The sequence below is a fragment of the Alternaria novae-zelandiae genome (assembly GCF_023758075.1).
Source record: "Alternaria novae-zelandiae strain BMP 2774 chromosome Unknown scaffold_20, whole genome shotgun sequence".
Taxonomy (NCBI): Eukaryota; Fungi; Ascomycota; class Dothideomycetes; order Pleosporales; family Pleosporaceae; genus Alternaria; species Alternaria novae-zelandiae.
The window spans coordinates 15,265-87,353 of record NW_026056980.1 but is presented as its reverse complement, the minus strand read 5'-3'; the positions used below and the strand labels follow the sequence as shown (position 1 = coordinate 87,353).

General features: G+C 31.9%; 5 protein-coding genes across 5 annotated transcripts; 3 read left to right on the top strand and 2 right to left on the bottom strand.

The window, feature by feature from the left end:
• Window positions 1–31,981: 31,981 nt before the first annotated feature.
• On the top strand, window positions 31,982–32,762 carry J4E88_008570 (uncharacterized protein; the record flags this gene model as incomplete). The annotated part of the gene is made up of 2 exons (XM_049402180.1): window positions 31,982–32,268; window positions 32,327–32,762. 2 exons carry the CDS (start codon window positions 31,982–31,984, stop codon window positions 32,760–32,762), a joined length of 723 nt encoding a protein of 240 aa, XP_049251851.1.
• Window positions 32,763–35,540: 2,778 nt separating this feature from the next.
• On the bottom strand, window positions 35,541–37,108 carry J4E88_008569 (uncharacterized protein; the record flags this gene model as incomplete). Its single annotated transcript, XM_049402179.1, has 4 exons — window positions 35,541–35,750; window positions 35,815–36,171; window positions 36,220–36,858; window positions 36,908–37,108. The coding sequence occupies 4 exons, from the start codon at window positions 37,106–37,108 to the stop codon at window positions 35,541–35,543; spliced, it is 1,407 nt and encodes a 468-aa protein (XP_049251850.1).
• A 1,479-nt stretch (window positions 37,109–38,587) lies between these two features.
• On the bottom strand, window positions 38,588–40,174 carry J4E88_008568 (uncharacterized protein; the record flags this gene model as incomplete). Its single annotated transcript, XM_049402178.1, has 2 exons — window positions 38,588–39,303; window positions 39,352–40,174. The coding sequence occupies 2 exons, from the start codon at window positions 40,172–40,174 to the stop codon at window positions 38,588–38,590; spliced, it is 1,539 nt and encodes a 512-aa protein (XP_049251849.1).
• Window positions 40,175–40,965: 791 nt separating this feature from the next.
• Window positions 40,966–43,438, top strand: J4E88_008567 (uncharacterized protein; the record flags this gene model as incomplete). The annotated part of the gene is made up of 2 exons (XM_049402177.1): window positions 40,966–41,193; window positions 41,243–43,438. The coding sequence occupies 2 exons, from the start codon at window positions 40,966–40,968 to the stop codon at window positions 43,436–43,438; spliced, it is 2,424 nt and encodes an 807-aa protein (XP_049251848.1).
• Window positions 43,439–44,233: 795 nt separating this feature from the next.
• Window positions 44,234–45,529, top strand: J4E88_008566 (uncharacterized protein; the record flags this gene model as incomplete). The annotated part of the gene is made up of 3 exons (XM_049402176.1): window positions 44,234–44,354; window positions 44,410–44,550; window positions 44,643–45,529. The coding sequence occupies 3 exons, from the start codon at window positions 44,234–44,236 to the stop codon at window positions 45,527–45,529; spliced, it is 1,149 nt and encodes a 382-aa protein (XP_049251847.1).
• Window positions 45,530–72,089: the final 26,560 nt, after the last annotated feature.

Genomic DNA, 72,089 nt, shown 5'->3' with positions numbered 1-72,089 from the left:
CTTTTCTATTACTAGTTTAAACTAGTATATTATAGTGTTAATAATAATAACTCTTATATTATAATAGCTAGTATAATTAGCGCTAGCGTAGAGCTAAGAAGAGGCTAGAGGGCTATCTTTACGTCTGCCTTTAACTACTTAGCTAGAGCGTTCTTTAAGCTTCTTAAGATAGTTTAGACCTAGAGTCTTATTATAACTCTAGTACCTCTTTACGCTACTAAGCGTTATAATAACTAAAGTAGTAGTAGTATAGAAGTCTAGCTAGCTCTATTAATACCTTCTTGTAGTTATAGTAGTAACGCTGTAGCCTTAGTTAACACTATTACACGTAATATAAGTAAGATAATAGCGCAAATATTAGTAGTTTAGTAGGCCTAGAGTAATACTATTACTAACCTCTCTAATATTATAGTAAGTGCTATTATAGTAAACTTCTAGCTTTACTTGCTAACTTAAACTTTACTAGACTACTAGCACTACTAGCTAGCAGCGCCTTCTAGAGGCTACCTCTCTATTCTTGTCTAGGTTCTATAGCTATTACTGTTTATACTTTCTACGTTACTACTTCTACTTACGTACTCTGCTGCGCTATAACTATTTCTAAGACTACTATAGTAGTAGTAGTTCTAGTAGGCACTATAGCTTACGCTAAAGTTACTATAAACGTTACTATAGCTATTCTAGTTCTTCTATACGCTACCTCTATAACAGCGTACGCAGTAGCTATTATAGTTACTCTAGGTCTAGGTCTTATTTACTGTCTTCTTTAGAGAGGCGCTGCTAACGTAACTAGCTAGGCCTATTATAGCAGCATTAGAAGACTTAGTTAGAGCTAGATTTTTAGTAGGTAGAGCTATAAGATTTTTACTTATAGAATATAGCGCAGTCTTAGATTATAACTCTAGAATTTAGTCTAGTGCTATTTTATTCTTATGCTAGTTTCTAGTGTAAACCTTAGTTTACCTCTTTATTCTCTATTATAGATAAAGTCTAGCGCTCTTATAGTGCTAGTAATAAAGAAAGCTTTTCTCTTTAAACTTGCGTTACGCTATTATAATATTATATATTTCTATACTTTACTTTAAACTATACTAGCGCTGCTATGTCTAGAAAATTCTCTAGAGAGTGCTATAATAGGTTAGCGTAGCTAACCTATTTTACTAGTACTTAATATTTACTATAACTCTGCGCGCTCTTAGCTTATAGAATTTTCTCTACTCTAAATTTCTACAGCGCTAGATTAGTCTCTTCTAATTCTAAGGTAGGCTCTAGCTAGAAATTAGCCTATACCTAGCTAGAGAGTAGATCTTTAGCAGCCTTTTCTACTAAATCTATATAGATAGTTTTATAAAAGTTACTAGAAAAGTCTAATATAACTATAAGTAGTATAGGTATAGTAACTACTATATACTTAACCTATAGCTAGTTAAGTTTACTACTTAGCCTATTTGTCTTAATATTACGTATTAAGAACTAAACCTTATTACTAGGTTAGAAACGTTCTATAGAATATTAGCTATAATTAGTTACTTTCTACTAGCGCTGCTACTAAAACGTAATAGCTATCTACACTAACTTAGCTCTACTACGTAGGTATTCTAGAAACTTTATAGCTAAGCTACTTAGAAAAGTATCTACCTTACTAGAAATTAGTGTCTTCTATAATAGGTCTACTATATAGCTATTTAGAAGTAGGTTTAGGCTTATACCTATAACTAAGAAGTCTCTATTATTTAGCGCTAATTAATATATAGAGAAATAAGTAGGCTAGTTAGTCTACTTAAAGTTTACTATTATGTAAAGTACTATCTAAACTTTCTAGTTTACGTGCTCTATTCTACTATTAGTCTAGAGGTAATACATAGTAGATAGAAGCTAGTTAATACTTATAAGCTAGCAGAGAGTCTTCTAAAAGCTACCTAACTAGTTAGAACTCTAGTCTATAATAATAGTAGTTAGAAAACTATAGAAATACTACTAGGTATTGCAAAAAACGCGCGCGTAATGCTCTGCAGCTATTAACGTTATAGCTTCTAACTATATATACTTTAATAGTTAGTCTATTATTACTAATAGGTACTATAGTAAGTTAGAAGACTTCTAAGAGAGCTTAGTTATAAAATCTATAGAGATCTGCGTCTAATATTACGTAGTAACTAGTATTAGCTATAGAAGACTCTAACGTTTCTTTCTTAAAACGTATACGCTATAGTAGTAGTAGTTATAGACATATTACGCTACGTTAGCTAATATACTATTCTAATAATAGTTGTAGCGTAGTAGCTAGAATATAGTATTCTTTCTAAGGTGCCTTACTAGACTCTCTTTATACGTACGCTAGATAACTATAGTAGTTAAAGGCTTCTATAATAGTAGCTATATAATACTACGCTAGAGAAGTATGCTATACGCACTTACTATATAGTTACTAATCTACTAGTTAGTATGCGCCTTAGCAAAGAACTTCTAAGACCTATCTAGCGCAGCCTATAGTCTAGGTACGTAACTATAGTTCTACGTAATAGCTTTATTCTATAACTATTATATATACGTATTTACAAAGAGAAAACGCTCTTTAGACTAATATATATTACTAGTATATTCTAATAATATAAGCGCTGTAATGTTAATAGAGTGTATAACTACTACCTTATTAGAGCTCTTCTAGAGCTAATTCTATAGGTATTAGCTTAGCGCGTTAGGCTGCGCGTAGAGGTACCTAGGCCTAAACTTAAAGCTATAGTAGAACTAAGATAGTAACTCTGCTTATCTACTTTAGCGCTTACTAAGTTTACGTAAGTCTATAAAGTACTCTAAGTTCTTATAGTCTATAAACACTATAAATAGATAAAAAATACTTTATAGCTTGCTACTCTAGGCCTTTAGACACTATACTACTATAAGAAGCTTCTTATTATAAATAGTGTAGTTCTACTACTCTACTATTAGAGTAGTAGAGTAGTACGCTATAAAGTAAAGAACGCTATTAATATACTATAATAGGCACTTACTAAAAGCTACTTCTAAGTAGTTATATTTAACTATAGTGTTCTAGAATAGGTTCTACTAGACTAATATTAGCTCTATAATAAAGCATACCTTAAGGCGCTTAAACGCTTTATACTTAGCAGAACTCTACTTAAATAAAATATTTTAACTAGTAAGGTAATACAAAAGTACTACTATCTTAGAGAATCTCTTAATAAAGTTCTAGTAAAAGTTTATAAACTCTAGAAAACTCTAAACGTCTATTATAGTGCGTAGAGGCTTCTAATTCTAGACTACTTTTAGTTTATTAGAGTCTAGATAGATTGCCTTTTCTATCTAAACTATATAGCTAAGGTAGCGTACCTTCTTTATTACAAATACGCTCTTTTCTATATCTAAATTTAGACTAGCAGCTTAAAGTAGTAAAAGCACTTAGCGTGTCTTTACTATATAATTAGTACGTAATCTACCTATAAATATTAGTATATTATCTAAATATATAGTTAAGTATTACTCTAGAGTCTTAGAGAGCGCACTATTAATATATTATTAAAAGGTAGTAAAAGCGCTAGTTAGCCTAAATAGGTAGATAAGCTACTTAAAGAGACTAAAATAGGTGTAGAACGCTATTAGGTACTTATTCTCTTTAGCTACGTAGAGCTTATAGAACGCAGCCTATATATTAACCTTTATAAACTACTACGCTTATAATATTATATATAGAGTTTTCTTAATTAGCAGAAGTAGATAGTAGTTAGACTAGGTAATCTTATTTAATAAGTAGTAATCTACGTAGAGGCGCTACCTGCCTAACGCCTTCTTAACTAGAAGTACTAGTGCGCTTATAGTAGAGAAGCTAGCACAAATCTAGCTCTTATCTATAAGCTCTATAAGCTACTACTATAGCTCTAATAGTTAATTACGTAATATAGAGTAAAGAGGGCTCTAAGAGAGCGCAGGCAAGCTTCTATTAGGCTACCTAGCTAACTTAATATAATAGTCTATAGCGCCTCTATAAGAGAGTAACTCTAAGGCCTTAGATTTATTAAAAAGGTTCTAAAAGTCTGCTAGCTTACTAGAGAGCTTTATTATAATAGGCTTTTTAAATAGCGTAGAGGTAAGTATAATAGAGTATAGCGCGTTAATAGTAAGAGTAAGTTTATAAAGGTTTATTACCTATAATACTTACGCTGCGTCTCTATTATCTTTTATATTCTATATAAACGTAGATACTATAGATACTACTATAGGCCTAAGCTCTAGAAGAAATAGGCGCGTAGTAGTTTTCTTTACAATTATGCCTTCTACTACTCTAACGCGAAGTTTACTCTAGAGTATATTAAGAATAATACTTTTGCAGCGTATTTATAGTTTTTCTAAAATAATATTATAGATAAGTTCTAGAATAATGTAGGCTACTAGCTATAACATCTAACTATCTAGATTATACGTTATAGCTATAAGTCTAGAAATATTAGTCTTTTCTAAGAACTCTATAGCCTAGTAAAGAGTCTAAGAAGAAATTATAATATAATTAGCCTATAGCTATAAGACTGCTACCTTACTAATAGCGCTATAGTACTTATACTCTAAGTCTACTAGAGCCTACACTGCTTTAACGCTATCTAGTAGTAGTAGAATAAGAAATAGACTCTTATCTATAGACTACTAGATCTTGCAGACGTTATTAGTAAGAAGGTTATCTATAGACTTCTTTACTAAGTTAGCGCTTACTTACCTCTAGTCTAGACTTAGACTAGAGGCTACTAGTTTTCTAAAATACTATGTCTCTCTCTTATTATAGTATATCTAAACTCTACTACCTATAGTATAGCTACGTTAGTGCAGCTTTAGTAAAGATATCTCTACTTACTATAGTAGGTGTAGGCTTCTAAAGCGCGCCTAGTGTTAAAAACGTTCTAGAAGATCTAGTTAGTGTAAGCGCTACCTGCGCTACGCTCTAAAGAGGTACTAGAAGTCTTTATAGCGCCTATATTTACTATCTAGATATTACTATTATAGTTATAAGCTAGAGGCGCTAAGAGCGTAAAGTTATAATATAAACTCTCTACCTTAGTAGTCTTAATGTCTACTATAATAGCTTTATACTTTTAGATAGCGCTATTAAAATCTAAACGCTAAACGCCTTAGTTAAGAGTAACTATCTATATACGCTTATTAAGCGCTTAGCGTAGCCTAGCAAGCTTCTAGTTACTACTCTAGCTAAGCCTACCTACCTGCGTAAGAAGCTAGCTAAAGTAAATAAAAAAGTTAGTAAAGCTTTACTTTTTACCTTATTGCAAGTAATCTAACTATACCTAGGCGTACTTCTAGAAGTGCTAGTTACTATAATAGAACTTAAGATACTCTAGAAAGGCAATAAAGTTCTAATAGTTCTATTTACTAAGCTTATAGAATAGAGTAACTTTGCGCTATACTATAATTAAAAGAGACTACTAAATATAAATAAACTAGGTCTTTGCGTCTCTAATAAACTTCTAGTCTATATCTAATCTATATTCTATTATAATATACTATAAATAAAAGTATATTCTATTACTAGTAAATAGCTCTTCTAGAGGTAAGGCCTTATAGTAGAAGGTAGAAGCTACTATAGTAGTAGAAGAACTTAGAGGTAGTAGCACTGCAGCTACTAAGAAGAATAGCGTAGATACTAATAAGATTATAGTTATAGTAATAGGCAGCAATGTTATAGAGCTAGACGTAGAGTGTATTAAGGTAATAAGGTTACGTAGATTCTTGTTCTAGAAGTGCAACGTCGCTATTATAATATAGTTCTAGGCCTATACCTTATAGATAGCTGCTATCTACTTAGAGAGCTAATAGAGTAACGCAAGAAGAGAGACCTCTAGAGACTCTTAGATATTCTATACACTAGGTTCTACTATTATAATACTTAGGTATAGCGTGTAAGAAAAAGAAATATAAATATTATAGACTAGTTTTAAAGTATAGCTACAACAAGCGTTAGTAAAGATATTATATTTCTTAGAAAGAGAGCTTATAGTAAGCCTTGCTTTATATACTAAGCTAAGGCTTAGGCAAAGCCTAAGCCTATTATAATTAGTAACTATAGTAAGAGTATCTCTAAGAAGAATTATAAGCTAAGACTTACTTAGCTAGAGAAGGCTATAGCTACTCTAAAGAGTTTTTTAGCTCTACTATCTTCTAAGCGTAAGCGCGTTTCTTCTAAGAGTACTATAAAGTCTACCTCTACTAAGAAGATAAAGAAACTAGTACTACTACCTACTTCTATATATACTCTTTGCACTTATAAGCCTACTACGCCTTCTACTAAGGCTATAGATATTAATAATAATAAGAGTAATAAATTTCTTACTCTATCTAAGTCTAAAGGCTTATTAGTCTAGAAGACCTCTAGTAAGAAGAAGAAGAAGAGTAAGAAGTAGGTATATTACTTAGTTATAGGCTAAAATAGTAGTAGCTATTCTCTATATATATTTATAGACATTTTTTAGAGCTTAGTTATAGTGTTTAATATATATATATCTAAAACTACTTAAAACTATACCTATAATATATATGCCTAATACTTATTCTAGTTAAAATCTAGCTTCTTTATTAGAATAACTACTAATAATTACTAAGGTCTAGATAATACCTATTTTATATCTTGTTTCTCTTCTATATTAACTAATAGATTATCTAGTTAAGCTCTTAGCCTTAGGCTTCTTTAAACTTTAGTTAACTCTAGAGTATCTAAGATGTCTTAGCTATACGTAGACTATTTAGGCGTCTTATTATTATTATTACTACTTACTTCTTAATCTATATTATTAGTTTTATTAGTAGAGAATACAGTTACAGCGTAGTCTAGCCTATTAATCTTAGTAAGATCTACTACTATACGCTAGTAAAAGGCCTTTAGGTAGTTTCTTAGCGTATAACTTTAGAAAGAAGTACTATTAAGCTCTTCTAACTAATACTAACCTTTCTTATTAACGCTGCTAATACGAAATAGCTTCTTCTACTTAGGTAGAAACTTAGTAAGCGTAGATTAGTTATTTTTATAGAAAGAGTCTCTTAATAGAATAAGATTATCTAGAGAAAGCTTACTTAGCTAAAGAACTCTTAACTAGTTAAAATAGTTTTTATTCTTATGCCTAAAACGCATAGTGTAGTTAATAGACTCTTTAAATTATTTATCTCTATAGTTAAACTAGTAGGCTTATATTATAAGAAGAGTAGGTATATTCTAAATATTATTCTATAGAAGCGTCTGCTAAGTTAGAATAGATAGCTTAATAGGTAAGATATGCTGCTAGCCTAAGACTAAGTACGCTAGTATCTTGTTTATAGATTACTTAATAGTAGTATAGTTAGCCTATAGAACGTTAGGTAAGTTATCTACCTAGTTACTAGAAAGCTTCTTTAGAGTAGCTATAATAGACGCGTACTCTTACTTAATAAGTTCTTGCTTCTAAGAGTAGTAGGCACTTAAAATAACTCTATTAATTCTCTATTACTTCTAAAGTTTCTTAATAAGGCTCTTATTCTTAGAGCCTCTATTAGCTAATATCTTAAGTAGAATACTCTATTAATAAAAGATATTATATAGTAGAAACTTCTAAACGCTCTTTAAGTTATTCTTAGCTAAAGCTTTAGCTTCTACCTATTACGAAAGGTAGTCTTAGATAATAATAAGAAACTTCTTACTATTACAGCTAGGCAGTATATAAACAACATTAATAGTAATCTATATAAATAGTATTATTAGTAGCTCTATAGGCTAAAGCTCTTCTTAAACTATTACTAATATATATAATTAGTACTTAGAGCAGAACTATATATAGCGTTTAACTTAATTATACTATTCTTTCTAATAGTAGCGCGCCTACACCTTGCGCTAGGTACCTTTCTTGCCTTAGTAGCTAGACCTATTATAGAGAGATTTAATAATCTTATACTACTTATTTATTAAGTTAACTACTCTTTATAGAGGCTAGCTTTCTAAAGAGATTATAAAGAGATATTATTCTCTAATAGTTATTTAGAGCGTCTTCTTCTTAAACTTATAAAACTTAGTAGTAGATATATACTTAGGCCTTCTGTAGAATAGAAGCTAGCCTATAATTACTTATAACTTATTACTATAGCTGTCTGCTAGCAGTTAATTATTAAAAGAAAGATCTATCTAGTATATTCTATACGCGTGCGCTAGAGCTTTGCTAAAGATAAGCTAAACTATATTTAGGTGTATATTAATAAAGTCTTCTATATCTTCTTTAGGTTTATTAGATAGCTTCTAGCTATCTAGCTTAGGTATTCTTAAAAGAGTATTAGCTACAATATTCTTCTTACTAGCTATATAGACAATATTAAACTTCTATATATTAAGAAGTGTAAGCTACTAAGTAATTAGAGCTCTAGAGAGATTTATTATACTTTGTTAAAGTTATGTAATAAGCGTCTTTGCGTCTATTTTAACTTAGAAGTTTACTCTATAGATATAGAACTAAAACTTCTTTAGAGTAAGTAGAAGAGCCTTATATTTATACTTACTTAAATTCTAATTTCTCTCTATAGTAGACTAAACTCTACTCTTAAAGCGTACTAAGTAATAATAGCTATTTAGGTTAAGCTATATAATAACTGCACTCTAACTCTTCTTACTACTATTAACTATAAGAATAATCTTTTAGATAGACTTAGTATAATTAATAGAAACTAGCGCTAGAGTAGTTATTAGAGTTGCCTTAAGATATTCTATTGTCTACTTCTACTCTAGGCTCTATTTAAATAGTGTATTCTTATAGAGAAGCTTAAATAAAGAGACTATAATAATAGCAAAACCTAGTACCTATACTCTATAGTAAATATAGATTCTAAGAAATATTTAGACTTTCTTAGCGTTGTAATAATCTAGCTAATACGTAATCTTATTAACCTTCTTCTTATTAGAGTAGTAGCTATACTTATTAATTTAATAGCTAATAATAATTATAGAAGAGTAGTAGAAGTTAGACTTATAGCCTAATATTATTGCGCCTGCGCGCTTAATGTCTATAAGCACTTTATTAATATTTAAAAGGTGTTTAGCGATAAACTACTTTATACCTAGTTCTACCTTATAGTTACTATAGTGCTTCTTTAGCCTCTTAATATATACGTTATTAAGGTATAGTATATACCTATTAGAGATATAGTCTCTATAAATCTTTATTATAATACGTATAAACTCTACTAGAGAGTTTATTATACCTATTAGAAGTATATACTATTATATAAGTTCTAATAGCGTTAAAAAGGCTGTTATATCTCTTAAGTTCTTATGTAGTTCTACTTAGTTATACTCTAAGAAGAAGTCTAATAGGCTTATAATAACGTATTCTATAAATTTCTCTAAAAACTTATTAGAATTAGGTAGTAGGTTAGCGTCGCGAATTATAACTCTATTAAGTTTTTAAGCGTTATTAATTAGGCAATACCTTTTGTCTTTCTTAGTAACTAAGAACTATAGGTTATAATACTAGCTCTTATATAACTCTAAGGTGCCTCTATTAATATAGTTCTAAATTATATTAATTATAACCTACTAAAGCTTTCTTAGAACAGAGAACTAGTTAGCTCTCTAGGCTTAATATAGTACTATATTAATAATAACTAGAGAGATAACGTCTTTGCTAACTCTTCTAGATTTTCTAAAGTTCTAGGCTAGTGCTGCTTCTTATTAGTAGAGAACCTCTAAGAGCATGTCTTTCTCTACTAGTAATAACTCTAATAAGATTTTTATTTCTAAAATGCGTTTAGGTATTATTTAAGTGCCTTAGAGAAATGTAGCGTATTATAGCTTAAAATACTTAGTAAATAGAGCTAATTAGCTATTAGTATTAGGTATTTACTTTACTACTACTTTCTTCTTCTAGTCTAACTACCTCTTAATAGGTTGCGTTAGTTAGCTAGAGTTGTTAATAGGTTTAATCTTAACGCTTTTACGCTTATAAGCTCTATTAATCTAAGCGTTATTTAGCTAACTTACTATATACTTAGTAGGTAGGCGCGCAGGTTTACGCAACACTATAACTATATTAACCTTTAGTATAAGGCCTTTATCTACTTTAGCTAGGTTCTTTACTTAGAAGAACGCCTTACTTTGTTTTATAGTGTCTTTATTACTAATACTCTCTATAATATTACTTAGAAGTTAGGCTAATAGCTCTTTAACGTCTTCTATCTTAAAAATATATAGGCCTTTATTATCTCTTATTAGTAGGCTTCTATTAGACCTAAGGCCTATTAACTTACTATTTAATCTTAATAAGTACACTATTAGATCTTTTCTAAGGGCTTTGCGCTTCTTCTATAGAACCTATTTACTAATAGGTTATATAGATATCTAACTACTATTTAGTCTACTATCTCTAACTTTCTTTATTATTATATGTTAAAGTTAGAAAGTAGTTGTAATTACTTAATTGCAGATACGTAATTGCTTAGCTCTTAGGTATATAGCTAGAGATTTTATTCTAACTTTCTTTTGTAGTAGATTAATTATAATATACTTAATTATCTCTAATTATTAATTATCTCTAGCTCTAATAGTTATAAGCCTAGCTACTTAATTATAGAACTAATTTCTACTGCGTATTAAAGCTTACTAGAAGATAGATTAGTTAATCTTATTTCTACTCTACTCTCTCTAAACGTTCTACAATTAGAACTCTTTCTACGTAATTACTTACTTGCTGTCTACCTCTCTATATCTCTGCATTAATTCTACGCTCTAACTCTATAGATATAAGCAATTACAATATAGCTATTATAGCTATAGGTATACTTCTTAAGAAGTAATCTAACTAGAATACCTAGTTTGCGCTTCTTAAGTAACACTATAATAAGAAGAGTATCTAGAAAGAGATTAATTCTAATCTTCTAGATATTAAACACATAGATACTTAGAAACCTAAGTTTTCTAACCTTCTAGTTCTAGAGCCTACAGCTCTAGCTTCTCTCTCTGCAGAGCTAACTAAGAATTAAAAGAATAAGTATAATAAAGCTACCTATAAGTATAATGCTTTCTTGCAAGATTATAATTATAAGACTAAGAATAGTACTACACTTATAGCCTGCTAGAACTATAAGTCTAAGTAGTAGTTAAGAAAGAGCAAGAAGATTAATAATGTTAAGACCTAGATTATGCGCACTATTACGCCTAATTATCTATTACTTATAACTATAAGTAATAATAAAAGAATAGTCTAGTCTTTTATAAAGACTCTTAAAACTATACTTACTTCTATAGATTAGACTACGTAATATATAGTTTACGCGAAGTATTACACTTATCTTAAGAAGACCTAGAAAGAAACTACTAAGAAGTAGTTTAATAACTAGTTAATACTCTACTAGAAGGTAAAGATTTTTAATCTCTTAGAGGTTAAAGAACTTCTTATAATTACTAACTTTCTTACTATAGTTAAGAAGTTTAACTCTAAGTAGGCTTACTAGTAGTAATATAATTAATTATTTGCTATAGCTCTTAGAAAGAATATATTAAGCCTTAATAATCTTAGTAAGGTGTTTAGCGTTATTTTCTAAGAGATATTAATTACTACTAGAAAGAGAAAAGCTAACATAATCTTTAACGCTATTACAGGTTAACTCTCTACTTCTACTAAGTTAGGCAAGAAGTAGTTAAGCTTACTACCTAAGCCTTACTTCTATAAACCTAACGTAAAGTATAAGTAGAAGCCTATCTTGTATTACTAATTATAGACTATAATTACTAAATCTAGGCTACTAGGCGTTCTACTAATAGAACTCTTAGCTTAAGATAAGTAAAAGATCTAGAAGCGCTATTGTAAAGAGAAGTAAAGTAGCCTGCGCAAGAAGGTTAAGTAATCTAGCTAGAAGATAAGCGCTCTAGCTTCTAAGTATCTAGGTAATATAGTCTTAATAATTATTTGCTCTAAGAAGCTAATTACTAAGTTTAGGCCTTCTATCTTTAGTACAGGCTTTAAGCCTTATACGCTCTTAGCTAGTATAATTCTTAATAGTAGAGCTATAGTCTACTTAGTTAATAACAAAGCTTTAATTAAGTCTAATTTCTTTATTAAAACTAATAGAGAAACAGTTAAGGTAGGTAGCTAGATTCTTCTAGTAATTAGTATTAGTAATTGCGTACTTTGTCTTATTCTTAGCACCTCTAAAGAATCTAAAAAGGCTAATCTTACGCTTATAGACGTTAAGATTATCTCTAGTTTCTATACTAATATTATTTTAGAGGAGCTTCTTAGAAATAGTAGTATATAGTATATAGGCTATAATCGCATAATTAGAATAGGCACGCTAGAGGTGTTTGTTATTCTTATAACTCTTAAGTGTAGATTTAATCTCTTATTTATTAAATATAACTCTTCTATCTATTCTTCTAATTCTATAGTTATAAATACTATTACCTACTTATAAGTTCTATAATTACGCACTAGCAACGCTAATCTTTAGCACTAAAGATCTAGCTACCTAGAAAAAAAAGCTCTTAAGGCTCTTATTAAAGCTGCCTAGAATGTAGAAATTATAGGTATATATTGTAGCGAATGCAATAATTACGCTATAGCCTATATATCTTAAAGAATCTTTTATTAGCCTTATAAACTATTACTACGTCTCTTCTTTAGAGTATTATAAAACCTATTTAACTTCTCTATAAGCTGTGCGCTTAACAAATAGGCTCTAATTATTAAGAAAGATTATTTAGGTAAGCTGTATAATTACAACCTAAAGAATAAGACGCTAGACTTTATAATAGAAGTTATTATAAGCTTTATAGCTATAGTTAAGCGCTACTATTAGTAGAAGATTATAGAAATCTATTAGAATAATAATACTACAACACTACCTTAGAGAGGGCACTTAAGATATAAGAAATAGGCTAAAGAGAAGAGAATTGTAATTATAACGCCTTTACTATATACCTATAAGCCTAATAGCTTAGCGGAGAGAGCTAGCTAAGAGCTTATTACTAAGTTAATTAAGATGCGCATAAGCGCTAATCTTCTAACTAGGCTCTAGCTAGTAATTATAAATATAGTAGCTTAACTCTATAGAATAAGTCTATTATAGCTTTATAGCTATTAATCTCTAGATTAGGTATTATATAAATAGTTTAGAAAGTATTTCTAATATTATTAGCTACCTAAGATTAGGCACTAGACTGCTAATCTTTACCTAGATTAGAGTAGAATCTATGCTTACAGCTATTAAGCGTATCTACTTAATAGTAATTACGCAGCTAGAAAGCACTATTAAGACTTTAAAGTTAAGCCTTACAGCTATATAGAATATCTTATTAGCTATTAAGCTTCTAATATATATTATATATAGGTACTAGTAATTAATTAGGTAATTATAACTTGCAACGTTACCTTTAATAAGTAGAAGTTCTATTAAAGTAAGTGTAAAGAGAAGCTAACTAGAGATTAAGTAATTAAGTAGGTTAAAATACTTAATAATAGCAAGCTTATTAATTCTATAGAGAAGTTTAATATTCTTTCTATTAATTAAATAGCAAGCATAGTAGAGCTATTAACTACTAAGCAAGATTTTAGAAGTAACGTAAGCTATAATTAAAGTAATGTAGTTAGCCTGCCTATTAAATATAATTAAGGCCTTATTAATTTAATAGAGATAGAGTATAAAGCTAGTGTTCTATTAGAAATTTCTAATAATTAACAGCTTTCTACTAGACTTACTACTCTAGAACCTACGCCTAAGTGTAAGATTTTAGAGATAGGCAATTAAAGTAATTATAGAGTTTCTAACAGTTAAAGAGTAGTGCACACGCCTAAGAGAGCTAACCTATTAGAGCCTAAGAGTAGAGAGCCTTCTATACATAGATTAGAAAATCTAACTCTATTTATTAAGCCTATTGTAATAGACTTTAGTTCTATAGAAATAGATAAGAGACTAGCTTAACTAGAGCAAGCGCTAAAGAAACTAAGAGGTAGGCTACCTAAATTAGTAGCCTTCTCTTAATAATTAACGTAGCTATAGAATTAGCTAATAGCTAAATTCTCTAAAACGCGCTGTAGTAGAAAAGTTATAGGCAAAGAGCCTAAGCGCTCTCTTTCTACGAATATCTATTAACTATTAAGACGCCTAAAAGGCAAGAGTAAACAGCCTACTTAGCCTAGCAATTAACTAGAAAGTAATAGCGCAGATAGCGTAAATGTAGTAATTACAGGCTTAGTTAATAAGTAAGCCTAGGTTAACTTTTATAAGACCTACCTCTCTAGTCTTTAAGAAGACTAGAATAATTAAGCTAGCTACAAGACTATAAACTCTATTATTATAGCTACTACGCTTAGCGAGCACAAGCTAAAGGCTACTTACTAATACTATAATAATCTTTAAGAGCTGCCTAGGTTATAGAAATAACTAATCTAGTACCTAATACGTACGCTTTTTAAAGATGCCTCTAAGAGAGAGATTAATTAGCTAAGTAAGAAGAGAACCTAGACAGAAATCTATAGGTTAAAAGCCTAAGATTAGCTACTTCTATTAAAATAGGTGTAGACTTATAAGTATAATTAGAATAGCTATCTTCTTAAATACAAAGCTTAAATTATAGTTTATAGTAATCTCTAGAAGAAGAACTTAATTAATATAACTTATACAGCAATACTTACTATAAAGTTCTTCTACGCTGTAATAGTAATTGCTGCCTAGAGTAATCTAGAGATTAAATAGTTTAATATTGTAGAAGCGTTTCTTAACGTAAAAATTATAGTAGAGAACCTAGTAATCTATAAGATGCTAGATAGCTTTAGAAAGCTAGAATTGTGCGTATAGCTTAACTACGCGCTCTATAGATTACAAGACTCTCTACTATTATAGTATAAGAAGTTCTTAGAAACGCTAAGAGCTATTAGTATAATAGCTTCTTAAGAAGAGCTCTATCTCTTCTTTAATTAAGAACGTAAGATTCTTATTCTCTTCTACGTTAATAACATTCTATTACTCTATTATAAGAATATAGAGTAATAAGTAATAGCTATATAGGCTTAGATCTCTAGTAAGTATAAGATCTAAGATTAGAGAGATATAGAGTAGTTTCTAAGTATTTGTATAATTAGAGACTAATATCTAAAGACAATTACACTTATTTATAATACGTATATAAATAAGATGCTTAAGAAGTTTAAGCTTAGAGATAGATTTTTCTCTCTAACGCCTCTGCTATTAGAGAAGCTAATTAAGAACACTAGAGAAGCAACTAAGCCTAAGATTAAAAAATACTAGAAAATAGTTAGCTCTATACTTTATATAGTAATTATACTCTAACTAGATGTAGCGTATACTACCTTAAAGCTCTTACACTTTCTTACAAACCTAAGTAATAAGTATAAAAAGGCTGTAGAGTAAGTAATTATATATCTCTACTATACTTACTTTAATGCAATCTAGTATAGTAACTATAATAAGCCTAATCTTATAATTGCTAGAAACGTATTCTTTACTAATAACCTAGAGACCTACTAATTATCTTATAGATATATTACTATATTATATAGAGGCGTAATCTTCTAGAAAGCTACAAGATAGAGTATAGTTACTACCTCTACTATAGAAGTAAAGCTACTTACTCTTAAGTATACTACTAAGAAAGCTATAGCGCTTAGGCGCTTTCTTAAGAAGCTAGCGCTTAATCTTAGAGAACTCTAGATAGTCTAGTGTAATAATTAGTAAATAATTAGGCTAGTTGTTAGAAAGAATAAGTGTATTAACACTTAGCTTAAGTATATTAATATCTAGAACATATAGCTACAGTAGAAATATGCTAAAAGATTATTTAAGGTTAAGTATTTAGAAACTACAATTATGTCTATAGATAGATTAACTAAATTACTTATCTAATAATAGTTTAAGAAGTTTAAATAGCTGCTTAACTTATAAGATTTATAATATTTAATTCTTAAGAAGTAGATAGAGTAGAAAGATCTTTATTTAGGCTACTACTACAAAGATTAATTATATCTAAGCTAGATCTTAGTTACTCTAACTAGCGCCTAGTTGTAGAGAAGCAATTACTAAAAATTAACGCAAGCATAAAGTAGACAAATTACTAAACTTTTCTACTAGACTAACCTATATAGCTACTAACTTACTAACTACTATAGCGCTAATTTCTCTAATTATAACTCTTATAGTTATTCTTATTAAAGGCTAGCTTACTATTCTAGCTATTCTTAAAGTTCTTAACCTAAGCTTATAGATAAGTAGTCTTAGTAGCTTAAGTCTATATACAAATCTTAAGCTATATCTAATTATACTTAGCACGCAGCAGCGCCTCTACGTGCTTAGCCTTAGCTAGCTAACGCTAAGTACAGTAATAGAATCTATTACTTACAATACTAGATATAGAGCTATTAGACCTATAACTACATAGCTAAGAATTGTAATACTAAGAATAATTATTACGTAGCTAAGACTAATAATTACGCTACTAAGACTAGTAGTTACGCTGCTAAGACTAATAATAACTATACTAATTCTACTACTAATTCTGCAGCAGCTAATTTCTAAATTAAAAAGCCTATAGCTAGAAAGTTAGTAGTAGTAGCTACTAGAATAAGCTCTAATAATAATAGCCTAAGTATTACAGTGTTAGATTAAAGGCTATAGGTAGATAACTCTAAGCAGAAATTGTAGGCAGAGGTATCTAACTACTACTTATATTAATCTCTCTTATTCTCTTACTTAGTATTATAGACTTACTATAAGCACTACGTTAATTAGAGTCTTAAGAAGTTGTAGGTAAAGTACTCTTTAAGCTCTTCTTGTCTAAGAACTTAGAAGTTCTACCTAATAATTTAGCTAGAGTCTTAGAATAACTCTTAGCTTCTTTCTTCTACTTCTTATAAGCGCAGAGATCTTAGTAAAGCTACTTACAATACTTAATAGCGTTCTTAGAGCCTTAGCGCTATTATTAAGTTAGTAAAAGATTAAAAAAACTAAAGAGAAGAGAATTATAAACTTACTTTAGAACTATAGTAATCTACTAAGCTTATAAAGTAATTATGTAGATCTTAATTAGTAGTATAGTAGTTATAAGAGTTACAGAATAAATAACACGCAATCTAATAGAGTTACTTAAAATAATTAGCCTTCTAAATATTATTAAGAAGCTACTAATAAATATAACGCTTATACTTAGAAACTTAAGAAGCGTTATAGTTAGGTAACACTCTAACTTACTTACGCTAACAACTAGTGTACGTTAGGTATAGATAATCTAGAAGAGTCTTAGGCGTAGAAGCCTTGCTCTAGAACTTCTTATAAAAGCAACTATAACTATAACTATTACTTAGAGACGCTTACTCCTCTTAATCTTAAGCGCTTTATTTCTTAACATAGTTAGATCGCTAAAGGCCTAAATTCTAAGTCTAGAAAGCATTATTAGTAATAAAGATGCTACTTTTAGAAATAGGCTTAATAGTCTCTTAGACATTCTAGTTATTAAGGTTATTAAACTAAGAGGCCTTACAATCTAAGCGGGCACGCTTAGCGTACAACTCTAATTACTTGCAATTCTTATAGAGATTATTATTACTAAAACTACTAGTTACCTTAAAGCTCTAATCTAGTTAATTATTAGAATTTATAAAGCTCTAAGACAGTTAAGTGTTAGAAGCCTAATTACTTTAGATAAAGCTGCTAGAGAATAGGCTGTTAGCTACTATTATTCTAGAAGAGAAAGGTAGAATTTAAGTAGCAGCGTCTTTAAGTTAAGCGTAGTAGAGAGATTAAGCGCTTAACTACAGAGCGTTATTACGCTAAGCGCTATTACGCTAAGTGCTAGCTTACGTATTATAATTACTACTACTAGAGGTATTATAATTAGAGCGCAGAACGCTATTATAGTAGAAGCTAGAGCGCTAGCGCTTATAGCTAGAGTTAGAGTTAGAAGTTAGGTTATTAGACTAAATTATAATAGTTAGCTACTAATTTAGATATAAAAGCAAGAACTTACTATAGTAATAGAGAGAGTAAAGAAGTAAGTAGAGTAGAGAAGTAAGCAGAGTAGTGTATTAAGTAAAGTAGAGGATTAAGCGCAGAGCTTAAGAGCGCTAAGGCTTAAGAGCTAAGAATCTTAAGTAGATAAGTTAATTAAATAGACAGCTTATTAGCTTATTAGCTTAAGCGTCTTAATAATATAGAAGTAGATAATTATAGTAGAGAAGAAAAAAATTAGAAGACTTATTATTATAAAGTCTCTAATTCTAGCCTAAGCGCGTATCTATATAGAAAGCTAGCGTAGCTTATTAAGCTATTAATTACGCTGTAAACCTTACCTAGAAGAGATTAGAAGCCTAGATCTTACTATTAGAATTATCTCTTACTAGTTAGATACCTAGATTTCTATAGCTATTAGCTATATTCCAAGCTATTATAAGGTAATTTCTAAACTAATAGAGTTAATTTCTAGGCTATTAGGCCTTGTTTAAATAAGTAAAAGCTTACTACTATTAGTGTTAAGTATAATTAAACGCTTAGTTAGGCTGCAACCTACTACTACGCTCTAGATTCTTAAGCCTAGACTCTGCTAGAGTATACTAATTATAGTAGATTTAATAGAATTAATTTTAGTAGAGTAGATTAATACTCTTACTACTCTAGAGAGTATGTTAAAGTTAGAGAGTAGTTATAATTACTTAATTATAGATACGTAATTACTTAGCTCTTAGGTATATAGCTAGAGATTTTATTCTAACTTTCTTTTGTAGTAGATTAATTATAATATACTTAATTATCTCTAATTATTAATTATCTCTAGCTCTAATATTATACCTACTACTTCTATATGCGCGTATACTACGCTGCTTACTAGCTCTTTAGTTGCGTGCTAGAGTATAGCGCTAGCTACTATACTTCTATACCTTTTTCTAACATAGGTTTAGTATAAAGACTAGAAGCTATAAGCTTATTACTTCTAGTATATATAAATCTTATATTAGCTTAGCTATCTACGCTAAAGATATAATAGTACGTTAATCTATTAGTTATATACTTAATACGCGCCTAAGCGTCTATTAGAAAAGAGTTACCTAGAATAATTAGATTAGTATAGAATTCTATAATAAAGAAGTTTGTTTAGACTTTAATTTACTTTATAATAATAGAGATACTTTAGATAATACCTATAAAGCTTACTATACTTCTATTTGCAGTAACTATCTAAGCAGCCTTTATACTACCTAGTAGTAATATAATTAGTAATATAGCTCTCTTAGCTACTTCTCTCTTAATAGTGTTTAGCTTAGTGCCTAAGTCTAAGAGGTAGAGAAAAGAGTTCTCTCTAATGTTAATAGAGACCTTTAGGTAGTTTTAACGCAAGTGCTTAATACCTATTAGTTAGTTATACACTTAATTATCTCTTAGGTAGTTATAATCTACGTTTTTAGAGTTATACTCTTAGCCTTAATTTATAATAATGTGCTGTTATATATAGCTAATCTTCTAGTTAGTCTAGTGTTCTACCTTTAGGCTGTAGTAGTTAACTACTTTACTAGCTTCTACTTCTACTAGTACGTAGTTAGAGAGAGTGCTAAAAGTAATTACATTAACTGCAGCGTCTAAGAGCTTATTAAACTTCTATTCTTCTTTCTCTTCTTATAGCTTCTCTTATCTAGCCTATTACCTTAATGTCTTAATAATATTAACTTTAAACTTATCTAGCTTCTTATTTATGTAGTTAGAGTTAAATAGCGTTTTGTAGACTTTAGGTATATTACTAAAAAGAGTACTAATCTAAAGAGAGATTAAAGTATCTAGAATACTATAGATTATAGCCTATATATTAGGCTTAAGCTTATTAACAATCTTACACTTTCTTAGTTACTTATTAGTTATCTTAGGCTTTAGTTCTAATTATTCTTATAGTGTTATAGATGCTTTGTTATCTAGTTATATAAGATTATCTTCTTTGCTAAATTAGATAACTCTCTTCTTATTTAGCGCCTAATAGCTTAAAAGGTATTCTATTCTATTCTTATAATCTTAGAGATAAGAGATATAATTATTACTAGGTCTTTATAGTATTATCTTTTTCTAAACCTTAGAAGAATTATAAGATACTACCTTCTTAGATTCTAAGAATACTCTAGAAATAGTTGTAGCTGTAATAGTGTTGTTACATTAATTTAGGTTTGCTAGACGTAGGTAGTAGTCTAATTTGTCTTTAGTAAAGATACTTAAAAGCTTCTAGAATTGTTCTACGTTATCTACTTAGAGGCTTCTAGTAGAGTTTAGTATAAGCTAAACTAAAATAGCGTTATTCTCTACACTAATTAGAGCCTTTAGGTTACTAAACTAGGCGTTAACTATAAGAGAGTTAATATTCTTCTTTAGAAATTATTACTTAATCTTAGCTAAAATACTCTTAGCCTATAGTCTCTAGCCTAGGTTACTAATATAGCTCTAGAGGTTCTCTAGCGTACTCTACTAAAGTATATTCTATTTATCTATATAAAGCTAGCTCTTGTCTATATACGCTTAAAGAGTTAGGTAGTTCTACTTATAATAGTTACTTTTATTATATACCTAATAATTTATAGTTACTCTAAGAGCTTGTTTATTTATAGTGCCTTAATTATATCTAGTTTCTAGATTCTAAAAGCCTTAGAAGTTGTTGTAGAAAGTCTAACTAGTGTTCTATTAGTAACTACTATATTACTACTACTACTAAGGTTAATACTAGTTATTTAGCTAGAATTACCTCTAGCCTTAGAGTAGGTACGCTTTTAGGTAGTTTGCGCATTTATTAGCTTAATAGTCTACTTTACTACGTATGTTAGAGTTGTTTATAAGTTTAGTTTTATAGTAGGTCTACTAGATCTTCTATAGTTCTATCTCTAGGCTAGTATAATTAATTTTTAGGTTAAGTATCTTATTAACTAAGTTATCTACTTCTATGTTAGTAGGTGCTTTTTCTAGAGAAGACTAGAAGGTATAGAGCCTAAGTAGCTTATCTTAGAGTAGAACGTTAAGCTTAGGTAGCTAGAAAGCCTGCGTATAGTTATCTTAGAGGGTTAGTGCTAGTTACTAAGGTTGCTAACAGGCTATTAGCTACGCTAGGTTAAATTTAACTTCTAGAATAATCTCTTTAACTACTTTAGAGAGGTTAAGTATATAAGCTTCTTTCTCTATCTCTAGATAGGTAGTAAGGTAGTTACTAATCTTAGTGTAGTTAAATGCCTTTAGGTTGTTAGTCTTTAAACTAAACTTGTTAAGTATCTTTATAGTATGCCTAAAGAGTAGTTTCTTAACTAGGTAGAAACCTTAGTAATCTTTATTAATAGTTAATACTTTAATACAGCGCTTGCTGCAAATCTAAAACTTTTATAGATACTTCTTAATATTTAGATTAGACCTTACTTAGCACTAGAGAAGCTAGTGCTTAAAGTACTTAGCCTAAGCTTTCTATTAGTCTTTATTATTAGTACAAAAGAGCTTTCTAAGAGCTTCTCTAAACTTCTTCTAGAATTTAGTAACTAGAGTGTTAGAATATTTATTTAAGGCTTAGATAATTACTCTCTACTTAGGTTTATAGTGCGCTAAAAGGTAATTAATCTTTATCTTATCTATAAACTTATAGTACTTTAATATATTCTTAAAACGCTTAAGAAACGTAGTAACATTAGTTCTATTAAATACTAGAACTGTCTCTAATAGATATAGAGAAAGCTAGGTAGAATAGACTAGAGAGTAATTGCCTAGCTGCTAGAGAGACTAAGCTATTATCTAAAGAAGCTTTACTATGTTATTATTCTAGAGTTATACTAGAGGTTATACCTAAGGCTGCTAGCTAGTAGTACCTAAGAACTCTAGAATGTCTAGCATCTTAATATTCTTCTAGAATAACGTAGGTATTGCTTTAGGTTTTATAGGCTTAGTTTAGAGAGGTAAAGATAGTTATTTAGTAAACTAGGCTTTTAAAAGGGCTTTAGTAACTAACTTAGATTATTTATTAACCTTAGCCTTATTAGATTAACTCTTACTTATTTATATAAGGTAGTATATAAGTATTATAAATAGTATAATAGCTAGTGTAAATGTTAAACGTATAAGTACTATTAATTAGATTTAACCTTTTACTTGCTAATAAAGTTAGGTGTTCTTTACTAGAAGAGCTATTACTACCTTTTTTATATACTATAATAGCTTTCTACTACTATCTTGTTATTTAGCCTCTTTCTTTCTAGCTATACTAGAATTAAGATCTACTACGTTAGCTCTTCTAACCTTTCTTAAGTCTTATTATTTATTCTTAGTAGAATAATATAGCTATATACTTTCTATTATATTATTTTCTATCTATGTAGCTATCTAAGAGGTAATTAGCCTAGTCTAAACTTCTTATCTAGCTCTTTGTGTTGCTTAGTGCAGCGCTACTACAGCTATATTATCTATTAGCCTAAGTAGTAGTTATTATTATCTAATTATTTGTATTATTAGAGGTCTCTTAGTGCGCCTACTTCTTAGGTGTCTATACTATTAGGTTTCTATAGCTTATAGTTTGCTTCTACGCGTCTCTTAGATATACTATTCTATATATTATCTTATTCTCTATTTTATATACTTACCTATTACTTATTCTATTATATTGCGCAATAATTATATCTCTTCTAAAGTCTAGTTAAACTGTTGTTCTAACAAGCCTTTAGTAGGTAAAATGCGCACTTAAAGGTAGCGCGCAGCCTTTCTAAGGCAAAAGACTAAATAGATTAAGTTTTAGTTAGTTACTATATATAGTAGAGAGATTAGAGGTATCTCTATTAGAATAGGTACTTAATATAGTTAATTATATTATGTGTATCTATATAGTTGTTGTTCTTGTCTAAATACTGTTTAGACCTAGCTTTCTCTAGCGCACTAACTCTTAAGCCTAATAGCTATTTAGACTATTATTATATTACTAGTTTTACTACTATAATAGTAAGCTTTCTATTATTATTATAGTTATTAAAAGTAACGTAAGGTTCTAGGCAGCTAGAGTTATAGTTATAATAATTCTAGATAGACTTCTTACTACCTCTTAAATTATAGTATAGTTGCTATATCTCTAATTAATTATCGCTAATCTATTCTACCTTATATTATAAATAACTATAATAGTTAGTGTATAGGTTGTTTATTCTATTCTATATCTATAAATTAAGAATCTAGGTAATAGTGTATTTAGTAATACTCTTATTATTAAGGTAGACTTTAGAAGAAGCGCAATTAGTAGTGTAGAGCTAACCTAGAAGTGCGTTATTCTTATATAGTTAGAGAAGCTAAGAGTAGAATATAGAGAAGAGGCCCTTAAGTTCTTCTAGAAGATCTAATTTATAAGCTATATTATTAATTACTTAGATAATCTAGTATAGTTCTATATTCTTATAATTAAGTAACTTTACTAGCTTCTTAGTCTTAATGTATTTAGCGTTAAGAAGTACCTAGTTACTAACAGCAAATTAGAGTATAAAGTAATAGTAAACGTCTATAAAGTTATATATCTTTTTCTATATCTATATAATTTTATTATAGAGGTATTAGCGTGTTGCATTAATACGCTAGATAAGACTATTAGCTACGCGCTACTATGTAGGTATAGTAGTAGAAAAAGCGTAAGAAGGCTTAAGCTCTAAATAGAGCTAGTAACCTTTAGTAGTCTAGAATAGAGAAACTCTAGTTGCAGCGCTAGTAGTAGAGTTAGACTTAAACTCTGCAAGAGGTAGAAGGTAAGCCTAATTATTCTATAGGTAGTTTACGTATAACTAAAGATACTACTTTAGATTAGTATTAGTATTCTTAGTTTATCTATTAGTTTCTAGATAATAAGATATAAAGAGCTTTAGATAGGTGTCTACCTAGTTATAGAGACGTCTCTAGAAGTATAAGATAAATTAATAACTATAGTTAGAGATAAGAGTCTTAGAGTAACTCTTCTCTCTCTATACGTATTCTAGAAACTTATTAACAACTATTAGAACCTCTATATTCTCTATAGCAATAAACTTCTTTTTCTTAGAGAGTCTATCTATAATAACTATAATATACCTATATATATAACTGCACTATAAGAATAGAGGTAGTAGAGTAATAAAGTTAATAGATATATTCTTCTAATACCTCTTAGAGATAGGTAGAGAATATAGAAGACTATATTTAGTGCCTTTACTAACTTTTAATCTTTAGTAGGTTATATAGTTATTTGTAAAGTAGGCAATTATGTTAGTTATACTTTGCTAGTAGTACTACTAACTTACTTACTAGTAGGTAGTTATCTAGCCTCTATAGCTATCTAGAAGAGAATTATAAATATCTTTAATAACGCGCGTATAGAGCTTCTTACTAAAGAGAATAAGAAGTTAATTATTGCGTAGAAAGAGCTTATCTTTCTTACTAGACTTAAGGTTACTAAGCTCTAGTTATACGCTCTCTATAATAAGATAATATAGAATATAGTAATTACTATAATCTAAAGACTTCTATATAGTAGTTAGACGCTTATCTAATAGGTAGAGAAAGTTAATAACCTCTTACGTTATTATTGTGTTAGCTTCTTCTACGTTATTATAGAGATTAGGTTATTTAGAGAGAGAGAGATAGGCAATATTAAGTATAGTAATCTCTAGCTAGAAACCTTTGCTTATCTTATATATTATTATAAGAATAGAGAGTAGATTATAGTCTATCTTAGTAAGATAGAGGCTAGTAAGAGTAATTACAGCGTAACTTTCTCTATTCTACTAATAGTTATTTAAGACAACTTAGTGTTAGTGCTAGACTCTATTATCTATAATATTGTCTAGAAGATTGCTAGTGCGTTAAGTTAGACTATTAGGCTTAGTGCTTTATTTACTAGAGTAGTAAGTAATCTTAAAGTTAAACTCTTCTAAGAACTTAGACTATCTAGCTTATTAATAGTTAAGGTAGCGCTTTGTACAGAAGTACTCTAACTTATAGTAGTTAGTAAGAACCTACACGTTTTCTAATACTTCTATAAGCTTAGAGCACTATTTCTTAAACGCTTACACTATAGTAAGTAGCTTCTTATTATATATCTTATAGTTACACTTAGTAGATATTATCTTCTTAGAGAGGTACGCTATAGGTCTTATAGTGTTATTCTTTTAGATCTAAGACAGAATAGCAGCATACACGTAGTCTAATATATCTATTTCTAGAATATACTTAAGGTCTAGATTAAAGTGTATAAGTACTATATTACTATAGAAGGTAGTCTTAAGTGCTTTAAACGCTAAGAATATATTCTTATTTATCTAGAAAGTAGTAGGTTCTTCTTACATAAGATAGGTAAGAGGTTTCGCTATCTTAGAGAATCTATAGATAAATTATCTATAAAAGTTCGCGAACCTAAGAAAAGCTTATATATTCTTTAGAGTTTAGAGTAGCTGCTACTCTTAAATAGCTTATACTTTCTTAGAATCTATCTTTACTCTATTAGTAGTAATAATTAGACTAAGAAACTTTACCTTCTACTATATAAACTCTAACTTAAGAATATCTATAGGTAGACTAGCGCTAGCTAGTTAAGTAACAACACAAAGAAGATAATCTTTATACTTTTTCTTAGTCTTACTAAAGATTATAACGTTGTCTAGATAGGCTATATAGAACTTATCTAGGTATTTATATAGTACGTTATTAATATATACTTAGAACGTGCTAGAACTATTATATATTCTAAATAGTATAATAGTGTATTAATAGAAACTATAAGAAGTAATAAATACTAATAGATACTTATACTTCTTCTTAATATAGATCTTATTAAAAGTAGTAATAATATCTATCTTAGAGAAGTAGCAGGCCTTAGAGAGTTTAGTTAATATATTTCTTATTAAGAGAGGTGTGTTCTAGTTCTTAATAGTGTAAGCGTTTAGTTCTTAGTAATTAACGTAGATTTAAATACTACCTTTAGATTTCTTAATAACTAGAAAAGAGGCTGTCTAATCTAAGGTACTATGCTTAATATATCTCTTGTAGAGTATATTATTAATATAAAGCTTAATAGCTTAAGCTTTATCTTATAATAGTAGTTAGAGTTACTATAAGAAGAGTTTAGATAGTTACTCTATATTAGAGTCTAATTAAATGTTAATCTCGTAATTAAGCTTGTCTTGTTATAGTAGTAACTTATTAGCTTTATAGAAATTAAACCTAAAGTAATAAAAATACAACACTTATAGAAGCTTAATAAGTATTTTTTTCTTAGTAAGAGGTAGCTACTCTATATAGTTCTTAAACTTTTTGTAGTCTTCTAGTAATACCTTTACTTCTACTATACGTAGAGCTTAGGTATTAGACTATTCTTAGTTACTTATGTTGTATAGGCGTTTAATCTCTTCTATACTAGTAAGATAGATATCTTCTTCTTATATAATAGAGATAGTAGCTACTTAACTAGAGATAATAGAGACGTCTACTAGTAGAGAAGCTTTAGAGTACTAAGCTCTCTTTAGCTTATAGGCTAGTAGAGTAGAATATTTATAATAGTAGCTACTTACAGCTTAGTAAAGCTTATAATTATAGATATAATGTTAAAGATAGTAATCTAAGTTAAACGTAAGAGACATAGTAGTCTAGTTAACCTAGAAGTTATAGAGCTAGAACTATAGCGTGCTAAGTATTATTTATACACTACTAAGTTTAGTAATATAGGCTAGAACTTACTTATTATAGCTATTAAAGAATACGTTTACTCTAGCTATATAAGTAACGCCTATAACTTTTAAGCTATCTACTAACTTAAGAGTAGTAGAATTCTAGAGAGGTATAAGATTATATTTATGTATGTAAGTATAAGCGTTGTTAATAAAGATAAAGGTATAACCTAAATTACCTATAAGTTTAACATAGAATAAGAGTTATAGAGAAGAAGATATAATTTCTTTAAAGACTAACTACTATTCTACTAATAGATAGTATATATTACTACGTATAGTAGTAGCTATAATAGTAGAGACATAGATTCTAGGCACTAGCTATTTCTCTAAGACCTTAATATAGTTAATAATAGCTTATAGTGTAGAGTCTAGATTCTTATCTTTATAGTCTTAAACAGAAGAAGATAGAGGTATAGTAGGTATAGTAGAAGAAATATAAAATGTTAGAGTATTTTTATTAATAGGCTTATACTTGTAAGGTTTCTAGAGGTAACTAACACTAGAGACTACTTGTTTTCTAAGTTATTTCTATCTATAGTAGAGTAAGAAGAAGTTAGGCTCTAGGTAGTATTAATCTAAGCTAACGCCTAGAGAATAAGAATATCTATAATATAGTAAGCCTTATTAAAAGTAGCTAGAACTTCTCTATACCTACCTATAGAAGTAGGCTTATTAAGGTTCTTATAGAGCGCGTCTAGTAAGTTAGACTTATAGCTATAGTAGGTACACTTATAGTAGTAGTTTATATTACGTAAGACCTAAGTCTTAATAAGCTTATAGCTAGAGTACGCCTTAGTAATAACTAGTTGCAGCTTACTAGTGTTAGTAGTAGAGACTATAGTAACAGCGTTATTATTACTATAGTTATAGTTTTCTCTATTACTACCTCTACTACTACCTCTACTACTAGTAGTGTAGTTAGTAGCTAGTAAAGAGTGTAGCGCTGTATTTATCTACTTAAGATAATATAGCTTCTTACTAAACTTCTTAAAGTTCTTAGAGAACTTATTATTATCTATAATATAGTTAATATAGGCGCGCTAGTTCTAGAGGAGCTTCTTATAGAGCTCTAGAATCTTCTTCTTATTATTCTATTTAAGTAGCGTAACGCTAGCGTAGAACTAAGCTAAGTAGACGCTAATATTCTTATAGAGTTTTATGTAGCCTTTCTATTTATAGAAGGTATAAGTAGTTAAGTAGAAGTTAAGGACTCTATAGACTAAGTCTAGAACGTTCTAGACTTATTAGATATTAGTAAACTTATTACTTTTAACGTACTAGCTATTTTAGATACTTTACTAGGCAGGTCTACTAACTTATATATAGATATAGTTAAGCTATTAAGCGTTCTTACCTTTAAACGCAGTAGAGTACTCTTAGAACTAGCTTAGTATATTAAGCTTCTACTTATAGTAATTATCTATCTTTATATTACTAGTATCTTTAAAGATAGTAGACTTAGAATATTTAGAGTAATATATAACTAGAATAGTAGCTAGGCTGCGCAAGAGAGTATTATAGTAGCTATAGCTAATAGAGTTACTGCCTAGTTAAAGCACGTTAAGAGAAGTGTCTAAGTTATTATTAGAATCTAAGTCTAAGTTATTAGACTTATTAGAAGCTTATATAGTCTAAGCTGTAAGAAAAGTATTAAGACGCGCGTTCTTCTTCTAAGCTTTAGTGTAGCTAGTAAACTCTTAATTATAGAAGGCTTTATAGGTATTCTTATACTTTTTAAATTAGTTAGCGCAGCGCTTAGCGTTAATAACGCGCTACTTTAGCTTCTAGATACTAGCGTAGGCGTTACTATAGGTAGTGTAGAGCTGTTCTATAAGGTTAGTGCACTATTTATTAGACTAAGTAACCTAAACTTATAGAGCGTTAGCTACTTAACTAGCCTTCTTAGCCTACTAGTAGAAAAACTAAATAGCGTTGCGTTTATTAACTAGATTCTCTAAGATAGCGTCTAGTTTAGCCTAGAAGTTACTATTATTCTTATTTAGTATATAGATAGTGTTAAAGGCATAGTTATAAAGCTTAGACATAGTGTTAGAGTTAGTAGAGTCTTTAGTTATTATCTAATTAAGGTTACTAATATAAATAGCTTTACTATTACTATTATACTTATAGGTAGCTAGAATAGGTTACTTATTATTAGAATAGTCTAGTTTAGAAATAATAAAGCTAGTAACCTTATAGATTTACGCATTTATAGAGAGATAGTTTAGAGTAGCGCGCTTATTACTAGCGTTAGCGTTACTACTATAAGTTACCTACTCTAGATCTTTAAAGACAACACTCTCTATAAAGAAGTAGATTTAGTATAGGTTCTTAATAATATTAGGTATCTAAGAGCGTTTCTATACACGCTATTAGTTATTAGTAGTAGATCTACCTAGAGTAGAAGTAACTATAGAGATAAAGGTAGAAGTAGTAAAGAAGAGTACGTATAAGCTGCTGCTATAGATATACTTAAGTAGGTAACTAAGTAAGCTATAACAAAGCTTATTATTAGAGCTACTACTATAGGTCTTAGTAATATTAAGAAACTTATTCTTAAGAGCGCTACTCTTAGCAGGCCTAGTAGAACTAGTAGAGTTATTATAATAGTAGTAGATAATAGTTCTAGTGTTATTGTTGTTAGGCTCTTTGTTAGAGTTACTAAGACGTAAGAAGTTGTTCTAGACTTAGAAGTTATTCTTCTAGGTATCTAGCGCTTTAGGTAAGCTACTCTTATAGAGGTTAGAGCGTTCTAAGAAGCGTAGAAGCTAGAACTAGAACTAGAGAATAGAGCTAAAGCCTAAAGTAGAGCTAGAGGCTTACTAAGATAGAGTAGTGTAGAACTACAACTAGAACTAGTTAGAGCGTATAGCTAACGCTATAGTTAGTTTTAAGAAGAAGAACTAGAGCGTAGAAGCGCTAGTGTTCTTAGAGGCAGAAATTGCTGCTAGTTTAGATATAGCAGGCTTGTCGCTAAGCGCACTAGTAGTGTTAGATAACTAGAGGTTTGTAGATATTATGTAGTACTATATTATAATAATAGGCAGAGAAGTAACTAACCTTTGTGTTAGGTTACTATTAGGTTTGTTATTAACTATAATTACGTGTAAGAGTTTTATAGAGATTAGATAATAATTAGTAGAAATAATAAAGTAATTATAGTAAGAAGCTTATAATAAGAGCTATTAGAGGTAAATATATATAGTAGAGGCGTTAGGCTAATGTAGGCTAGAGTCTCTAAGAATCTAAACTATTACAAGTTATACGTAGTAGAGCTAATCTAAGAATATAATACTTTATCTCTAAATTTAAGTATAGCTTAAAATACTTAGCTATCTTATACTTTTAACTAGTTTATAAAACGCTACTTATTTTTATTAAGCTTTTTACTATTATTAAACTTATAAATAAGCTTAGTAAGAGCTTTATATTTTTTTTATATTTATAAAATAGTATTAATATAGTTTATACTTTTATTAGAATTCTATTTATAAAGTTAAAAAGCTAAAAGTACTTATAATTATTTTTAAGCTACTTTTTTAGCTATTCTTTATTTAGTATAAATAGTCTAACTTTTTAAAAGTTATATAAAGCTATGTCTACTTTATTTATTACTATAGCACGCGCTATATTAACTACTTTATTAGTATTAGCTTAAGTAAGCGTTAAATATATTTAGAAAAAAGCTATACTTTTATTCTATAAAGATAGACGTAAGTTTTAGATAAATATATTTATTTTTATATATTAATAAAGGTCTTTAGCTAAGTAGAAGCTCTAATTTTATTATAGTTATTACTAAGTAGTATTCTACTTATAAAATACTAAAATTTTTAAATCTAGTATATATACTATAGTATATATAGATCTTAATATTAAGATTATAACTATACTAAGTTATTATAACTAGAGCTTCTTAATAAATATTAAATAAGAAAATATTAAGATTAAAATAAGATATAATCTATTAATATAGTAACGTAATAATAATTAAGATTATGTATACAAATAGCTGACAATGCGTGTTGTCCGCATCCGCGCTAGCTTGGCAATGCGGCGCGGTTTCTAACTAGCTACCGAACAGGAAGTGGGGGCACGCTAAGTGTGGGGCCTAGAGCGATTCCGATGTGACTTTACATAGCAATGTACAGGGGATACGATCCTTCGCACACAAGAGGATCGCGCCGCTAATGCTTCTTCCGTGACAACGCTTATTGAGGGGCACTTTCCTGCGCTGTTCCCAAGCTCTTGTTGCGCTATTCGCCAAACACATATCATCCAACATCGGGCAAGCAAGCTCGAGATATCGGATATGCGTCGAAGCTAAAATGCATGGGCGACCAGAAGATTGTTGTAGGGAGTATGCGCAGGAGTTGACCACCGTTCTTTTCGAATGTCGCGCCTCGAATCGTGGAAACTGCATAGGCCCCCACGGGATCACGACTAAGCGGCAACGGTCCTCCTGTGTATACGTAACATGCAGAGGCAGACTACGCGATATCACCCGCATTGGTCGTTAGGATATCGCATGCCGCTGTTGGATGTTGATCGTCGGGCCCTAATCATTGGGCCAATGTGAGAACGTCCGTTCTGACGATGCTAATCTCAGATAACGGCTAGGAAGCACTTCCTTCGGAACACTCTGAGGTCAGGTCTGTGCATACAGGCGCAAAGAACGCTGTACATGTCTTCCGTTTCATCATACGTTCCCCGTTGTCGGGTCCAGCTGCGTCTGTTTCGAACGAGTCCACACGCCGCTCGGGCATTCCCACGCCACAACCTGACTACGCGAACCCATTGCAATGACCGATACGATTCCCATCGAGAATGGGCAACAAGTCGGCATCCTCGCGACTTCCTCCATCTCTATCTTAATGGTCATTGTCGCTGTGGGTCTGCGACTGGCAGCAAAAAGAATCGCCAATCGAATCGATTACAGCGATTATTGCATTCTTGCCGCCTCAGTAGGTCAAAACTGGGAAGCGACACATTTCTATGCTAACAAATCTGCCAGGTATGCAACACTGCACTCCACGCTTGTTGTATTTCGCTAGTCACCTATGGCGGCTTTGGCTTCCATACCCTTGATATCTATCAGCGCTTTGGGCCTGACACAGCAACATTCTTCTTCAAGGTAAGACCTCTGACATTTCTCTCACATTTGCCAGCTCTAACATGTCATGCCATAGGGAATCATGTCCTTTGCGATACTGTGGAATGCAACCGTGTGCTTCAGCAAACTGTCGGTCCTCTCAATGTACACGACACTGATACCAATGGATTCCATGGTGCAATGGGCCCGTATTCTCGGCGCTGTCATCATAACCTGGAACACTGCCGATGTGATCGCAGCTCTCGCGATATGCCGGCCGCTGGCAAAGAACTGGAACTTCAACTTGCCCGGAACTTGCGGTAGTCAACCAAACTTCTACTTTGCAATGGGTGTCATCAATCTCATCACAGACGCCGTGATGATCCTATTACCAATGCCATACTTGTACAAGCTGCGACTGGCATGGCGCAGGAAGTTGGTCGCAATGGCTCTCCTCAGCATTGGAGTAGGGTGAGTACACGCTCTCGCCCATCGAGATGTACTGAACTCATGCTGAGACGTCGCGCAGAACCTGGGCCATCACCATATACCGCCAAACGCTTCTCCCCGGTCTCGACTTTATAGACATGACATACACCGGTGTACTCGCCACTATCCTCTCCGGCCTCGAGCCCGCCGTCGCAATCGTCCTGGCATGCATTCCCCTCATGCGACCTTTGTTCAGCAACTCAAATAACGCCACGCGATCCAGTTTCGACTACGACAGTAGCAAGAAGACTAGGCTCTTCTCCAAGAAAGGGAGCAGGAGACAAAACGATCCGACGGCGACGTTCTCGGAGTTGGTGGATGACAACGATGCTTCTTCGCAGATTGAACTGCAGCCGGTCAAGACATGTCAGGTTGTGCGCGTTTCGTCGGTTTATAAACATGATGGGGAGCAGAGGGTGGCTGATTCGAAGCATGCTATTACGGTTGAGAGGAGGTGGGAGGTAAGAAGAGATTAACTCGGAGGATGTTGCGTGCGACGACAATAACCCTATTAAGGTCGGCTCGAACCGGCAGTCCACTAGTCAAAGCTGCTCTCCAACTCTTTGCGAACGTCGAGTAAGTAGCCGATGCGGCATGCGGCATTGCGCATATCGGCCGCCTGATGGCGGGCCACGCTTTCGCGCCTTCACACAAACTGTGCGACGGTGACAGGTTGCGACCGATATTCCCGGCGGTCCTTATCACCTACCACCCCTCCTAAAGCATGCCTGCTATCTGGGAACGCTTTCATGCGGCACGGCGGCCTTTCTTCGTCGACCGAAGGGCGCCCGACCAATAGGACGAAATACCGTGTGGCACAGTTGCATCACGCATGCAGCGCATACACCCGATAGACCTTCCTGAGCGGTTAATATTTGTGATGTCATGCGGGGAAGATCTCCAGCGCAACAGCACCGTTCTATCTGGCTCTCTTCCAGAGCAGAAGACCTCATCCATCCTCTTTCGCGACTGCCTACACCATGTCGGACAACCTGTACTGTGACCCTTGTCAACGATTCATCCGCGGAGATATCAATGTCACCATCGACGGCTACAACACAGTAGAGTTCAACCATCATGAAAGTTTCGAATCCTTCCAGAAGGCGATACAGCTTCGATGCTTGATATGTATGCTTGCTTGGCATCGAGCTTCACTCAGACCAGATGCTGAATCTAATTGGGAGGTGGGAATGCAAGGGGAATATTACTACGATAACGAGGATTGGGACGACTATCGCTCATTGACTTTCTGGTTCCGCGAAGATGGCGTAAGAAGGCAAACTAGTGAAACCCTGGTTTTTCGAGCATACCCTAGTAAGTAGCATTTCCCTCACTAGTCAACAGATACTAAAACTGCACATAGTTTCGAGTAAGATAAAAATTGCAGAGAGTATTTCGTCGAACACGGGAGCGGATTCTGCTCTTGCATTCGCCGTCGATAAATATCATCGTTGTCGTGGACTACACACGAGTTGTAGGATTCCACAGATTCTCAAGTCGGCTTCTTATCCTTCCAGGCTCCTGGATCTCGGGACCGAGCTACTTGATCCCATCGTAGTGCGCGACACGCAATCGTTTCGTACTGAAGAATACGCTTGTCTGTCACACTGTTGGGGGTCATACAAACCGCTGACACTAAATGCCACGACACGTTCGGCATTACAATCGGGCATTCACGCTGGTGAGCTTCCAAAGACGTTTCAGGATGCTGTGCTCGTCACTCGTCGCTTGGGCGTCCGGTACCTCTGGATCGACTCACTGTATGACTCTACGATCGCGCGTTACAACATTTCGAAGCTGACAAATCTAGCTGCATACTTCAGGATGACCGTGATGATTGGGCATCAGAATCGAGTCGGATGGGTAGCGTCTACGCAAACGCTGCCTTCACTATCGCAGCCACTGCTGGGGTTGATAGCAGGTGCGGTCTTTTCGTTGAAAGATGCCCCGAATCACTCTTACCCCACCGTATAAACATCCAATTTGGGCCCACAATGCGTGGAAGGCGGGGATATCGGAAGGACGTCGAATTCCCATTGAGAGGTACTTACCTTTGCGATATAAGTCACAGGGTTCTAGTTGGTATCGAGAGCGCGCCACTGAACGAGAGAGCTTGGGCAAGCCAAGAGAGACAACTGTCAAGACGAATCCTTCACTTCACTGAGACACAAATCTTCTGGGAATGTTGCAAGGACTACTCGAGCGAGATATATCCAGATGGCTTACCGCTCTGGACGCGAGCGCTTTGGGCATTCGACGCTACCAAACTGAAAGCTGAACTTAGTCGCATTATCGAGCAAAGCGCAAACGATACTCCGAAGCCTTTTGGATCATTGGGAATGGATCGGTCGATGAGTTATGGGACCTATTTTGCCTGGCTGACATACAGGGATCAGTATTCGGGCTTCGCTTTAACGAATCCTAATGACAAGCTAGTAGCGATTCATGGTATTACAGAATGGGTTACTAAATTAACAGGCGAGCGATTCATCGCTGGCCTTTGTGAAGATCATATCGAGGAAGAGCTCTGCTGGGATGAGAAAAGGGAACTCCCGCTGACAGAGCCTGACACAAGGCCTACGAAATGGAGGGCTCCCACATGGAGCTGGGCTTGTACCGACTCTCCAGTCTTACTCAGCCAATTGACAAAGCGACATGGGGGCCATGCAAGCCGCCAAATTGAGGCTGAGTGCGTGAAGAAGCATGTTACCGGGAAGATATCGGGGGAACTAGAGTCCGCCACGATCGAGCTAAAGTGTAAGCCAGTGCCAGCGACCATCACTGAACTGGCGCTATGGTCGTCACGCGATATGGTACTTCGTCTCTTCGATCAAGACGGAGACGTAGCGAGTCGCAAATTGACACACCGATTCCGACGTGGCGAGGTTGAAACGTTCTGCGAAGTATTCTATCTTGAGAAGGCGAAGATCGACAAGGAATCGCATGAGAGACAATCAAGTACGGATGGCTACGTCGTACTCATTCAGCACTGTGTCCATAGCCAAGACTCAGCAATGCACCGAATTTCCGACGTTTCAGAGAATGAGGAAGAAACAGACTCTGGGTCAGAGAAAGAGCCGTATGAGAAGGATAGCGCCGAAGCTTTGTTCTTACAGGCACATGGCGACAATACGTTTGCAAAGGTGGGACTGCTCTGTTTTGACGGGGATTTTGGCGTCAAGCAAATTCTCGAAGCGCATCGTCTCGCAGAAGAGAGAGTAATTACTCTTATTTGAGCCAACCACCAACTGCTATCAATTCTTCGCTGGGTCATTCACAGCATCCTCCATCGTCACTCTAGTCTCCCCATCGTATGACCTCAACGCCTCACGCGCTTCTGCAGCCTCGTCCAACAGCAGCTTCCTGATTGCGTCCGAGCGAGGAATGAATCGCACACGAAAAGGCTCTGGTCGCATGTTTTCGCTGTCGGTGTATGCGAAGATGTCCAAGTCGACTTCCTGTTGCTGTCGCAATGTGTCAGCGGCGCAAACATGAATGGTCCACGTGGGTGTTTTAAGGAACACTTACATTCTCATCAACGCCCGGCAAAATCTCAAAAGCCCAAATCATACGCGCAAGCGAGTAAAGAAGACCTTGCTCGGCAAGCGGCTGGCCACTACATTGCCTGCGCCCCCAACCGAAAGGATTCATGCCGTACCTGTTCGGATAGGGCTGTTTCGCGCTGCCTTCGCCTTCGAGGAATCTCTCGGGCATAAATCTGTCCGGGTCGGGGAAGTCGCGCGGATGTCTGTGGATGGCCCACATGTTGCCTGTGAAGTTGGTGCCGGCTGGAAAGTGGTAGCCTTTGTAATCGAAATCGACGGTGTTGGCGTGGGGGATGCCTGCGAGGATAGTCACGGTTCTCCATCGGAGGGTTTCTTTGACCTGTGGTGTGTTACATGTAGAGTCAAATTTGGGATACCTGTAACTTACCACTGCAGTCAAGTATGGCAGTGCATTTGAGTCGATGTCTTCCCAGTTTGGAGCGCGATGATGCCCGACGACAGCATCGAACTCAGCGTGGACTTTCGCTTGTACCTCCGGGAAGCGCGCCATTGCAAGGATGCACGATAGCATAGTGCTGCTAGTCGTGTCTACTCCACCACCGATCAGATTGCCCATCAGGCTCGCAACTTCGAGATCCGTCATGTGGCTGGCTTGCTGAGACGCCATAACATGTTTCCCAAAGTTGTCCTTCTCCGCTTCGGCGCCTTCCTGCGTAAGCAGGTAGAAATAGCGCGACAGTATGCCAGCTCCTAGTCGCATCTGGCTCGGTAAGCCATAGAGCCAAGCTGGTAGGTGCATCAGAAACGGAACGGCTTCCATTAGATAGATACCGGGGACGATGTAGTTAACGACTTCCATCAGCTTGAGAGCTTGTTGGGCAACGTAGTCGTTCTTGCGATCGATACGTCGACCCCAGCCGACGATCGAAGTGATGGATACGGAGTATCGCTCGATTGAGAGCTCGAAGTCGTGCGGCTCGAGAAAGAAGTCGCGGATCAAGATCGAGGATTCATGGGCTTGGAATGTACGGTACTTGCGGACGGCTTGAGAGCCGACGGCCATGTGCTACGCTATTAGCGATCTGCAGTGACCGAGACCACACAAGGTCACATACCATGAGCTTCCGATGTTTCCTCCATTGGTCGCCATACGGCAACGTAGTTTGATTCGTGTTCGTCGCGTTAATTGCATCGCCCATAGCAATGATTCTTGGTCTGCTCGAGAAGATGTCTGATCTCTTTTCCAGCAAGTCACTCGCGACCCATGCATCGCTCAATATGATGCGCGGTTGCCGCCCGATCCAGAGAGTCATCATGGGTGAGTCGTAGTGCTGGGCCCACTTCTCCCATGTAACCCAAGGTTTGTACGATGGCGTTTGGAAATGGTTTCCGACGATGGGAAATGGGAAGGGGCCTGGAGGGAGATAACGGCGACGCCATAGTATGTGGATGTAGTCAGCGATCAAAAGGATAAAGGCGAAGAAGAGGATAATTGAAACAAGCTGGAGCATTTTGTTGGAGGCAATTCATGTGCTGCACTTGAGAGTGATGTAACTGTGAGGGTATCGTTATTACTACTATTTATACGGTACAAAGGCAGACGATCCAGTTAGTCGAATCGACATCTCAGCGTTCTGGGGAGCTCGAGACTATCCCAACGATGCCAAGAATGCACTGGAATCGATGCCGATTTCCCAGCGCAGCCTTGGATGCTGTGATACCTAGGTACGCATGCGCGGGGACAACGAGGGGACGTGCGGAGAAGCGAGCAATGTGGGGTCGGACCGGTGACTTAGCTGACGAGCGCGTGGGATAGTCTCTGTTTCCCCAACACTTTCAACACTCTTTCTTCTTCATTCCCATCTTCGTTCGCTTAGTATAGAAGCGGGGTGAACCACTCGCGTACTGCCACCTCCAATCAGATAGTCCACGCGTGCGAATTGCATGCACAATCGCTTCGCGATGTTGCATTACAGCAAACCCAACCCACGACATGTACATCAAAGCGAGTGCCGATACCTCTTGCCCGTGCCGGGACCAACAAACAATGCGCTACTTGTTCCACGAAAACCAGCCTTATAACCCGTAGTTGACTAGCTGCAAAGGATAATTTGGGCTTCTTTTCATTGATGACGACGGCAACTAAAACTCGATGTAATGCGCTGCCTAACACCGCAGTATTTCAAGAAGGCGGACCCTGCCACGGTGCTCTCGTCCAGTCCTCGTAGTCATTATAATCTCTGATATCCCAGTCATCTTCTTCATCAGGATCGTAATCGTCAAAGTCAGCGAAGTAGTCACGAGCCGGTGGCTTGTAGTTCATACTGTCCAGCACTTTGTTTTGCTCATCCGTCCATGGCGCCAATGCTTTGTGCTGGCCGTGAGGCTGATAGTCTGGTGCATGCGTGGACGCGACCCGCGCTTTTGTCGCGTCGCGGTAAAGGTCGCGCCACACGTATGCGCGAGCTCGGTTTATGTTATAATGCACCTCTCGCAGACATCGGACATCACCAGCGCAATATTTCATGATAGCGTCTGGGATCGGCCGTTCGTTGAATCCGTGCCGCGCGCGGGGTACATTGTAAAGTCGTTGTACCATTGGATGGTGTGCAGTCCTCCAAACAAACCTTGCATGACTGCGCTGCGCGATACGTCGAATCAGAGGCGAACGATACTGCCTCAGCATGGGTACAATATGTTAGTGAGGATTAGTAGCACGTCTCCATCCACAAGGTTCAGCTGGAGCGCGATACACAATACTGTACATATAGCTACATATCAAGCTGAGCGCGTGATCAGGCCGTACGATCACTATGCACCTCCTCGTCATCCTCCTTCTTCGTAGTCTCATACCTCTTACCACGGAAAGAGTATACGCCCCAGTTACTGCACGTAACATCATGCGGGTCCAGATCATTGAGATCCCATCTCAGACTCCTGAACAAGTTCTCGCCAGGCTCGAGCAACATGTCCATCTCATTCCCGAACCTGTTCTTCAGGAAGTCGACATCCTGCTGCATATCCCACGGGCTGTATCCGGTCGCGATGATAGGAACCTTGGTCTCGAGGAGGAGGGGTAGCGTCTCCTCCCACTCGTGCGCGGAGGCCGGATTGCCGAACCCAGGGTGGAAAACGACGAAGCAATCGAAGTAGGGGTCGTAGGGGTAAAAGTACCCCGTCTTGTGGATGTTGTGGTAGTACTCGACGAACGTGCTGATCTTCAGCGAGTTGCTAATGCGGTCCTCAACAACGGCGCCGAACGGGTTTAGAGGCGTGCGCTCGGGGAGGGGCAGTTCCTTTTCGCGGTTCGCCATGCTCTCGGGCCCGATGAAGTTGAGCGAGAATTGTACGCGGTGGAAGAGGTAGGAGAGTTGCATCCAGGTCTCGCGGGGTAGCGAGGATTCTGCGCGGGCGCCGAGGATGAAGAGGCGGACCGAAGGGGGTGCGAGGCGCGCGTTCTTCCAGGTGTCGCCGCCGCCGGTTCGGGGTGGGTGAAGGGTGTGGCGGAGGGCTGGGGTTGTGTCAGTATCATCTCAGCTGCACGATGGGCTGTACGTACCGCTGAAGCTCTTCAGTCCTTCGGGTGTCATGCGCCCGTTCTTCCTGATGTTGTAGGGACTCAGCTCGTTCAGGACACTCGCAATTGTGATCGGATATGTCAGCAGCTTCGTCGCCTGGCGCATCTCGCGGTCCTCGTTCAGCGCATCGAAGTCCCGCGTGTACATGTACGTGTCCCAGCTTGTCATGTTGACCAGAATCTCCTCCATCTGGGGCTCTGCGAACTGGAACTCCTTGAAGAAGCGCCCGCTCCTCAGATCGTGATCGTCCTCGTTGATCTGCTTCAGGACGTCACAGACTTCCAGATGCGCCTCGTAGTCGTCCGCCCAATGTTCCTCGCAGCAGTACACCGGTATGCCACAGTCCGGGCACTCGAAGTCGACATGGGCGGGTGGGGCGCCGGTCTCAGAGGACTTGCGCGCCTCAAGGTCCATTGGGTTGTTCGCCGGACGCGTCGGCTGATGCGAGGGATGCGGACAGTAAGCATGCTGGCGCATGAAAGCAGCACGCTTCCGTATTTCAGGTATTGGCGAGCCGGAGAAGGAATTGAAGAGGTTGTCCTCGGTCAGGACCAGCTTCCGCCGATGGCCCTCGGGATCGATGTATTCATACGGCTCGAACGGCTTCTCGAAAGCCCGGGCCGGCGTCGTCGAGAGGCTGCGCTTGGGCAGGGCAAGCTTTGGCGGTGCTGCACTTTTGGTCGAGTGACTGCGTTGCGACGACACCTTGGGCGCGAGCGGGCGAAGGCTTTGCGACGGCCGTAATTGAGACCGCGGCGTCTTCAGGGCCGAGAGACACTGTCGGCAGGTGTACGGCGTCCTCATCTTGGGCTGTTAAGTCGCAATTGGTGTTGGCGGGCTGCTGCCATATCGTAACATGAGGGTCCGCGAATGTTAGCGCCGTCTCGGCCAATCCAAACGCCGATTGGCTGCCTGCCCTGACGAAGACATCATCACCCGCCGCCGCCCATTCGCAGTCAACACCCAGTCTCGCTGATAAAGTCAATCGCGACAACACCGCGCTTTGACTATCCCGCGTCCATCTGTGCTGGTCACACCGAGAAATTCACGGCGATTGATGTCACACTCGCTATGGGTATCAGCGACGCGCCATTGGTTCAGCATCGAGTTCACCTGAAGAGTCGTTCCACGAAGCTGCTCGTCTCCCAGCTGGGTATACTGACCTTACATGCTTCGATCAACCTGAGGCGTAGATATTCGAACAACGCAAAGATGTTGACGAAATATCGATTCCTCCACCGTGTTATCCACGTTCTTCGGTCATAGCTGATGCGGAATTTGGACCCGACTTAATTGACCTATCAGCGACCAATGATGCTGGCTCTAATGCTCGGCCTCTTTTGCGCGGTACTTGCTAGTCCTGGATGGACATCCCAGATATCCCACCGGAAGAACAGCTGCGTGAACGTTGTTCACGGAGGATCTTTATAGCGATCGCCATCCGTACATACTACACTTCCCCGCAACTAACCCTGGAAAAGATCTAAGCCCGCTGCACAACGTCACATGGATCGCTGGCATACAATAAAACCATAGCGGCGCCCGTATTGCCATCTCGATCAAGGCCGCTTCGAACTAATTCGTCAACACCGATAATGCGGAAATTCCAGATTGGATCGCTTCTAGCGACCTGTGGGTTGATTGATTTGTCAAATGCGAAACCACTATGGTCCACTGTCCCCGCGAATGGTAGCGACATCATCCGTACCACCTATCCTCTCGGAAATGGACGTCTTGGTGCCATGCCAATTGGCCCACCCGGTGCTGAGACGCTCACCTTGAACCTGGATACACTGTGGTCAGGAGGTCCTTTCAATGCATCGGTAAGCTATGCTAACGCTATCCTGACAATCAACCTAACACATCAGATAGAATTACACGGGTGGTAACCCGACCTCTTCCAAAGCAGCAGCATTACCGGGCATCCGCGACTGGATCTTCACCAATGGAACGGGAAACGTGACGGAACTGCTGGGCTTAGACGCTTCGTATGGCTCGTACCAAGTGCTAGGAAACTTGAGTGTGACCATCCCGTCATTAGCAGGTGCCGATGTTACCGACTATATGCGGACATTAAATCTGAGCAATGGCGTCCACACTACGACATTCAGCGTGAACGGCAGCCTTATCGACACGGAAGCGTTTTGCTCGTTTCCAGATCAAGTCTGCGTCTATTCGGTTCGCTCGTCAGGTGGGCTGCCAGCGCTGGATGTGAGACTGGACAATGCACCCATTGAGCCAGAGTTGCGCAATATTACATGCGCCGGCGGTAATGCGACGAGTCCAGGACATCTCAGAATGAGCGCCCTGACGCAGCTTGGCCCACCTGAAGGTATGCGATACGACGTGATGGCACGAGTTGCATACGACACCGGTATCGAAGTTGTATGTGATGGTGAAGCCAAGTCTTTGATGGTCTCCCCGCGCAACGGTACGAGCAGCGTCACGATAGTAGTCGGCGCTGAAACGAACTACGACGCAAGGAAGGGAACAGCGGAGTACGATTACTCCTTCCGTGGCGAAGATCCAGGCCCGGTCGTTGAGTCCACGACTCTCGCCGCCGCCGCCAGACCTTTGTCGGATCTACAAGGGCGTCACATGGAGGACCTCACTTCTCTCACTGACCGCTTCACGCTATCTCTTCCCGATCCTTCCAACTCATCTCAAGTACCCACATCCGAGCTCGTCGCACGTTACAACGCCAACATCACAGCCGGCGACCCATACCTCGAAAGCCTTCTCTTCGACTATTCACGATATCTCTTCATCGCCAGCTCGCGACCGGGTTCTCTTCCCCCGAACCTTCAAGGACGATGGGCCGAAAGCCTCGAACCCGCTTGGTCGGCAGACTACCATTCCAACATCAACATCCAGATGAACCACTGGACCGCCGACCAGACGGGTTTGACTGATCTCCAATCACCACTATGGGATTACATGTCGAACAACTGGGTCCCACGCGGCAGTGAGACCGCCGAGCTGCTATATGGCGCACCTGGTTGGGTGGTTCACAACGAGATGAACATCTTCGGCCACACGGGCATGAAGAGCGGAGCGGAGTGGGCGAATTATCCGCTTTCTGCAGCTTGGATGATGCAGCATGTCTTCGACCATTGGGACTACTCGCGCGACGAAGCCTGGTTGCGTGATCAGGGCTACCCGCTAATGAAAGGTGTTGCCGAATTCTGGCTCAGTCAGCTGCAAGAAGATCGGTTCAACAATGACGGCTCGCTGGTCGTGAACCCATGCAACAGCCCTGAGCATGGCCCTACAACATTCGGATGCGCGCACTACCAGCAACTCATCCACCAAGTCTTCGACGCCATACTTTCCACTGCCCGCACCGTCAACGAGACCGACAGCGCGTTCGTCACCAACATCACCGACTCCCTCCAACGGCTTGACAAAGGCTTCGCAATCGGTACCTGGGGCCAGATCAAAGAGTGGAAGCTACCCGAGGAACCCTACGGCCTAGAATTCATCAACGACACCCACCGCCACCTTTCCGAACTGGTCGGCTGGCACCCCGGCTACTCAATCTCCTCCTTCCTCGACGGCTACACCGACACCGCAGTCCAGGACGCCGTTCGTCAGATACTGTACAGTCGTGGTAACGGCAACGGTGAGGCCCTCAACCAGGCGAATGCGGGATGGGCGAAAGTCTGGCGTTCCGCTTGCTGGGCTCGTCTCAACGAAACGGACGAAGCGTACTACGAGCTCAGATATGCGATTGAGCAGAACTTCGCGGGGAATGGGCTGAGTATGTATGATGGGGATAGGGTGCCGTTCCAAATCGACGCGAACTTTGGGTTTGGAGGCGCGGTGTTGAGTATGCTTGTCGCGGATATGCCGTTGGCTGCGGGTGATTTGAGGGAGAGGACTGTGGTTTTGGGGCCGGCGATACCGAAGAGTTGGGGTGGGGGAGGTGTGAAGGGGTTGCGGTTGAGAGGTGGTGGGGTTGTGGACTTTGCGTGGGATGAGGATGGTGTAGTGGGGGAGATGGAGGTTGATGGGAAGATGGATGGGGTGAGGATTGTGAATAAGTATGGGAAGGTTCTGTTCGAGTAGGCAGAACGGGCCGGAAAGGTAAGAATGTTAGTTGGACTCTAATCCCAACATGCGCATTCATGTGGAGGATGAGCTGGTACATCCTCCATGGTGAGCGCACGAAAGCTGTAGTAACAACCGACGGCTCTCTGAAGCTGATAGTCCAAGCAAACATGTGTTAGCGATGCGCATGACGAGATCACATTCACGGTCGCGCGCGGTGTGGTCAGCGAGCTCAGAGATCCTGAAGGGTCTAGATGCCACGCTAGTGCGCCCGCTTCGTGCCCACATCCCGAGGGCGGACGCGCTCCTCCAACTATCCCACAAACACCAATCCCGACCCCGAATAGCCACATAACGCCTCTCGCGGGAGCGTGTCGTGCATGCGGACCAGCCAGCGATCTGTACCATCCATTGATTACTCTTTTCGTTGCGCTCTCTCATCATGCCTTCAACGTCATCATCTCCTTGTGTCAGGTCTTTCAATTGAGAGGCTCGGTATGCGCATCTTAACTACAGACCAGAGAATACCCAGTCGCACAGAAGTATACCGGTCGATCGAACTCATGGCCCGGTCTTGCGATCTGAATATGGCCTCAGCCGCCTCTTTACCCGCTCCCGTGCTGACGTGCAGTGGCGTTGCTTACGCATCGCTGGCGCGGTGTCGCTAATGGGTCAAGGACCATGAGGCCTTTGGAGACTTTCCTCGTTCAATCTATTGCTCGCATACCCTGTTGTAGCGATGCGCATTACATAAGTAGGCGTGCCACGCATGCCTGCTTCTGCAACGAGACTTTCGTCTCCCACTGCGCTGAGATGAAGACGTTGACGGGATCGCTCGTCGCCTTGACGTGGACGACTTTCTTCTCCGCCTGTGCCCACGGGTGGCCAGCGCATGACGAGATCGTCCAGTCCATCCAGGAACGCGCCACCGCTGGTATTCGCGACGCACCTGCAGACGACTTCGCAACGTACTGACCCTTCGTGTCCAGACTTCATCGATCTCGAGGCAATACCTGGCTTCAACCTCAGTTCCGCTCTTGACAGCATCGCGTCGACGTACCTCGGTGACCAGGTGCAAGAGCTGCTACAGCGCAACAGCTCCAATGTCACCACCATCGTCGATGTGCACGGTAAGCCTTTCCCACCACCATGTGGTAATCGACCTGATGAAGCTTCATAGCGCATTGCGTTCCCGACTGGTATCGCGCAATCGCCCCGACAGCCGGCGGGAATCCAACCCCCTTCTGGAACGTCAGCGGGCATCTTAACTTCATGACGAGCCAAGGCATCTCGCACGCGGTTGTGGCATTCTCCTCGCCCGGCGCAAACGTGTATCCTGGCAATCGAGAAGCGACCAATGCGCTTGCTCGGCTGATCAACGAGCAGTCCGCAGCGTACGCGCGAGTCTACCCCAGGCACTTCTCGTTTTACGCCGTCGTGCCACTGCCATATACCCAGGATGCCATCGCCGAAGCCATATATGCTCTGGACGCGCTTGGAGCCACCGGTATCGCGCTCTACTCCAACTTCGAAGGTCGATACCTTGGTGACCCGGCCTTCACGCCCTTCTTCCAAGCTATGAATGCGCGCGGGGCCGACCAGATCATATACGTTCACCCAACGACCCCGTACTTACGCATCAACGGCTCACTCATCGAAGCAAACCCAACAACGTATCCAACCGGCAACATAGAATTTTACTTCGAAACCGCGCGCGTACTCCAAGACCTCGCCGTCACGCAGACAATCCTCAACTTCACCAACATCAACTACATCATCCCGCACGTCGGCGGCGCATTCCCGTCTGTCGCGGACCGCCTGTTGAAGTCGTTCCCCGCGATCTACGACAGCACCCTCGAGGCTTTGCAGACACGCTTCTACTGGGATTCCGCGGGCCTAACGTACTTCCACCAGGTCGGTGGCCTTCTCGCGTACGACATACCGGCATCGCAGCTCTTGTTTGGTACAGATTACCCGTACGCGCCAATCTTCACGTATGCGCCTTCGCTGGTAGGGATTGAGACGTCGCGGTTCGTGGACGATGCCGAGCGTACGGGTATCTTCTTTCGCAACGCGCAGAGGCTCTTTTGTAATTACGCCTTCTATTAGAGTTAACTCTATTACGTGTAAGATAATATTACGTACAATATTAGAATATAGTATAGACTTTAGGGTTAGGTTTTAGAAAGAATAGTAACTTTTTTATTTTTTTTAAGAATATTATAGTATTTAAAATATTAGCTTAAAAGATTAAGTAGTTACTAAGATAAGTAAAAAAGATAAAAGTCTATACTTTTTACTAAGACTTTCTATTAACCTAAATTAATAAAAAGTCTTAGTATTATTATTTTTTCTACTTTACTATTTTCTTTATAGAAGAATAAACTATTTTATCTTTAATAAATTTATACTTAGAAATTTTATTTATATATATATAAATAGAATAGCTATATAATTTATAAGAAATATATAAATTAAAAAAGTATTAAGTATTTATATATTAAAAAAGAGTAAAGAATATATAGTCTAAATATATATATTTATAAACTTAATATAGTATAGTTTTTTAGTATATAAATTTATTATTAGAGTTAGAGATAATTAATAATTAAAAATATTTAAGTATATTATAATTATTATACTACTAAAGAAAGTTAAAATAAAATCTCTAGCTATATATCTAAGAGCTAAGTAATTATATATCTATAATAATATAGTTATAACTATCTTTTATATTTAATATACTTTCTAGAGTAGTAAAAGAATTAATCTACTTTATTAAAACTAATTCTATTAAATCTACTATAATTAGTATACTCTAGTAGAGTCTAGACTTAAGAATCTAAAGTATAGTAGTTAATTATAGTCTAAATAAGTATTAAATTATACTTAATACTATTAGTAGTAAACTTTTACTTATTTAAATATAGTTTAATAATCTAGAAATTAACTTTATTAGATTAAAACTTACTTTATAGTAGTTTAGAATTAGAGAAGAATTCTTTACTCTTACTAATAAATTACTAGCGTTTATATTAGCTATCTACTATATTTTTCTATTTTTAATAACTATAATTATTAGTATATAACTATTAAAATATATCTTAAGATTTTAATAATAGTATTATAATTATATATACTTATTTTTTAATACTTACTTTACTTTATATACTATTATATATAGTTATTAGAGTTATACTAATATTAGAGATTAAAGTTTATATATAACTCTAAGTAGACTATATAGATATTTTATAGTATATTAAGAATACTAAGTCTATATATACTATTTTTCTAACTAGCTACTTTTCTATCTACTTTTTTATATAAATACGCTTATATCTATTATATAATAAATAGACTTACTATATAATATCTAGTACTTCTATTAAATAATTACTAGTTTTAGTGCTAACTATATTAGAATATATAATATCTAGTAGAAACTAAGCGTAGAATAGCCTATACGTAATAAGTTTAGTTTAGAAACTAAGTATAGTTATCTAAGAACTAAGTATATTAATTTAAGAACTAAGTATACTAGTTTAAGAACTAAGTATACTAGTTTAAGAACTAAGTATACTAGTTTAAGAACTAAAAGTAAGATTTAAGAACTAAGTATTCTAATCTAAGAACTAAAGAGCTTAATTAAAGAATATAAAAAACTAAGAATCTATTTAAAGCTTAAAAACTAAGTAAAGCTATTTAAAAACTATACTAATTTTAGTATCTAATTCTAGATAAAATAGCTCTTATATAAATAGGTAGTAAATATACTACTATATATATTTATAAAATCTAATCTATAGTAGATTACCTTAAATAATCTACTAATCTTAGTAATCTATAAAACTAGCTAGTAATCTATAAATCTAGTTAGTAATATAGTAATTTAATACTATTATCTACTAAATAGTTAAAAAAAAATTACTAACCTATTATAGTTTAGTATAGTTATTAAGTATTTTAGTTAAAATCTAAGAAAATCTAGTAGTAATCTATAAAACTAGCTAGTAATCTATAAAACTAATATTATATAATAGTAGCTAAGTAGTAAAAGTATCTAACTAAAAGTAGAAATAAGCTAACTTAGTATAGTATAGTATAGTTATTAAGTATTTTAGTTAAAATTTAAGATAATTTAGTAAAAAGTAATAAAACTAGCTAGTAATCTATAAAACTAATATTATATATTATAGAATATATCTCTAGATACTCTTATAGAGTATTTTATATAATTATACTAGTATAGATTAAGATAAGCTTTTAGAAGCTTTACTACTTAAAAGAGCTTTCTAAGTAAGCTTATAATATAATAATTTATCTTTTATTTATCTCTATACTTCTAGATATAATAGTTATAAGTCTAGTACTTTAAGAAGATAATATAGTTCTATATTTATATACTTAAGATATAAGGCGTTTAATAAAGTATAGTAATTCTAATTCTATTACTAATCTTTATACTTCTCTAAGAAGTACTTTTTTATTACTTATAATAAGTAACTTTATAATAATCTTTATAGAAGTATTTATACTTACTAACTTAGTGTATTAGCCTAAGTAGTTTATATAGTTTAAATTCTATACTCTAAGTAGAAAAGTTTAGACTAATATTAACTCTAACACTAATATAGCTACCTCTATCTAGATAAGTATTCTAATAGCTTTAGAGCTAGTAGTAATTATATAGAATACTTTAGTTAATAAGCTTTATATTAATAAGTATAACTTATTTATTATAAAGTATAATATAGAAGTAATAGAATAGTAGTTAAAGAGTACTTATATTAGATATCTTTAGAACTAGATTAATTAGACTATTAGTCTAAAGCTTTTTACTTCTACTATACTTTCTATTTCTATAGAAAAAGAAGCTATATTATAAATACTTATTAAATACCTTAAGTCTACACTTTCTCTAGAAGAGAACTATACTAAGAATTTTATATACTTATAGTATAGAGTATATCTCTAGAAAGTATAATAAAAATATATTAACGCTAAGTACTAGTAATAGAAGTACTTTTATATTTTAGTCTAAGCTAAAGTATATAAACTTACTAAAGTTAATAATATACTTATAGTCTAGAACTATTTAAAAGTAATTAGTGTTAGACTTTCTTTAGAATAGAGATACTTTATATAGTAGAACTTTATTAAAGCTTTTACTATTAGTAGAATATAAATTACTCTTAAATAAGTATTAAAGATTTTTACTACACTAACCTAAAAGTATACTACTTACTCTACTAGTAGAGGTAGTATATTTACTATTATAGAAGTATAGTAATAAGCTTCTAGTAATAATAACTTAGCTTAGAAGTCTAAAAAGAATTATCTATATAGATAGTACTATAAGTAGTCTACTACTATATATAAGTGCTTAGAAATAGTACTTATAAGAAAATCTCTAAAGCTTTCTACTAAAGCTAAGACTAAGATTATTACTAAGCTTAAGAATTTAAAGTATAATAGTCTAAGAAGAGCTCTTAATAAGAAGAGTTAGACTACTTTATAGTAAGAATAGATTAAGAGTCTAAGCTCTATCTATCTAGAATTAATTTAGATAATACTTATTAACTTTACTTTTATTATAAGTTAGCTAAGTATTAGTAGTATATACTTAACTATAGATTTTAATATCTATTTACTTTTTATAAGTACTATCTTAGATAATAGAATAGTAGTATATTTTATTAATAATATATTTCTACTTAAGTTTAAGACTTTTATAAGAGTATATAAATTCTATACTATAGAAGTAGAAAGCTTTTTCTTCTAGATACTAGAATATAGTATATAAAGAATTAAAAATACTTTAACTAGAAAAAGAAAACTATATATAAAAAACTTTATTCTAATAAATATAGCGCTTATAAAAGAATTCTATATTAATATAGTTTTAGAAGTAGCTTTTAATAAAGCTAGACTATAGTATCTTAGACTAGACTTAATACTTTATATAGAAATACTCTCTAATAACTTTATACTAGTAAAGCTTAAGAAAAAGTATAAGCTTATATTTATTATATATAATTTTTTAAAGTTTTATCTAACTATAATAAGTATAACTAATAACTAATACTTATAATAATTCTAAAAAAGCTTTTTTTAGTTTAATTTAAAGAAGCTTTAGTATATAAAAGTAGACTATCTAGATCTAGAAGCGCTATAAGCTTTTATTAAGAATATATATAATATATATATTAAAAAAATAAGCTAAAGTAAGTATAAGTATTATACTATTACTTATATAAAATAGTATATCTCTAGATAACTATATAAGAAAGCTCTAAGACTTTATTAGTAAATATTATAGAATCTTTTTAATTTTTCTATAGACTATAATAGAGAGCTTTAGATTATACTACTTAAAGATAATTATAGTAGTAAAATCTATTAGTATACTCTTTAAGCTAAAATACTTATTAAGATTATAAAAGTCTTTTATAATTTTTTAAGCTTTCTTATAGCTTAATATAAGCTTAATATCTATATTATTATTTAGAATAATAATATTATAATACTATTTTAAAGAGATTAGTTATACTTTAAGATTTAAGCTAAAGAGTAAATATTATAGAATATACCTCTAGATGCTCTTTAAGAGTATAGCACGTAATTATACTAGTATAGATTAAGATAAGCTCTTAGAAGCTTTACTACTTAAGAAAGCTTTCTAAGTAAGCTTATAATATAATAATTTATCTTCTATTTATTTCTATACTTCTAGACGTAATAGTTATAAGCTTAGTGCTTTAAGAAGATAATATAGTTCTATATTTATATACTTAAGATGTAAGACGTTTAATAGAGTATAGTAATACTAATTCTATTACTAATCTTTACGCTTCTATAGAAGCACTACTCTATTACTTATAATAAGTAACTTTATAATAATCTCTATAAAAGCTTTTATACTTACTAACTTAGTATATTAGTCTAAGTAGTTTATCTAGTTTAAATTCTATACTTTAAGCAGAGAAATTTAAGCTAACGTTAACTCTAACGCTAAAATAGCTACTTCTATCTAGATAAGTGTTCTAACTACTCTAGAGCTAGTAGTAATTATATAAAACACTTTAGTTAATAAGCTCTACGCTAATAAGTATAACCTATCTATTATAAAGTATAAGATATAAGTAATAGAGTAGTAGTTAAAAAGTACTTATATTAGATATCTTTAGAACTAAGTTAATTAGACTATTAGTCTAAAGCTTCTAGCTTCTACTATACTTTCTATCTCTATAGAGAAAGAGGCTATATTATAAGTACTTATTAAATACTTTAAGTTTATACTTTCTCTAGAAAAGAACTATACTAAGAATCTTATATACTTATAGTATAGAGTATACCTTTAGAAAGCGTAATAAGAACGTATTAACGCTAAGCGCTAGTAATAGAAATACTTTTATATTCTAGCCTAAGCTAAAGTATATAAACTTACTAAAGTTAATAATATACTTACTATCTAGAACTATTTAGAAGTAATTAGTGTTAGACTTACTTTAGAATAGAGGCGCTTTATATAGTAGAACTTTATTAAAGCTTTTACTATTAGTAGAACTTAAGTTACTTTTAAATAAGTGTTAAAGATTTTTACTACGCTAATCTAAGAGTATACTACTTACTCTAATAGTAGAGATAGTATATTTACTATTATAGAAGTACTATAATAAGCTTCTAATAATAATAACTTATTCTAGAAGTCTAAGAAGAATTATCTATATAGATAGTACTATAAGTAGTCTACTACTATATATAAGCGTTTAGAAATAGTACTTATAGATAAACCTCTAAAGCTTTCTAATAAAGCTAAGGCTAAGATTACTACTAAGCTTAGAGACTTAAAGTATAATAGCTTATAGAGAGCTCTTAATAAGAAAAGATAAACTACTTTATAGTAAGTATAGATTAAGAAACCTAGCTCTATCTATCTAGAGTTAATTTAGATAATACTTATTAACTCTACTCTTATTATAAGTTAGCTAAGTATTAGTAGTATATACTCTACTATAGATTTTAACATTTACTTACTCTCTATAAGCACTATCTTAGATAATAAAGTAGTAGTATATTTTATTAATAATATATCTCTACTTAAGCTAAAGACCTTTATAAGAGTATATAAATTCTATACTATAGAAGTAGAAAGCTTCTTCTTCTAGGTACTTAGATATAGTATATAAAGAATTAGAAATACTTTAACTAGAAAAAAAAAACTATATATAGAGAACTTTATTTTAATAAGTATAGCGCTTATAGAAAGTTTCTATATTAATATTATCTTAGAAGTAGCTCTTAATAAAGCTAGACTATAGTATCTAGAGTTAGACTTAACACTTTATATAGAAACGCTTACTAATAACTTTATACTAGTAAAGCTTAAGAGAAAGTATAAGCTTATATTTATTAAATATAATTTTTTAAAGTTTTACCTAACTATAATAAGTATAACTAATAACTAGCGCTTATAATAATTCTAGAAAAGCTTTTCTTAGTCTAATTTAGAGAAGCTTTAGTACGTAAAAGTAAGCTACCTAGATCTAAAAGCGCTCTAAGCTTTTATTAAAAATACGCGTAATATATATATTAAAAGAATAAGCTAAAGTAAGTATAAGTATTACGCTATTACTTATATAAGGTAGCGTATCTCTAGGTAACTATATAAGAAAGCTCTAAGACTTTATTAGAGAATCTTATAAAATCTTTTTAACTTTTCTACTAGTTATAATAGAGAGCTCTAGATAATAGTGCTTAAAGATAATTATAGTAGTAAGATCTATTAATATACTCTCTAAGCTAAAACGCTTATAAAGATTATAAAAGTTTTTTATAACTTTATAAGCTTTCTTATAGCTTAGTATAAGCTTAATATTTATATTATTATCTAAAATAATAATATTATAATACTATCTTAGAGAAGTAAGTTACACTTTAAGATATAAGCTAAAGAGTAAAGAATTATTATAGAGTGTACCTCTATTTATATCTATAAACTAAATAGAGAAGTAGAGAGAGTAGATTAGAAGATAATTACTAAGTCTATTAAGATAAAAGTTAGTATAAATCTTTCTAAAAAGCTCTAGCTAGATATTATAGAAGTAGTAACCTAGCTATATAATATAAGTCTATTATATACTTATAATCTCTTAGTATCTAATACTATACTTAACGTATAGTATATAGAGCATAGTAAGAAGGTTTATACTATTATAGCTAATCTTTACTTAGATTAGAGTACTATTTACGTCTATAGCTATAGAGCTTATCTACTTAATAAAGAGTAAGTAGCTAAATAAAATAAGTATAACTTTAAAGTTATACTAAAAGATTATATTAGATACCTAGTAGAATATAGAGCGTCTAATATTTATAGAATATAGGTTCTAAAGCTTAATTAAATAATTATAATAAGAAATATAAGCTTTAATAAAGAGCTTTTCTATAAAAGTAGCGCTAAAGGTAGCTAGAAGTACTTAGTAGAAGAGCTTATATATATTATTAATCTTCTATATAAGAATAAGCTATATAATATAGAAGAAGTATATAAAGATATCTTTAACTAGCTCTACACTATAGTAGATAAAATATAAGACTAGTATACTTCTAAAAACTTTATCTAGAAGCTAGAGAGTAGTATATTATAGCTTACTATTAAATAGGCTAGCTAGCCTAATTAATAAGTAGTATATAATATATCTTCTATATAGGTAGAAAGCTTAGCTAGCTAACTACTAGAAATCTATATAAACTCTTAAGAGTATACTAGCCTATTTACTCTAGAGTAAATACTAAAGTCTAGAGCGTACTAGACTATAAAGTCTAGTTAGAAGTATAATAGTAACATTTAGAAAGTGCACTAAACTAAAGAAAAGCGTCTACTAGTACTAAGTAATAAATAGCTTTCTAATATAGAGAGCTTTTATTAGAATAAAGTATATAGTACTTATTAGAATAGAGTATCTCTAAGTATACTATATTTCTATATACGCTTTATATTTAGAACTTCTCTAGAATAAAGTAAAATAGAACTACTATCTACTTCTAGACTAACACGCTAGAAGTGTAATTATAAGAAACTAACGTAATTAAGCTCTAGAATTAAAAAGTAATATAAAGACCTAGAAGTAGAAGAACTAGAAGTTTATACGCTATATAATCTATAGAATAGTATATAAGATAATAATCTTCTAAATAGTCTTCTCTAATACTTATATAGAGTAGAAAAAAACTATAAAAAGCTTATAACTATTTACTTAATTATAGTAGCTATAATCTTAGATAATATACTTCTATAGAAGTATAAGCTATCTAAACACGTATACTATAATTAACTACTACTACTTCTAAAGAAGTATAAAGATCTTAGTAACTATCTATATAGAAAGCTTTTCTATAAAGCTTATAATAAAAAGATAAATACACTCTATTAAGTAGATATCTAGAAGAAGATTAAGCGCTTCTTAGTATAAAAGCGTCTACTTCTACTAAAGTAGATATTTATATATAAAGTTAATTAGAATAGCTACTTTATTAAGTATAAAGCTTATATAGTAGTAAGAGAAAATCTATAAGTAATTAATTCTATATACTCTACGTATATAGTAATACTTACCTTACGCTCTTTTAGAATAGTAATAGTAATAGTAGCTAAATTTAATCTAAAGATTCTTTAATTTAATATTATAGAAGTATTTCTTTATATATACTATAAGCACTAGCTAGTTATAGTATATAATATACTAGATAGCTTTAAGAAGTCTAGTAAGTATATAAAGCTTAAGCGTACTTTCTATAAACTAAAAAACTTTTTACTACTTTAGTATAAAAAGCTCTTATATATAGTAAAGAAAGTAGATCTTATTACTTTTAAAGAAGAGCTTTATCTTTTCTTTAATAAATAAAGAAAGATTCTTCTACTCTTCTATATTAATAATATACTACTTATATATTACTATACTACTTATTAAAGAGCTTTATAAGTTACTAATATAATAAAAGTAGTATATAACCTAAAAGAGAAAGGCCTAGTTAAATAGTTTCTAGAAGTAAAAGTATTACGTAATTATACTACTTATACTATAATACTTATATATAATAAGTATTTAGATAAGCTTACTAAGAAGTTTAACTTAGAGAGCACTTTATTAAGTTCTACTATACTACTTCTAAGTTAAGAGCTTATAAAGTTAATAGATAAAGTAGATAAAAAGATAGTTAAAGACTACTAAGAGTGTATTAGATTACTACTCTATATAGCTATTATACTATAGTTTAATATAGTATATACTACTTTAAAGCTTTTATACTTTCTTATAAATCTAAGTAAAGAGTATATTAAAGTAGTTAACTAAGTAATTATATACTTATATAAAACTTACTATTAGACTATCTACTATAGAGCGTACTCTAGAGTAGAGCTTATAATTTATAGTAATACTTCTTTTATAGATAATCTAGAGACTAAGCGCTTTTTATAGAGCTATCTTATTATACTCTTTAGAGATACTATTATTTAGAAAGTAGTATAATAAGTAACTATAATAACTTTAACTATAGAAGTAGAGCTTCTTATCTTTAAGTATATTAGTAAAGAAGTAATAGCTTTTAGAAGGCTATTTTAGAAGCTTACACTTATCTTAGAAGTAGTGTAGATAATTTTCTATAATAACTAGTAGACTATATACTTAGTAGTTAGCGCTAATAAGTATATAATAACACGCTTTAGATATATTAATATCTAAAATATATAGCTAAGGTAAGAGTATACTAAAGAGTCTTTTAGAGTTAAGTACCTAGAGACTAAAAGTATACTAGCTAATAGGCTTACTAAAAATCTATTAGTTTAGTAATTTACCTATATTAAGAAGTAGTTAAATATAAAGAATATTAAATTATTAGTAGTATTATAAAGCTTATAAAGTATAAAAGAGTTTTTAGCTACTTTTCTTAGAGAGTAGTAGAAAGTATATTTTAAGTATAGCTTCTTTTATAAGTCTATAGAAAACTACTTATTAGAAAAGGCTTTTATTAAAGTATATACTCTAAAAAGCGTAGTAAGATAAGAAAGTATATACCTAGAGCTATAATTAGAGTAACGCTTTTTTAGTTATCTAAGCGTAAAGTTAGAAAAGTACTACTAGTTATTAGTAGTATTCTTATAAGCTTAAAGATACTTAAACTCTAAGATAAAAAACTAAGAAAGTATAACTTTCTCTATAAACGTAAATATATAACTAAGTTTAGTAGTAATACTTTTATAGATAACTATAATAGTATTATTAGTAATAGTCTTAGAAGATATACTTCTATTATTATTATTAGAGAGTACTATACTATTATCTATAGTTTTATTATAGTTAACTTACTTAACTACTAGATAAAGTTCTATAAAGCTTATTAGCACTAAGAAGTTAAAGCACTAGAATAAAACTTACTAGAAGAGCGCTACTTAGAAGTAGAAGTATTATTAGTCTTATTATTAAGATTAGATTAAGACTACTTAATACTAGAAGTATTCTTAGACTTATTAGTGTTATACTCTATTTTTAAGGTATTAAAGCTTTACTTCTTACTATACTTCTAGATTATATAGCTATACTTAAAGTACTACTTAAAAGTAGTATTATAGTTATAGATAAGCTTATAAAAGTAAGAATTCTTAATATTAAGTAGATAACTAGTCTTTAGGTTCTACTTTATAGTGCGAAACTAATTAACTATATACTTAGTAATCTTCTCTATATACTTAGGTCTAAAAAAAAGTTAGTAAAGCTTTTTAAGCTTAAAAAAGAGTATATATATATATTATTATATCTATAATTACTAATAGCACTAGTAAGGCAGCGCTTAGACTTCTTACTTTTATTAATACTTATATAGTTTTTATAGAGAGAGTTAGTAGCCTTTCTAGTACTTATAGACTAAAAGTATTAGAGGTACACTATTTTATAGAGCTTACTAGTAGTAATAAAAATAAGCTTTTTAGAGCTACGCTTACGTATAGACTTAGTTACTAAAGCTTTATTATCTTTATTATTAGAATTTTTATTAAGCGTATACTTCTTACTATTATACTCTTTATTATTATACTTATTAGAAGAATTAGTAATATCTAAACTATTAGACTAGATAGAGAGCTTTAGATTAAAAAGAGAGCTCTTTATACTACTTATAATAATAAAAGAATATCTTTTCTTAGAAGTAGAGCTAGAGAAAAGTAAAGTGTTATAAACTATACTACTTTCTTAAGAAATAGAAAGCTTATTTAAGGCTTTAGTAGAAAGCTTAGAAGTGTTAGAAGAGATAGTAGTAGAATTCTTAGAAGTAGAGCTTTTAGAACTAAAAGAACCTAAAAATAGAATATTAGAATAAGTATTACTAGTAGCTAAAGAACTAGAAACTATAATAGTAACTTTAGTAAGCTACTTATAGAAATTACTAGAAAGCTTCTAAGAGAGCGTAGCAACGTTAGAATTATAGTTAGTATACTCTTTCTAGATAGTCTTACTAGCCTACTTATTATTATACTTTTCTATTACGCTAATAGAATTAGTAGACTACTACGCTTAGTAAATTACTTTTTCTAGAACTATCTCTTAATAGAGCTTAATAGCCTTTAGAAGTAGAATTTTAAAGTATTCTTACTTAGTATACTACTTATTAATAAAGCGCTTATTCTTAAACTTAATATACTTAGTTTTAGTAAACGCTTTAGCTTTAGAATTCTTATTACTACGCTCTAAGTTGCGCTTAATCTACTTATTACGCTTATAATATAAACGCTACTTATTTTCTATAGCTTAACTAGTAGTATAATACTTATAAGTAATCTTATTATAATACTTTTACTCTACTTTATTCTTAGTCTTAAAGTTATAAGCATACTACTTATTAGCGTACTTCTAGGCAGCGCGCTTATTATAATATAAAATATTATTAGCTTACTCTTAAGTAACTATATTACTATACTTAGTAAATAGATTAGACTTCTTAGAAGTGTAAGTTAGAGTAGTAAATAAGTTATAGGTAGAAGTAAAAGTACTTATAGAACTAGAGCTCTACTTCTTACTAGAAGAACTACGCTTAGAAAAGCTTTTAGAAATACTATAAAGCTTATTTAAGTACTTATAATTCTCTACTTTAGAGAGAGTAGCTAGGTACTTAGAAAAGTTAAAGGTATTAGAGCTTAATAGCTTAGCTTTTAACGCGCTTACGTAACTAAAACTTAAAGAAGTTACTTTAGAGGCGCTTATAGAGCTAGAACTAAACTACTTATTTTTAGAAGAGTAGCTATTCTTATACTTATACTTATTTCTTTTTAATATAGTACTAGAAAGCTTAGAGATAGATATAAAGAGATATACTTAGTTTAATTAGTATAATAGAGTATACTACTAGAGTTAGTAAGCGTACTAATAAAAATTAAAGATACTTACTCTTATTTTAGATAAGAGGTAGAGAGCGTTTAGCTAATTAAATAATTTTTAGTAATATTATAATTAGCGCGCGTACGCTAAGTAAGCTCTTAGTACTACGTACGCTCTAATAAGTATATAACTAGTGTTCTTAGCTATAATAAAAGAGCTTATTATAACTACGTAGCCTACTTTTATAAGCTACTTAGAGAGTATATTATAGAATATACCTTTAGATACTTCTTAAGAGTATAGTATATAATTATACTAGTATAGATTAAGATAAGCTCTTAGAAGCTTTACTACTTAAAAAAGCTTTCTAAGTAAGCTTATAATATAATAATTTATCTTCTATTTATTTCTATACTTCTAGACGTAATAGTAAAGTATTATTATAAAGTATACTTTTATCTATACTTATAAACTAAATAAAGAAGTAAAGAGAGTAGATTAAAAAATAATTACTAAGTTTATTAAAATAAAAATTAGTATAAATCTCTCTAAGAAGCTCTAGCTAGATATTATTAAAGTAGTAACCTAGCTATATAATATAAGCTTATTATATACTTATAATCTTTTAGTACTAAATACTATACTTAATATATAGTATATAAAGTATAGTAAGAAAGTCTATACTACTATAGCTAACTTTTATCTAGATTAGAGTACTATCTACGCCTATAGCTATAGAGTTTACTTACTTAATAAAAAGTATATAGCTAGATAAAATAAGTATAACTTTAAAGTTATACTAAAAAACTATATTAGATATCTAGTAGAATATAAAGCGTCTAATATCTATAGAATATAAATTCTAAAGCTTAATTAAGTAATTATAATAAAAAATATAAGCTTTAATAAAAAGCTTTTCTATAAGAGTAAGACTAAAGAAAGCTAAAAGTACTTAGTAGAAAAGCTTATATATATTATTAATCTTTTATATAAAAATAAGCTATATAAAATAAAATAAGTATATAAAAATATCTTTAACTAACTCTACACTAACTTTATTAGAATTAATAATAATAAACTATTATTATATAAAATATAGTATATACGTAGTAATCTTATAGTGTAATATTACTAGTATATAGTGTAATATTAGTAGGTATAGAGGTAATATTAGCTATAGTAAGTGTAATATTAGTAGGCCTAGAAGTAATATTAGATAACTAATATTATTTATTTTAATCTAAATTTATAATTTAAATTATTTTGTCTACACTATAACTACGTAGATAAGACTATTCTCTAAATTATAAGTATTTTAGAAACTTTATAATTCTAGAAGTACTTTTTCTTACTATATTACTTATAGATATTAACTTAAGTAATAACTTATTAAATATAAAGCTATAAGTAAGTATAGTTTTAGAATTATATATATTCTAAAAACTTTATAATTCTAGAAGCGCTCTTATTATAACTACTCTATTACTATTTTATTTAGTCTCTAATAATTTTAAGAACTATAACTTTATAATTTCTAAATACTTCTTTCTAAACTAACTTACTTACTATACTACTTTTTTTTATACTACTATTTATAATTATTAATATACTATTAAGTAGCACTAATAGATTAGTATCTTAGAAATAATATAGCTTCTTAAAAAAAGTATATTCTATTAGTAGATTCTAGTTATATATATACTTAACTACTAACTACTTAATTCTTATTACTAACTTAACTACTAGCTTATTATATTTAAATACTATTTCTATCTACTATATAACGTAAGCTTATATAATCTTTTTCTTAACCTAGTTATTTAGATTTATACTATATAGTAGTAATATAAAGATACTAATTATTCTAAATTACTTCTTAAGAATATTCTAGCGCTTACTATAATCTAGGTACTCTCTAAACTTAATCTAAAGCTTTCTATTCTTCTTTTTTATAGCTATTCTCTCTAATTTCTTTTTATATATAAGTGTAAATAATATTTTTTTTATAATACTACTATACTTTTACTCTTTTTAACCTATTTCTATACTCTATCTTTTTATTTTCTTATATATCTACTTATATTTCTTATAAAATATATCTATTTTCTAATATTATTATATTTAACTTACTATTATATTAGTATAAGTTTATTAGACTTTAAAGTACCTCTTTCTTAACTTATTAGTTTCTAGTTCTACTTATATTTCTAGTAGTGCTATATTAAGAGTTTATACTAACTATTAAGTAAGCTATATACCTAGTATATAAAAAGCAAAACTAAAACTCTTATCTTTAACTAGTTCTAGCTTATTAAAGAGCTATAAACTCTTTACTCTCTATTACTTCTATAAAATAAAAATAGTAGCCTAATCTTTAAATACTTCTATTATTTCTATAGCTTTTACTATTTTAATTATATAAGTAATTATATTTAAGCCTACGTTTAGTATTTATTAAGTCTATTAATAATAACATTACTTTTTAACTAATATTATCTCTAGATTTTAAATAGTTTTCTAATTCTAAATACTTATTATTATTTATATAAGTTAAAGGTTAAAATAATTAACTATATTTTTATTAACTTACTTAGTTATCTTTTTCTACTTACGCTTTAATTCTAGCTACGTATTAGATATATATTTATTATTTATATACTAACTATATAGCTTCTCTTATATATTTTTATCTTATATACTTCTAAGTAAATAGTTATAATTATAATTAAGAACTTTAAGAAGCTTAGATTTAGAAATATTTTAATATATCTATTATAAAGTGTTTATTAGACTTTATAATATAAACGCTATATATAGAACTAAGTTATCTAGAAGATAAATAAATATTACTAGTTTTATACTAGATAGACTATTCTAGATAGCTTATCTAATTACTTATAGATTTAGCGTATTATTTATAATAGTATTAGAGATAATATAAAATATAGAATAAGCTACTATATCTACTAGTAGTAGTTATATTATTACGCGTAGTATTAAGTAAATATAAAAGAGTATTTCTATATAGTTAAGCTAGAAAGATAGATTTACTAACTCTATATCTATACTTTTTTTAGTTAGCTTATAGCTATAGCTTTATTTTAAGTATACTACTTAGCTTAGTTTCTACTACGCCTATATAAAACTATAGCGTAGTTTTTATTTTAATCTAAAATTTATATTTAAATTATCTCTTTTACTTTTACTAATATACTACCTAATATATTAATTCTAAAATAACTTATCTATAACTATAAGTATAGAGCTCTAATTTACTTTATCTATAGTATTATTATTCTCTCTTAAACTATCTTATTCTATTTTAAAAACTAATATTAAACTAACGTTACTACGTCTAAATGCTATTTTATTCTAAGTACTATTATAGCTATATAAAAAGACCTTAATTTAAAGACTAAGTATAGTAATTTTAATATTCTATTAATAGCTATTTCTATTATATATAGTTTTACTATTTATATAAAATCTTATTACTATAATTAATATAGTACTATAATAGAAGACGCTAACGCTAGTAGTAATATATAGTTATATCTATAAAACTAATATACTTTATTTAGATCTAATTTACTATAATATATTAGTAGTACTAACTAGTATTTCTTTTATATTAGAAAAGTTACTAGCTAATACTTCTTTATAGGCGTTCTATCTATCTACTAAAATACTTTAAAGTATATAAATTTAATATATCTAACTATAGTAATATAGAAGTAGATATTATAACTTTTTCTTTTAATACTTCTATTAACTAAAGTAGTAGCTTACCTTAACTTAAATCTTTATCTAAAGTTACTAATACTATATTACACTATACGTAGATTACTATACTACTATAAACTATATCTTTTCTTTATAAGTAGCTATAGATAGCTAAGTAATAGACTATAAGTAAGTATAATAAATTTCTTATATAGATTCTAATCTACTTTAATATTTTTATAAATCTATAGGTTATATATATATTATTTCTTACTATACTAGAAAGTATATTATAGAAGTGTATAGTATTATATACTACGCCTTTAGTAGAGAAATTAAACTATAAGATATACTTACTCTATAACATAGTAAAGACTATAGTCTAAATCTAGTAGAATATTATAGCTTAGAGTAGCTAGTATACTTATATCTATATAGTTAAAGAATACTTTTAAAATATTCTACTATACCTACTTACGCCTTACTAGAACTTTAATCTTTACTATACTACTACTATATAAAAGATATTTCTCTTCTTCTATTATATATTTAAGTAATATTACTTTACACTATTAATATTATATCTAAGAAAGAACTAGTATACTATATAGAAAGCTATTTATAATTATCTCTATAATATTAATAAATTAGAAAAGTATAAATTTAACTTTAGATATAACTATATAATATTAGAGAAACTAGAGAGATTTTACTATATATTTTAGATATTTCTTATTATATAAATATTATATACTACTAATATAAAGCTAACTATATTAGAATTCTAACTTCTATACCTAAAGGCTGCAAAAACTAGTTAAAGCGTTTATTCTACACTAGATCTAAAATAGTATAGCGTATAGTAAAAGGCTCTACTCTACTAGTAAAAGGCTTCTAAATTATAGCGTTAGGCTATATAATAATATTATAATAAGTTGTAAAAAGGCTCTAAATAATACTATATAGTGTAAGGCTCTAGTAAAAGACTTCTACGTTCTAGTAAAAGATAGGTAGAATATACTAAAAGGCTATACTAAAAGGCTATATTAAAAGACTATATTAGAAAGCTACTATATCTAAGTAAAAGGCGCTTAAGGTATAGCTACGCTGCGTAATAAAGAATATAATAGTAACTAATAACCTAATAGTCTACCTACAAAGATACTAGTAAAAGACTTATTATATATAAATTTTCTTCTATATAATATAGTAAATCTCTCTTCTATCTAAAAAGCTAGGTATATAATATTGTATATAGTCTATTCTATTCTAGAGATATATAAGATAGCTATCTTATATTTATTATCTCTTATCTTAGATAACTCTAGACTTAGATAGCCTAATCTATCTACTTAAATAAAAGCTTAGAGTTTAAGTTAGGTCTATTCTACTTCTATAGTTCTATATACTATAATATATTATTACTAGTAACGCTAGTCTTATTAGTGTTATCTACTTATATTTTTTAGCCTATAATCTCTATAGTCTATTCTACAGCGCTAGCTTATATAGCGCTTTATTAACTATACTATACTAGTTCTAATAATAGTACCTACGTTATAGCCTATTACTTCTTATTCTCTATATATATTACGTTTTTAAGTCTACTCTACGTAGCGTATATTACGTGTAATATTATATTATAGAGTACTTTTTATTGCGTAGTTACCTTCTTTAGTCTCTATCTATACTCTACTCTCTATCTTTATTACTATTACTAACTATATCTATACTATCTACGCTTCTATAATTATCTAAATTATATACTTCTACTATTTAAAAAGACTATAACCTATTCTCTACTAGCTCTATTAGCGACTCTACTAGATAGTTTTCTAGATTACTTTTATAGATTACCTTAAGAAATAGCTACTTAGAAGAGAGTTTCTTCTATATATAGCTTATAAGTAATAGTTCTACTACTTTATAAAGACTACTAACGTTATTATTATATTAGGTAACTATCTCTATCTAGTTTTCTAGTCTTAGAATTAGCTTCTACTCTATAAATAAATTTAGAATAGACGCTTTTAGTAGTAGTATAAAGATACTAGAACTAAACTTTTACTTTAGTATCTACTAACGCTTTCTATATTCTAAGTACTAGTTCTAGTTGCAATACTTAGCTATATACTTAATCTATATTAACTTTTTATCTACGTTACTACTAATCTTATAGAAAAGTTATTCTTTAGTAACTATTACTATACTCTACTCTTTTATACTTATAAGCTTTCTCTATCTTCTTAGAATATTCTCTAGCTATTTATATTCTAAGTAAAGAGTAGATATTATCTATTAATACTATATATTACTTATAATTTCTATAGTTTTACTATAATATATAGTTACTAGTAGTGTACAAAAACTCTATATCTTACCTATAGATAGCGCTCTCTTAGAATGCCTACTCTCTTACTATAAAAGAATAAGCTTACTAGCCTATAAATTAGAAATAATATCTATTCTCTATGTTATTTATAGCTCTACTCTATATACTAGAGCTAGCACTATAGTATTTATAGTTGCAAATAGTTATCTTCTACTTCTAGCTATCTTCTTTTATATTTCTAATACTACTTTCTATTTTCTTAAACTTTCTACTATTATAACTATCTTTACGTAGTTTATTATTTTAGCTACCTTACTTACGCTAATCTTCTCTAACTATCTTATAAAGTTATAGTACTTAATCTTATAGTCTAAATATATAATCTTATTCTATTATACTACTACTAAGTCTTATATACTAGTAATAGTTTCTACTAGCGCGTAGTCTAACTATTTCTTTAATTATTAATTAACCTACTTTATTATTATTTTCTTTCTTATTTACTTTAATAGCTAATCTAACTCTTTCTTATTAGATAAGGCGTCTTTATTTAACTATAGATTATTATAGACATAGTTAATAAACTACACTAAGCGCTTTTTTACAATACGCTAATAGAGCTACTATATAGTATTTTCTAGCGTACGCGTAATAAATAACTATATACTCTCTACTATGTCTAGAAGAATATAATAGACTACGTTGTCTAGTTCTACGTGTTAGTAGGTTTTTTACACTACCTTACTTATATCTTTATTCTTCTAGAGCGCGTTAGGTATAATTTCTAGTTCTTTAGTTACTATTATGTAGTTTTTACTATTCTTATCTTAAACTCTAGAAGCTTTAGATAAAGATAGAGACGTAAGCTATTTTTATTTAGCGTAATATAGTAGTAGGTCTCTTTAGTCTAAATACTACTTTTATATACCTATTTAGTCTATAGATTTAGAAATATATAAGAATAAAAACTCTTTTTAAACTTTTCTCTTTTTTCTATTCTATTTTATCTTAATCTACTACTATATTCTTACCTATATCTATCTATTAGTATGTCTTTTCTTAACTATACCTTCTAAATTAATATAACTAATAGGCTTATTATTTACCTAACGTACTAGTACGTTATACTCTCTAAAGCTATTAAGAAGTACCTCTAGAGGCATTATTCTAAGAACGTCTAATCTAAGAATTACGCTATTATATAGTAGAAGGCACTAAACCTTATCTATATATCTAGCTTTAAGAAAAACTATATAGATTTCTTCTTTATAAAGCTAGATAGCTCTTCTCTTAACTTTATTTAGTATCTCTCTATATATCTAGCGCTAGCGTATACTATTTATTCTAATTCTATCTATATCTACTCTAAGAAGAGTAGAGACTATAATATAAAGAATTATCTACGCTTTTAATACTAGATAAGTTTTAGTGTTAACTCTACTATAGCGTTTAACTTCTAAATAGTTATTTAAGATACTTACGCTTAGCGTTACTTCTAGAGCGTTCTAAGCAAAGTTAATAGCCTAAATCTATTATACTACTTTAAGATTCTTTTCTCTTTTTTATTACGTAAGAATAATACGCGTTAATCTAGTAGTGCCTCTAACTCTAGGTTATCTATTACGCCTACTACCTTAGCTTATATTAAACTTCTACTAGATAGAAATAACACTACTTATTATCTTACTACGTAGTTTATATCTACTAATATATTTATAGAATAGTAGTAGAAGAACTAGCTAGATACTGTACTCTATAGGCCTACTATTAAGACTAGCCTCTAGCTTAGTAGCACTAAGTTTCTTAATATACTTTCTATAAGCTAGAATAAAGAACTTACTACTATTACTACTTCTACTAAAAAAGATAAGTTTATACTCTTTTTTCTCTATAATTATACTAAGAGTATAGTATATATATAGTAGAATACTACTCTACGCGTCTTATAGTATACGCGTATCTAAGTAATATAAAAAGATATCTATTATATTCTACTCTATCTACTTAAAGTCTACTAGAATCTTTCTATATTATATATATTACTACTATAAAAAATCTTTATATTCTTCTTCTACACTCTTATTAATAGCTAGCCTTATTCTTTATAACTTACTATACGCTCTAATTAGTAAAAGACTTAGAATAGTATTATTACTATATTATATAACTACTATAGCGTCTACTCTATAGTATATATAAACTATATATATACTACACTAGACTCTATAAAGAACCTTTATTATTACTTCTAGCTATTTCTTATTACGTAGATATACGTTAGTAATAAATTTAAGTCTTCTCTTATTATTATAACTAGCTTTCTTATTCTCTCTAAAGAGAAGTGTATCTTACGTAAGGTCTATAACTTTACTATAGATATTATAGCTCTTAAGAAGATAGTCTAACTTATAAGTATTTAATATTTTTATAAATATTTTACCTAGCCTACTTTAAATATAATATAGGCTTTACTTAATAATACTATAATAGAAGAGAAAGCGCTTAAGTTTATTAATAAGTCTACTTCTTCTAAAGTATCTTATACTAATATAGAAGAAATAAATTACGCCTTAGCTATATTATTCTAGTAGTAGGTATAGAATTATCTTATAATAGAGTTTAATACTCTAATAGGCGCGCTTATCTATACTACGCGTATTCTAAGTAACTTCTATTATAGTAATAACTTAGATGCCTTTATTAGTTAGAATAGTAAAGAAGTTATACTAAAAGAGTTCTACACTACGCTTAATTTCTTTAGTAATATAGTTTATAACGTAGAGGTTAAAGCATTTACTTTCTTATACTAATTAGCCTCTATACTAATATTAGACTAACTACTATCTATACTCTAGAAGTAGCTTATAGAGAATTCTAAGAATAAGATAGTAGGCTATAGCCTCTTTTCTTATAAGTCTACACTACTTAAAGTAAAAGCTAACTTTATTAAGAACTAGTACTTAGCTACTATATAATAGAGCTAGAAAGTACTTATTATAAACCTTATTAACTCTTATTAAATTAAGTAGTACTATAACCTTACCTAACACTTTCTTAACCTGCTTCTTAGCCTAGTTTATTTTACTAGTAGATAACTAGTATAAGGTACTAAACTTCTTAGTATTTACTATAAAAATCTATCTAATAGTATACTTTATAATATATTTCTCTATAATAGTCTTATTACTATTATTCTCTAATATTATAAGAGGTATAACTATAATAAGTCTATTAAGATTATTTATTAATTTTTACCTAAGATAGTTAGTTATTTACTTATATAGTACTTTTAGCTTATTTATTCTTTCTATACGCTTATTCTCTTTTTTACTCTAGATAATATTTAGAATCTTTACTTGCAATAGGCTATAAGTAGTCTACTTTAGTCTAATGTTAAAGGTAAGTAGTCTATTACCTTTTAGCGCTTTTATATAGTTATTACTATATATATAGAGAAATATATAGATATATAAATTAATATTAGTACTATACGCTATTTTATTATTATCTTTAAGAGAAAAGTAGATAGTAAATACACTAAGTTAACCTAAGAGAATATTAATAAAATAGTAGATAACTAAAAGGCTAAAAATTATAAGATATAAGCTAGGCACTTAGTAAGAATAGAGGCTATTATCTACTTCTAAAGTATTATTATAGTATTTAATAAAAAGTTTAAAAAAGCTTATAGATAGTATAAAGTGTCTATAAAATAGTATAAGGCTCTTAGATTCTTTAATAATAATAAATTAAATAATATTATTAGAGATCTATTTACTCTCTTAGCTAACTATGTAGAACGTAACACGCTATAGTTATAGCTACTTCTTTACGTAAACTTTAGCTCTAACGCTAAGTTCTACTCTAGGTAAGAAGCTATTATTTACGCTATTATATATAGTAACACTATTATTACTTATATTATAGGTATAGATACTAGTAAGAGTTTTATATTTCTTCTTCTCTATTATTAGTATTACTATAACTAAAGTGTAATTATTATTCTTCTTACTACGTTGTAATAGAACCTTATAGCCTAGTGCGAAAAGTATTCTATCTCTACTATAGTTTAGTAGAATAGCTATTATAATAAATTAGCTTCTATTATTCTTACTACACTAGAGTACTTTAGTAAACTAGCCTTTATAGACATGTTATACTACCTATAACGTATAACTAAGTATTTACTAGAAAGAATTATTATAGATAAGTTTTACTATATACTTCTAAAGAACTATAAGTACTAGCGTTACCTTTTTAAACTAGGTAAGATTACTTTCTTTAGTGTATAACTAACTCTTCTATCTATAACTATTCTTATCTACTACTAGACTACTACTTTTTAATATATATACCTACTTTTTTAGACTATTCTATTTTATAAGTCTACTAACTATTCTAAGTTATTCTAGTAAGTTTACTTAGTTTAACTTAATAAGAAGAATAATTAGCCTACACTAGCTAAGTCTATCTATAGATAGGTAAAGAAGCTTAGAAAAACCTTAGTGTATATTCTACTTATAGAGAAAGCCTATAGTCTTAGTTAAGTCTTAGATTATAATATATATATAGCTAAGATATTAATAAACCTACGTTAGTGTATATAAGTATTATTTTCTATAAGCGCTAATAGTGTTCTTATTACTACGTCTACGTTTCTAGTAGGTATTAATATTAATAATATCTAATGCGTCTTATAGATTAGATTATCTAACTACCTTATTAACTTAGTGTAAAGTAGTAGATAAGCTAGTTATAATAAAAGGCCTGCTATTATTTATATTCTTTATTTCTCTACTCTATTAAGTTACTATTACTATAAAGCCTCTAACGCTAATTGCGTAACTATTAATATATTTATATAACTAAATATAAAACATTTTATATATTACTATAGTGTTCTAGTAGAGTACTTTAATAGTTCTATTAATTAGCACTTCTATTAAGAGAAGAAAGAATTATATAACGTTTACTATAATTACTAGAAGAACACTATACTAGCGTTCTCTACTTCTAAGTCTATCTTTACGTTCTTACTTTCTACTTCTATAGTAACCTAAACTAAGCGCTAAGTAGATAAGAAACTTATATTACCTAGCAAAGATTCTCTTACGTTATCTCTCTACGCCTATAAACTTTCTAGTAGCTATCTCTACTAGTAAGACTTACGTAATACTAACTATAGTTATTCTATTAGGTTTCTTAGTATTTTTTATATCTACCTCTCTAGTCTACGTAAGAAGCGCGTTATGTCTACTTTCTCTACTATCTACACTACGCTTAGTTATTCTATAGCTATAACTAGTTCTACTACTAACTCTTTAGAATACTACTATTATATTATAAAGTAATAGTAGAAGTTAGTATTTAACTACGCTACTATATTATAGAAGAATAGAGATTACGCCTATTTTTTTAATAAAAAATTCTCTACTATATAGTAATTCTAGATTAATACGTATACGCTTTACTTTACTAATAGCCTAGATTACCTCTATATACGCTATAACTAGCGCCTTATTAGAGAGCTTATAAGACACTACTAAACTAGTAAAATAGAAGAGAAATAGAGAAAGAGTATATATTTTTAGTATATAATACTAATAAACTTCTATCTAAAGTGCACTAATATAGGTAACTACGTAGATTAGCACGCTATTATAGATATATAGATTATACTATAGAAATACGCTAGTATATAGCGTAAATAGATACGCTATATATAATAAGTTAGGCTATTATTTAATCTAGAAAACACTATAAACTTCTAAATATATTTTAGTAAGATAGTTTACTATAGAAATAACTATAAAGTTAATTATCTATTACTAGATTTAAACTAGATTACGTATACGTTCTTTCTAAATAGATATAACTTCTAGCTTTTATTAGCTAATAAGTCTAGCGCACTCTAACTATTATTCTTATCTTTTTATTTCTCTATAGCTACTATACTATTTTAAGCTATCTATAGTTATAGTCTATACTATTTATACTAACGCTCTCTTACTACTTCTATAAACGTAGTTTATTTTACCTATAAGAGTCTATGTTTAGGTAGATACGCGTAGTAAGGTTAACTTAAGTTATCTCTAGAAAGTTTATACCTACGCCTAATATATTAAGTAAAGATAGATAGAAAGAGCTTATCTACTATTATCTCTAACGTAATACTCTTAGCGTTATAAAATAATATCTATCTAAAAGTTTATTCTAGGCTAGTTTCTTTTATATAAATAAAGCTAGGCGCTATTAGCTATATATTAACTACTATTATAGAACTCTATAGGTAGGTAGACCTTTTATAGAGAGTAGCTTATTCTTTACTAAAGCACTATAGTAAATATATTACTATAGCTTAATCTATAAGAGTAGGCGTCTTTTTAGAAGCGTAAGATTCTTAATACTTTAATACATAGTACGTATAGTAGATAATTATATCTTACTTTACTACGTTTAGCTAGTATAGTTATCTATATCTTTACTACTAAGATTACCTATTTATCTCTACTTTTATTCTATATATACCTAGTATACTCTATAGCCTTATTTTCTCTACTTTCTTTTTTATCTATTATACTCTTTATAGCCTAGCGTTCTATAAGCACTATACTAGCGCTTCTACTAGCGCCTTACGCTAGTAAATATTATTATATAGCTAGCGTTTATCTATTCTTTTAGTATTCTCTTTTTCTTTTATAGTGTCTCTTCTTACTATATCTTTACCTTATAGTACCTACTAAACTACTTTCTCTATCTAACGCTCTTAGAAGCTTTTTATCTTTATAGTATCTACTTCTTACTTTTACTTAGTTTATTCTAGTCTATAACTTTATAGACGTTAACTCTACTTTTTTCTTACTAAATTCTCTAGTAGTCTATCTACGCCTACTTTATTATATATACTACCTCTACTATTATTATAGCTTTCTTCTCTTCTATTATTCTACTATCTACCTAGCTACTAGTACGCGTCTAAGAAAACCTTATTAAGAATAATTTAGAAGATAGCACTAGTAACGTAGAGTCTATTACGCGTATACTAGTTATTAGGTTATTCTTTTTCTACTTCTACGCTACTACTAGACTTTATAGATTAGAGAAGATCTACGCTATTTAGTTCTAGGTTATCTTATTACTATATTTTAGAGTTAGCGCTAACTAGTTATAAACTAAGGCTAATAAGCTATAACTCTTCTATAATTATATTATAGCACACGTAAAGTAACGTAGCTATCTACCTAGCTACTATATATTATTAGTTAAACTAATTCTTATATAGGCGCGTGCTATAATATATTAAAATAGTAATACTATTATTAACTCTACCTCTACCTACACTAAAGAGTAGACTACTACCTACTAGATAGCTTATTTTATCTTCTTTATATAAAATACGTTATTTAATTTTATAAATTTATACTTCTTCTATTAATATATTTTAGCTTAGTTCTATAATAACTATACCTATAGTATCTTTATATATTTTTATAAGAAGAATATAAACTAGATATTATAGCGTAAGCGTAGAGATAAGGCTAAGTAGAACGCTACTATAGTAGGCTCTTCTACTCTCTCTCTTATCTTATCTAAGCTATCTCTTTATATACTAGGCGCTTCTACTTACTTTTAATATATTATTAATATACGTTCTAACTTTATCTACTTTACTAGTGTATACAAACTTACAACTATAAAAGGTACTAATATTACTAAGAACTTTATCTACACATTATTTTATCTTATAGAAGATAGCTTAGATACTAGGCCTATACTAATTAGTTTTAAGTATCTTGCGTATATTAACTATAATATCTCTATAGACTAGATTAATAATAGTGTAATTAATATAAAGAACTATAGTATAGATCTTATTATCTAATAAATTCTTACTCTAAAAGTAGAGTTACCTAAGATAGTATAGGTTATAATTAAAAATCTCTAGATATCTACTAAAGACTATAATATCTAGTCTATTAAATACCTCTAGGCTTTTATTACTACTAGTAAAAAGCTTCTAGATTCTACTACTAGACCTCTACCTACTATAGCTAAGAATACTAAAAACTTTAAAGTCTATTACTATTATATTCTAAGAAGAGCTGCTAGCTACACTAAGAGCGCTATTCTACTTAGTAAGATAATAGAGATAGCTATCTCTACTACTAGATTAGGCCTAAGTAATAATAGTAAATTTATATCTCTAATTAACTACGTAATCTATATAATTACCTAAGAA